The 72,089-nt window shown below is 39.2% G+C and overlaps 2 protein-coding genes across 2 annotated transcripts; one reads left to right on the forward strand and one right to left on the reverse strand.

Moving 5' to 3' along the window:
• Positions 1 to 384: 384 nt before the first annotated feature.
• LOC117499744 (stonin-1) lies at positions 385 to 15,342 on the forward strand. Its single transcript, XM_034152344.1, has 11 exons — positions 385 to 571; positions 5,707 to 7,637; positions 7,785 to 7,987; positions 11,364 to 11,465; positions 11,616 to 11,739; positions 11,826 to 11,875; positions 12,573 to 12,666; positions 12,758 to 13,317; positions 14,076 to 14,312; positions 14,418 to 14,507; positions 14,599 to 15,342. Exons 2-11 carry the CDS (start codon positions 5,786 to 5,788, stop codon positions 14,704 to 14,706), a joined length of 3,420 nt encoding a protein of 1,139 aa, XP_034008235.1. The 5' UTR covers positions 385 to 571; positions 5,707 to 5,785; the 3' UTR covers positions 14,707 to 15,342.
• Positions 15,343 to 16,754: 1,412 nt separating this feature from the next.
• On the reverse strand, positions 16,755 to 27,242 carry lhcgr (luteinizing hormone/choriogonadotropin receptor). Its single transcript, XM_034152377.1, has 11 exons — positions 27,070 to 27,242; positions 26,668 to 26,739; positions 23,867 to 23,941; positions 23,545 to 23,619; positions 22,979 to 23,053; positions 22,654 to 22,731; positions 22,444 to 22,512; positions 21,940 to 22,014; positions 18,932 to 19,120; positions 18,722 to 18,775; positions 16,755 to 18,090 (listed from the first exon to the last, which is right to left on the reverse strand). Exons 1-11 carry the CDS (start codon positions 27,231 to 27,233, stop codon positions 16,941 to 16,943), a joined length of 2,076 nt encoding a protein of 691 aa, XP_034008268.1. The 5' UTR covers positions 27,234 to 27,242; the 3' UTR covers positions 16,755 to 16,940.
• Positions 27,243 to 72,089: the final 44,847 nt, after the last annotated feature.

Genomic DNA, 72,089 nt, shown 5'->3' on the forward strand with positions numbered 1-72,089 from the left:
AACTCCTGTAGGTACTGTGATTGCACTGTCATCAGACCAACGTGTTAATTAGATAGAAAACATGGGTTTAAGTCAAGCCTTTTATTAATTGTTTGCTTTTAATGCTTACTGCATATTCTTTGAGTAACATGAAGTACATTTGACAGGGTTTTGATATACAGCCTACGAAACCTCAACTTTAAAATGTATTAAATTCATCATAACCATAGACTGTCGAGCATAACATTTTGTATATGTCAAAACATGGGTTTATTTAATCAAAACACATGTAGACTTACTGTAATAATATCTTAATTATGTACCCTCAAGGAGAATGTTTCACTACTTGCTGTGATGATTGCGCCTATTTCCTGACTGGGACATTTCCTACTGTCTTGAACGCAGCGCCGCTATGTTCACTCCTGCAGTGTCCCGCTGTAGGACAGTCTGTGTGAACTCGGGAGGGGAAGCGCTGTTAAAACTCCCAGGATTTACACTCTGCCATTTTGAGGAAAACCGGCCGACATCAAGAGTACAGACAAACAGACGCGTCCAGGTCATGGCCTGAATACGAGAAAAAACGCTGTGAAATGTGAGTATTTCACTCTTCTGGTCGCACTCGGGTTTGTTTTTGAGAGAGCTGAGATAGTTCACGTCCGCGAGAAACGACTTAAAAAACGCTTTTGGTTTTACTCTTCGTGAGCTCTGTGTGTTGTCAGCTCAGCGTTTGGTGTGCTCAGAAAGTACTGTGCAAACTAAACAAGTGAGTGACAACTTTACCCAGGTTTTGCGTCCACACAAAGGCGCAGGAGTGATCCCAGAAGTGGGCCTCTGTGTGCGGCCTGCCTGTGTTGTGGGTGACAGCATGCTGGTACTGTTTTCTTTCTCCAGCCAGAGTTGTTATGGGCGACTAGAAACATGTCGTTTACCGGCGACTCGTGGGTCTGTCTGGCATTTAACTGACCCCACGCTGCAGAAAGTGTGTGGTAAACAGAGGTGGAAGAAGTACTCGGATGTGTTACTTAAGTAAAAGTAGTGCATTCAAAATCTAATTTGAGTAAAAGTACAAAAGTGTCGGCATCAAAATATAGGCTACTTAAAGTACCAAAAGTACTCCTTATGCGTAAAAGCCCATTTCAGAATCCTATATATTGAGTTACTGGGTTACTATTATGATTATCCATGTGTTTTTATCACAACTGGTCAATGTAGCTCTAGCTAATTTGAATAACTTTACATATATCTTAACCTATAAGTATATCTCAAAGTATATTTAATAACTGATTTAGATTACTTAATTTATAATCTAAACTTAAAAAGTAACCAAATCTGTCAAATAAATGTAGTTGAGTAAAAAGTACAATATTGGCTTCTAAAAAGTAGTGGAGTAGAAGTATAAAGTAGCAACAACTGAAAATACTCAGGTAAAATACAAGTACCTGAACATTGTACTTAAGTACAGTAGCCTACTTGAGTAAATGTACTTTGTTACTATCCAAACAAAAGTGCAACAATGTTTCAACTATGAGGAAACAATTGTTTTCCACAAGTAGATGACAATAATGCAAACACGTATTGTTGGCCCTTTGCTGAGATTTCTATTTGCTATCTATGATCGGTAAACACAACTTTGTTGGTTAGTTGTTTCATTTGAATATGTCTCTAAAGGTATACAGTGTAATTCCATAGCCTTTGTTACCTTGCGTAACATTAATAGTTAGTGTAAAAATAAAAAGTAGAGAGGAGAAAGTAACGTTTAAAGCAATATCTATCTAGGCCACTAGCAAAGTGTGCTAACATCTAAAAACTAAAAGCTGCCAGACCGAGTAAGACTGTGTACTGTATTTAATCGAACAGTTTTGTATTTTATTGATTTAATTAGATATTATCTTTAAATGAGCTTTTACCTCTTTCAAAGTTTTGCTTTAAAAATGCTCTAAAATGTTTTTCAAAGTGATTCACTATACTGAATGAGTAAACTGCTTGCAGTGTAATAGTGGAAATGCTGTTTTAGTGTTTCAGCTGACACGTCTCTCATTCATTCCCGTTTATTTTTTCCATTCATGCTTTTTTTGCACTGGAAATAATATATCTCAAATAACACGGATGTATTCACTGTGCTTATTAGGTGTGAGGAGACACCCAAACTTTCTCTTCTGCTTTGTTTCACTTTGCAGACAGCTCCAATTGTTGCCACTGTAAATAGGTCATCACATTTCAGCTTTACACTAGATCACATAGTCATTGTGGTCACACCGGTAGTACTCTCCCATCAAATGAAAACGGATAGTGTCTTATTTTTTCTGTGTACAGACCTTTCTAAGGAAAAATATCTACTCTAAAGTGTGAACGCACAGGAGCTATCCAGGGGATCCAACAGGAACTCATCTCAACCAGGAAGCATCTGTCTTCCATGTTAAAGTTCAAATATATTTTTTTATCTCTGCAGTTTTATTCTTAAACCACAAGAGTTTCCTTTCAGTCATCATTTGTCAGGCGACTGTTTCTGCTTTCTGTCATTGAGGGAATTTTTTCTGTCACAGCAAATAATACAGGAAATACAGCAGATAATACCAACATAACAAAAACCCTGTGAAATTGACTTTAATGTTGAAGTAGATGCTCATTACAAACACTGCAATTCATCTTAGTTTGAATTCCAAGATGTATCATTATTTTTCTAACATCCCTGTTGGTTAGTATCTGCTTATGACTGCTGTTCCTCTTTTTGGATTGACATGTCTGTGTGATTGTGATACATGGTCACATTATTCCAGACACATGATAATCACATGTTAAATAACTTTGGCGTTTGTTAGTTTCACTTGTTTTTGGATCCGTTTGGAGTTTCATATCAAAGTGCTGACGGGCCTCTTTTAAAGCTGATGAAAGCATCTTTTCGTAACATATTGTGACTCAGCTTTACTCAATAATTATAATTTAAAACTTACTGTAAGTAGTTGTGTATGGGGTGTTCAGTTTTGTGCCTACCCCAGCAAGTCATGATGTCATTCATGTAAGTATAGTAATAATCAGGTATTATAAACCAGAGATAATGCATGTGATTAGCGTAGTTTTTGTCTTAATTGCAATGATGCTATTTGATGGAGAGCAAGCCTCAACAGTATTTGTAAAATAGACAAAAATGGACCCTCATTAGAAAGGGTTTGCATTATATAGGAGTGTGAAATTGTGAGATTTCCTCATCTCCCAAGACTTGGGATGATAATAAAAACCGGTGTAAGTATATTATATATATATATATATATATATATATAATAGTTTGACAGAATGGTTTTATTTATATTTGTAATAAACCTAATGACTGTAGTAAGCCTATCTTAATCCCCAGGCTCCTTCGTTGTCACTGGTTTGTTTGGCAGTCATGAACAGCCAGAGACAAACCAATATTTATGGTGCATTTTTTTAAATTTGATAAAAATGAAATTAAGATAATATTTGTTGTCAGTTCACATGGACAGAGCAGGCTGGTATTTCCTGTGTGCAAAGCCTCTTGTCCCCAAGGAATGTGTGGAATGTAGTCTTTTGTCCTCTGTAGATTTAGCAGCGTTTCATTTCTGGACCGCCTGCTGTAGAACCCAGGAAGACTGGAAATGAGTTTGAAAGTCTATCAGTAACCTCTGCAGAAAACTCATCCTCCTCCTTGAACCAAAGCTGACTGATTCTCTAAATCGCAGAGGCGGGGTTGAACTCAATGAATGTCTGCGTGGCATTGCAAACACCCTCTCATTAGATAGATGTCCTCAAGTGTTTGACTGAAGACTTGTCAATCCTCTACCCTGAATCGAGCAGCTCTCATTTCCCTGTTTATTTATAGCGAAAGGAAACTTGCCACTGGATGTCTCCTTTATGCAACTCATGGCTGTGATCTTGAAGGGAGGAGGAAGGCTGTAATTGAGGCTTTCTTTTTTTTTTTCTCCACGATTTTTATGGGGAGATGAGGCTTCAACATTATGAAAGCAGCTTCTCTGTGGCCTGCGAGCCTGATGTTTGTGAGAGCCGAGCTGCCAGCACATCAAACAACACACTGTGATTGATTGAGATTATATAAAGATTACAACATGTTTACTCTCTGCCCATTGGCTAATAAGCCTGAATACCCTTGTTCTTTAGCAATATTTCCACAACATTTAATACCTAAATTGAAATATGTTCTGTAGATCTAACATCAGCGAGGATAAAACATTCATGGCGCCTTATCCTTTTAACCAGCTTTCCAGAGCGTCATGCTGCTGATGGTTCTCACAGTTGAATGCATGCTGGGTAATGAGGCAGGATCTTTGCCGCCATTGCTAACTTTTCTCGCACGCATTAAGAGAAGGCTTGCAATGAAATATTTAAACTCAGCTCATTTTAGAGCCCGGTGTTTCTAAAAGAAAAACGTTTTAGCTCATCAATTAACAATACAAAACCTTTTGAACTTTCAAAACCTTTCTATTTTGAAAGCGGGAACATTTCCTTGTCTATGCATTTACATTTCCTTCTCTTCTCCAGTAGAGAACACATTACCTTTATGTGCTGCAATACTTTGAGAAACCTAGTGTCAATTTGTCAGAATTCTGGATGCAAATTAATTTCACCTGTTGAGTATATTTGGTTTACATCAATAATTACCTGCACAAAAGACTTATCTTTGCTTTCCTAGGTTTGATTGAGAGAGTATATTTCGCAATGTGTTGTTTAGAATTACAATAAGAATCATATAACTGTTTCATTGGCCTCGCCCATGAATCAAGATAATAATACCAGTACTCCACTTTTTCAAGCAGTATAAACTCTGCAAAGAATAAAGTCCACTGAGTGATGTCCGCTGATAAACATGCTGATGTTTAGCAGGTAGTGTTAAAATGTTCATTGGCAAGACTCCCTGCAGGTAGATCAGGGTTACCTGAAGAAGGTGAAAGGCCTGAAACATTGTTTAATAAAGTTTATTGCAAGTTACTTTAACTAAGGAAGCAAAAGATGTTCATGAAAATCAATAGGTTTTGTAACACACAATCCGAACGTACCATCTAGAATAACACTAAGTAAAGAATAATGTCTTGTTTGCCCTGACCAGGGATCAATGTATAATCGTGAATACCCCTCGCTTAGTTCAAAAAACGTTTAAATAAAGTTATTGCCTGTAGAATAAGGCTACAGTGCTACATCTTTTTCTGTATTGTTTGCAAAAATGATCCAAGTAAAGAAATGGGAAAAATGTATCAGCTGTCATTATGTTGAAATTCTAACAAATGCTTTGGTTGATTCTGTTGTGTCCGTGAACTTACGAGACGATTCAGTTAATAAATGTTTGTATAAAAGATTCTCAAAAAGCTTGAAAATCAACGAAAGCTGTAATCTGCCGTGTCAATTGAAGAAAATCTCCTGCCACCTCTCTGACACCATTGCGGAGTGCTTGCTTCAGCTTTAACATTAAAAGAGCCGTGGTTAATTGAGGTGTTAACATATGTACACACGTTCCAGGTTTTCAAGGTCGGTCTCTCATTACTTCTTAATGGAGTACCTTAAGGACATATGTTTTATTGATATCCCCAGGAGCTCTTTCTCTCTCTCTTTCTGCCAACAAGATAAATTCACTTGCTCAAGCTTTCTTATGAGGACGGATGTGTTACCCCAGGAATATTTTGAGAGTTAACCTTTTAAAAATGACTTTTAAGACTAAACATTTTTAATTTCTTAATTCCTATTTGTTTTTTCTTGCAGAGGAGAAGGCCTCAGGGGGACATTCATCCCAACAAAGGAGGAATTGTTGATTTGAACAGGTCATCAGTCCTCTACAGCCATGTGTTCCACAAATCACTCAAACTGGGTCACATTTGAAGATGACACCACACCACTCTCATCCCCTCAGAAGCCCCAACAGTCACCGGAGCATTTCAAAGCAGCATTACCACGTCCCAATGGTTTGAAATTAGTTCTTCCTCCAATCAGAGACACTTCCTGGAGCTTCAATAGTTCTCTCGAATCCCCTCAAAGCCACTCAAGTCTTAGTGGAAGTTCCTGTGTACCATATAACACGCCTTTTTGCACTCCCGTGAGTGGGGTTCCTAGCGGTGCCTCCCCATTTCACTCCAACACGTGGGAAAAGAACGACTTTTTTCGCAGTCTCTCGAGTACATCTACCATCTCTGCTCCCTCTCCTGCGCCAGAGGCCTTGCACCAAACCTCAGACGGACCAAACCCCTTCCCTTCTTTCCAGGGAAACTCAGGACACTATAACCCCTTCTGGGATGGATCTAGACACAGTGCAGATGTCGACAGCTCCTCCTCAGACTCAGAATCTGAATCCCAGAGCAGCCTACCACGTTTCTTCATTCGGACCAAAGACGGCAGTGAGCCTCCACGTGACCATCTCCAAAACTCTCTCCCCTACGTTTGCCACAAACTGGAAGGCCTAAAAGCAACGGAAGCAGAGACGGAAAATGGTGGCGGGAGACGGCTAAGATGCAAAAGTGAGGTGTTAAGCGAGGATTCATCTCAGTTTGTTCCCCGGGGGCTATTTCGTAGCAAAAAGCGAGACGGCTGGTCTGTCTTGCTCCGGATTCCGGAGAAAAAGAACCGCATGTCCTCGCGACAGTGGGGGCCGATCTACCTCCGCCTGTTGCCGGGAGGCGTGCTGCAGATGTTCTACGAGAAAGGGCTGGAGAAGCCGTTCAAGGAGTTCCAGCTTCTCCCCCAATGCAGGCTCTCGGATCTTAAACTGGAAAGCTACGGCGAGCCCCGCAAAGTCCTCTCTGTCAAAGTGGAACATTACTCGTACACAGAAAAGAAACGGTACCACCCCAAGCTGGAGGTTAGCCATGAGGCGGAGGCAGAAGAGCTGCTGAAGTTTGGCTCCACAGCCCACGAAGACATGGAGGACCTGGTCGTCTCCATGGAGGAGGAAATCTTTAAGTTGTGTTTGCACCACCAGCATAGGCGGCACTACGAGGAGCAGGAGCTGTCGCTGCAGATCACCGATCATATCTGGGTACAACTAGATAAGTTTGGCGAAGTCATCGAGCGGACAGCCTTCACCCAGATTCACTGTCTCTCTTTCCTCAACGGACTAGGGGATTGTTTTCTTGCCCTGAACGATCTCGGCCTGCTGCGCTTTGACTCCAGCTACGGGTCAGAGGAGGACGGCGAAGTCTGGATGGAGATCGCAGATAGCCATTTCCACAAATGTGTGAATGAGACAGAGTTTCAAAGGTCCCGGCTGGTAAAGTTTGCACCTCCCGAGGCCTGCAGGGTGGAGCTGATGCGGTACAAGACGGAGATCCTGGATTGCACAGAAATTCCCTTCTCGGTCAAGGCCGTTGTCACAGTTCAAGGCGCCTACGTGGAGCTCCAGGCCTTTCTTAACATGACACCCACCTTCCCCTCCTTGGGGAGTGTGTCTGACACAAACCCTCTGTGTGAGAATGTAGTGATCCGTGTGCCGGTGCCAGGCGAATGGGTCAAAGTCACGCAGACAGTGGCCTTGTTGCGGCAGAGGTCGCTGAAGGCCCGCATGAACAGAAATGCCTGCTTGGGTGCTGTCGGCGCTGCAGATTCTCAGCCTGTCATGCAGGTGACAATCGGCACAGTCAAGTATGAGAATGTATATTCAGCCGTCGTGTGGAGGATCGACCGACTGCCAGCAAAGAATACGGGTAACACATTCCTGAGAGATACAAATGTAGCCATCCATATTTTCTCATTAGCTCGTTAGCCTTGCCTCCTCGTGCATTTGTACAGTATGTTTTCCGCTTGTTGGTGTGACACTCTAACTACAAGTGACCTTTGTTTCCCCTCTGCAGCAGTGGATCATCCCCATTCATTTTCCTGCAAGCTAGAGCTGGGATCTGATCAGGAGATCCCGAGTGACTGGTACCCTTTTGTCACGATGGAATGTGAAATTATGGGCGCAGTTGTGTCTGGAACCAGGGTGAAGTCGCTGGGCACTGCCAACGACATCCAGCCGCAGAAAAATGTGACCAGTTGGACGCGCTATCATTGTCAGGTAATCAGTGTTATTTTATCATGCTTAATGTTACCTTAATTTTTATATAGAAAACTGTTTATTGATGTTCAACTTACCTCATTGTCTCTTTTTAGGTGGAGGTCGAGAAGAAATTGATTGAAACCGAGTCACAGAAGCAATCCGGGTGTATGACACAATGAATATCAAAGACTCTCTGAAGACGATGTTATCCCTTTGCTCTAAGATATTTGCCCAATGGTGAAAAAGGGATGACAACAAAATGATCAAAAGTAACGGTGATGAGGGACTTTCTGCTTATATCCGGTGTCAAATTCATATAAATACACATAGCCTGCTAGTATTGCTGATGGAGCTTAACCGATTATGTATCCTTTAACTGAGACTGAATTAGTCTAGACCTAATAATGAATTTAAGATGGTCCTTTTGCATAGCACTTTACATTTAATAGTTTTATTAACTGTATGACCACAGTTTATATGAGTACTGTATATAAGCTTGCATTTGCATCATCTGCACTGCTCTCCAGAATGATTGGCAGCCTTATTAGATGCAATGGGCTGCATGAGATAAATAACTTAAGTAATCAGCAATATTCACTGAATTTGAGAAAAGGTATGAATCAGCAGGTGTTTAAAATCAGCCCTTTTTGTTTGGCAATGCTTAAAGTTCACGTACCTTCAAACTACTTCATTCTGGTATGAATCCTCCACATTTTTCTTATTTGTGTCATTGGCATTCTTTTTTTTTTGCAGGCAATATGTACTCCTTGCTTCGCCTTAAGATTCAGAACAAATTTGACATTTGAAAAAGGACAATAGTGTTGTAATTATAGTTGGACAATTGCATTGGTTCGAAGGGGGGTCACATTATGCTGAGCCCTGCAGATCAGCACTTGTGTAAAGGGACTTAATCACAATTATTAGCAATTTAGTTGAACTCACTCAGGCCCAATGCCAATTGGCAGCCATGCTCAGCAGTAAAACTATAATTAAAGCTACATTAGACAAGCACAGCATTATATAATTATTCTCACAAGTGCACACGCCTAAGAGTTAAACAAATTATTTCATATTTGAAGGGTAATTGTCTTGCTTTTGCAAAATACAGACAAAGTGCATTTACAAAGTGAAACAGCGGTTTGTTTTTAACTAACCTACATTTACTGTGCACAAATGTGTTGACAAAGATACAACTCATTACTTGTGTTGCTTACCTCAGGCTGATCGTTGACTATATACTAAGGTTGTATTCTGGAGGAATGTATTTTATTTAAACAAATCAAATCTTTATTATGTAATCTTTCTGCCTCTGGGTTGTGAGTAGGCTGGATACAAAAGAATAGTGAAGCTTCAGAGTGAGCTAACAGGCCTTCAGTGATGACTTTTCTGTATGAGGTACCTGGCTTAAGCTGGATGTTATGTACATCAAGAGTAAACATTTTTGATTAAAGCTGAATGACTCATGATATTTCTTGACAGATGTTCAGAAACTAACTTTGAGTTTATTACTGGTTAAAGTACTTGTTCAACGTGTTGCCACAGGATAACTGCACATGCATGTGACGCCACAATAATATGGCAATTATTAATTTTAAAAGGAGCTAAATAATTATAAATGAAACGCACACCTCAGCGAGTGTCAGAACAGCAAATTAACGTATTTTAATCACACTTTTGTTGAGAGCCTGAGAGACCCAGCAGTGTGTTGGCAGGCTGCTGTTCAATAAATGACATGTGATTTTCAGTAAAATTATTTTGCTGCCAATCCTCCATGCTGCTGTGTGATTAACTTTATTTGATCAACTTCCCCGGGAACCCGTGGTGATGAGTCACTATCCTGTTGATTTAATGATTTTATGTGTTTTTAAGATCTTCGGGTATTCATACTTGTTTTTTTTACTTATGGAATGTATACCTATAATTGAAAGATGCCTTTAAATGCATCAAAAACAGTATTGACTCTAAAGATGGGTTAAACAGTTGCACTCAATTCATCTAAATGGTTTAACAAAACATGTAGGAACAAATCCTTCACAATAAAAAACATTTCTGGATTCTCAACACAAAAATGTTAGATATTTCCACTAGTTGTTAGTTCTGGTTCTTCACAATAGGGGGCAGTGTTTCGAACAGTACATCGGCCATTGTAAGTTCTATTAAAACACATTTTTAAATACCTGATTTCAATGAAGTTAGTATGGCCAAATAAAATGGACATAACATAAATCATATTATATTAGTTATATGTGGGAATAAAGAGTAAGGAGTGCCTCAGCTGCTTTCAGTCCCAGCACTCTCCTCATCAGATGAGTCAACCTGTGAGTTAAAAGAGTGGCAGCATTACCAAACAGATGCTGCTTCAAACACCGAGTTCAAAATGAAGCGTCTTGTGAAATCTTTTTTAACTCCTGGTGTTTGTTCTTGGTATCAGACATTTCACTCAGCCCTGCACGCAGTGAAACATGATTCTATTGAGGGTAACTTAAAAACTAAAATATTGAAAGGTTCTGTTTGAGTATCGAAATCCACATGTTTCATTTGAGCTTCTGACAACTAAACCACTGCAGCAGCCATATTCGGTATATGAATGTTTTTGTGGTCCCAGTTGGTTCTGGATGAATGTAAAGTGGCCTACTGCTATTCACTATTCCCCCACCATATCTAAAGGAGAGCTTGAAAAAGATGTAAACATTTAAAAAAGTAATACAAATAATAATTAAATTGAGTTATAATTAGTACATTAGGCTATAGCCTACTATAAAAAAGTATTCTAAAAGTCATTATTAGGCTGCTTTGAGACCAACTAAACAAACATGGCGGTCATTGCACCAATCACAATTCTCGGTGGAGCTTGATTATTATCACCTGTGTTAACTTGACGTCAAGTTGGTGCGAGCAAAACAATGTGACTGTATCACCGTTAGCTTTGTGTATTATGTTGCCAAAGTCCACTGTCGACGGCTAGAAGGTATTTTTGCCCTGAATCATGCTGAACAACAACACAGGCCCAGTGGTAAGCAACGTTTTTTAAGTTAGTTTTGCTATGAGCTAACTACTAGCAACACTGGTGTGTGTGGCCTGTAGGCTATCTGTATGTACATTGAGTAGCATAATAAAAGCGCTCCAGACAGCACCATTACTATTCAATATAGGCTATTTCTGAGCCTCAAGGTAAAGCTCAGTGGAGGCAAATCAATCATGTACTAAGGCCATTTCCATTTTTATAAAATCTATCAATTAGTTCACATGGCTTTCTATGTAGCACACTTGCCAAACGTCAATAATTCACTTGAATTATTGACGTTTTTGGAATTTTGTATATTGCTTATCAAAACATACACAAATCACAAGCAGCTCACAGCTTCTGACTTGCAGTTTCTGAAAATAACTGCAGGCCAAACTCTACTTGTCCATAATTGATGATGTGATTGAGAGTATGCGGGAGCTCTTTTTGGATGAAGGGCTTGAAGACCGCGTCCTGGATGATTTAAGACATGTGAGTTTCATTCATAACCATATTTATCTCTAAAAATAGATATTATTCTCATCTTGACTCAAGCTGTCAGTTCCAGTAAAGTTAGTCCATCTAGCGAGGAAGTTGACAGCATAGCAGGAAGTCAGACTGCTGTTTTTTCTTGCTGTGCAGCTTTGGGAGGCAAAGATGATGCAGTCAAAAGCAATGGAAGACTTCAGGAAAAATAATACCAACTCATCCAACTTTGTGCTGCAGCTCCCTGCCAGCTACAGTCGGACAGATCAAGAACTCACAGGTAACACAGCAGGCTACTGCCATGAACTGCTTCATGCTTGCTTGATATTTGCATCACCTGCTCTGCTCTCTGCTCTTTTCTCTCAGCCTCAGTTATGATCCCTGCGAGTCACAATATCCACAGTTTCCCAATGAAGGCAAGTGTCATCAAGCTTTCCAGGACATCACCTCCATGTCCTCATGTAGCTCTTGAAGTCAGGGGCACATACAAAAGCAAAACATAACCATACTTAGTTAAATGTAAAAAGCAACTGATATTCGTTTTTGTCAATGTAATCATCACTTAATACAACATTTTGGAGTTTAAACAGTTCAGATGCATTGTTTGAAAACAATGTGATTTAAATTGGAATTGTACATTTCACAATTCAAGATGAAGAATCAACATTTGAACACCTGGGCTACCTGGGATACTTCTTCCTCTCTTGTTAAAAAGTAAATAAAAACAATGAAATATTTGACAAATTGTGTGATTGTTTACATTTAGGCTTGATTTGGTTGCCGGTAACTTTAATTGAAAAATAAATTCTGTTAACTTAAATTTATAATAGATTTGATTTCATTTAAAATCAGATACTCACTTATGGAATTGGACCAACTTGAGTACATATTTGAAAACCTGAATTTTCTACCTGTAATTATGAACCCTAAAAACACTTTTGAAATTATATTGTGAAATGACCTGAAAAATAGATTTAGTCGTTTTGAACATCATTCATGAAATGAGACAAAGGGAAAACTGTTAAACTTATTTAAGCACCATCAGACACTATTACAGTGTTAATGTAAAACATTACCTTTTTAATATGATTGATTATGTTTTTTTCATTTCAGACCATCTCTGAGACAATTGCTACTTTCTCTCTTCCTGCGGGGTTATCGTACCCTGTGCAGATACCAGCTGGAGTCACTCTTCAAACCGCCTCTGGTACACAACAAATGTACCTGTTATTGGCCTAAATATGTTTTATTTTTTTGTACTAATTTCAGATATTTTTATCCCTTTTTGTGTCACTGAGGTCAACTTTACAAGGTCAACGTTCCTGTTGTGGTCACTCAGGCTCCAGCAGGTCAGCCTCTTATATCCCGAACCACACAGCGAGTGTTTGTGGGGAGGGAAGTTCCTGCCCCCCAGTCATCTGCTGTCCCACCAAAAGCCACTCGGCCTCAGGAGGGGGATCCACCCTCTGTTCCAGCTTCTTCTCTTCAACTGCCTCCACATCCACAGGTTGATATCCCCCCTTGTCAGGAGAAGAGTGTCCCCCAGCCACCTCAAGTTCCTGCTGCTGAGCCATCGCAGCTTCAAGGGGCCCGCTCTCCAGAGCCAGACATCAACCTGGAAGAAAATGAGCAGAGTCCACAACGCGAACCTGTGAACCTCAGTATGAACGCCTCACCCTGCAGTCAGTTATTAGAGCAGATCAGCAGCGAGGAGGCTTTGACTCAGACGGCACAGTTTAAGAGCCGAGACATTGATGACATCCTGAAAGAAGTGATTGAGGAGGAGAGAGAGAAGGCAGAAAGGGCGAGGAACCTAGCGCCTGCTAAGAATGACAACCAGCCTGATCCTGTTCTTGGGGTAATTTGAAACGAATATACACTCAGTACACGGAGCCAGCACCTGGTTAGCTTAGCTTAGCATAAAGCCTGGATTCAGGAGGAAATTACTACTCTAGGTCTGTCCAAAGGAAACATCATTTGTCCTCCAGCATTCTTAAAGCTCACTAATTAACAATAATTATGAATTTATTGGTATTTCTTGGATTGGAATTCTAGGCTTGATGCTAAGCTACAGGGCTGTTGATCTCAAAGCGTATAATGTATTTCTGTTGGACTATTTTTTTTAAGGGGAAACTTAACCACTTTTACAAAGTTGAGGTTTGTACTTAAAAAAAGAAAATATGGACGTTTACCAGGTATAGAGGGTATAATAAATGACAGTGAACTGCATCGTAGGAAGTGTAGGATCCAGCATTTTCGAAGCATGAGCATACTAGGGACGGAGGTTAAGACCAATCGGCCTCTGCTGCATTGGTTTCGAACGTACTGTTTTTAACTTAATGAGTTTCCTAACTTTATTGAAGATCAATACTAAATAGTTGAGGTTGCCCTTTAATACATCTAAAATAAATGTTTCAATTAATGATAAAGGGAGCACTTATGTACTGTATCAAGACGTTTTGACTAAATCAACATTAATGGCATTACATTTCTACTGCTGTAAAACAGATTGCTGTTAACTCAAGCCAGTTCAGGTGTCAAATCTTGAATTATTCAAATAAATTACAATCTCATGGCATAACAGTTTACTTATTTTTTCTCGCAATTCCTGCTAAGCTGGACCTGGACTTCAACTACAATGAGCTGTCGGACATCGTTCAGCTGGATGGTCCTGCGGGGAACTCGGACATGGAGGAGGAAGAGGGAGGTCCCATGGAAGAGAACGACTTTCTGGGTATAATCAACGCAGAGGCCATTAAGGCCCTGCAGGAGGGGGAAGGAAGCAGCGACGGAAACAGCATCTCCTCCAACAGCGACAGCGAGGGAGCAGATCTCGCCGAAGCAGTTGAAGAGGTTAGTGAGATTAAGCTGGATGTACATGTTATCATGATTCTTTTTTCCCACTGTATAAGAAACAGATGGTCTGTGGCTATTTAATTTGTATTTCCTATCAATTAGGATCCTTTGAACTCAGGCGATGATGTGCACGAGCAGGACATCCCAGATCTCTTTGACACTGACAATGTAATCGTCTGCCAGTATGACAAAGTAGGAACAATTCGTCCCTACATTGGCCATCATTTGCCTCTCAACAAACCCAAGGCATGATTACTGACTTAATGTGTTCTCTCTATTGCAGATCCATCGCAGCAAGAACCGCTGGAAGTTTCATTTGAAAGACGGAGTGATGTGTTACAAAGGCAGGGACTACGTGTTCTCTAAAGCTGTCGGAGAGGCCGAGTGGTGATGAGCATCAGCACTCTTGAACGCATCAGATGATCATGTAGAGCGACGGGGAAACTGATTCAAAAGGGAGAAATAATCAGTGAATTTAGACCTCTTGGTGGTGTCATTTGGCTCGCAGAGAAGGCAGTTAAACACCTCTGTGTGAAATCACTGATACAGTACTTTAGTTTTTCATTATGTAATTATCAGAGCAATACCACAAGTAATTTAAAATGTAACAACCAATTACATACAGCGTTGCTTCTGGATCAAGTGTACTGAGACAAACGGCATGAATTTCTGTTGTTAAATATTTACCTGAAAATAATTTTCTTTATTAGTAGAGCAAAACATTATTTGACCTGGAATATCTTTTCTTCTGTCATGATCATGTTGCTTTGAAGGTACCTAATGTGCTGTTTGATTTGTAGTAATGCCTTGCCTTTAATCATGCTTCAAATACACAGAACTGCGCTGTTGTGCTGCATTCAATGAACCCTTTTCTTTCTGACAACCCTGAACAAAGCCTGTGTTGCCTTGTTACATTATTTACCTAATGAACTAAGTGTGTTTGTTTTCTTTTCACTATTGAACCAAACGGCTGCATGCAAATTCACTGGAACACGACACAGTTCATTTATAAAAGCCAGCATGGACACTAAAATCGATTTAATGTGCGACTGTTTTAGAAAAACACTCGACTAGCTTCTCACAGCTGGAACGAAAACATAAAGGCTTGTGTGACAGCTCCAGTAATAACTAAAAGTGAGTCTTTCATTCTTTGGTGTAGGCCTTTTTCTTTCTTTAACATTTTATATTTCAGCAGTGGTGACGGGAAGAACCCAAACAGAAGTTTCTAAGATGCTGAGTATTTTTTTTTTAAATGAGAAAACCCATTGTAAAAGACGGTTAGCATAAGTAACTTGCCACACTTAAAATTTCCAAAATGTCTCGTGAAAATCGAGGACATTTTAACAGCATTTTTAATTCTGGTGGACACAGAGGGTGTTTCTCAATGTCGAGGAGGCTTGCTTGGTAGCACATGTCTTCCGAGTCACTTGCTTCAGAAGCGAGGCAAGAATCCTTCCTAGCCTCTGAAAACCAAGAATTGTGGAACAGGCTAACAGGCTAACAGGCTAACGGGTGTGTCGGTGTGTGTCATATGGGAGGCCCCGCCTTAAATGGAGCGCGATTTCCGCCAAAGATTTGGAAATTGGTCCGTGCGCAAAGCATTGTGGGGATTTTAAGACCGCGGAGTCTACACATGTGCAGCCTTGAAATGTCTCGCTACGAAGGATCTGGAGCAGCTTTACTCGACATTGAGAAACACGGGTGTTTCTCAATCGCGAGTAAAACTGCTGCAGAGCCACTATTTCAAACATACTACGTCATCGAGTGCCGCCGAAGTACTGTTCCAATCTCCAGCATACTTGGAAATCTACCGAGCCCGGCGTACTTTGTTTGGAGAAATTTCGAGGCTGCACATGTGTAGACTCCGCGGTCTTAAAATCCCCACAATGCTTTGCGCACGGACCAATTTCCCCAAATCTGTGGCGGAAAATGTAAGGCGGGGCCTCTCGTATGACGCACACCTGCACACTTGCTAGCCTGTTCCACTCTTTGTTTTCCGAATGCCAGGAAGTATTCTTGCCTCGCTTCTGAAGCAAGATGCTCAGAAGACTTGTGCTACCAAGCAAGCGTACTCGACATTGAGAAACACCCTCAGAGTCTTGGCTGATGTGACATGCTGCAGTCTTAAAGTCCAAATGTCTCCTGAGTACATCAACACAACAAGAGATGGCACTAAAACTCATCTGTAGCAAGCAAAATACTTTAATTTTATCACATTTACCTCATAATATTAAAACAAAAAACTCGACCTTTATAAGGATTAAAACATCAATGAAAACTCATCCTTAGAACTTTGTCTCTTACACAAAAGCTGTTTTTACAGTTTTCGGATCATTATAACAATAACAATCCATGATTTAGGACACCTTTGCAAACAAACTGGCCCGTTTTTGTCCCCCATTCCTGTTTGGTCCATCTGCTTCTTTGTACCTCCTCACATGTGCAGAAAAGGAGGCAGCAGCACCTGAAATTCTCACTTTGTAAATGAACAGAGATCAAATCTGATCTGATGCCTTCCATGTGCAAGACAGAGAATCTCTTCACCCTGACCTTAAATGCTGCATTTTTAGGAGCAGATGCTGCCTTCATAATACAATACAATCATAATACAATTCTCAGTGTTGATCATGTGGCCCCTTTGTTTAGAAAGCAATCCTTCATCTTGATGTGAAAAGCATAGAAGCTCAGTGAGTTAGTTTTAGTTTTGGGTGTTTTTTGACTGCAGTGGGGATGTGAAGCCAGAGTCTGCGACCTGAACCAGTCAGCGTCAGAGCTGTAGCAGCCGCAGCGACTCAGCAGCAGGCCCACGTCCTTCCTGATCGCCCGTGTGAAGAGGGTGTACAAGAAAGGGTTGCAGAGGGAGTTGATGGGATAAAACAGGATGAGCAGAATCTTTGAGTGGGACACGGTTATCAGGGGCATCTTCAGGGCAGCAGAAATGGCGAAGAAGGAGATCGGGGCCATGCAAAGAAAGTCTGTGAAAATTAGCACAGCCATGCGCTTGGCAATTCTGGTGTCTCCAAGACGGGTAGAGTGCTCCGGATTGCGAACACTCAGATATATGCATATGTAACAGTAGCAGACCAACAGGAAAGCAGCAACATTGAGAAGGAGCACGGCCACAACGTAGATCTGAGAGGCCAGCGAGTCGATGTCCATGGGCAGACAGATGCTCACTTTGCTGTAACTGCTGACCCCCACAAGAGGGAGCAGGGCCACCAGCAGAGAGAAGACCCAGCCTGCCCCCATTAAGGCCGCCACATGGTGCATCCGTAGCCTCTTGTTGACATGCATGGCATTGGTGATGGTGTGCCAGCGTTCAAGGCTAATCACTGTCAGTGTGTATACTGATAGCTCGCTGGAGAACACCGTTAAAAACCCTGCTGTTCCACACCCGGGCCCGGTCTGCCAGTCAGTCGCATGGTTGTAGTACTCGTGGCGGGAGATGATGTCCATGAAGGCAATGAGCATCAGGTAGAGCCCCATGCACATGTCGGCGAAGGCCAGGTTACACATGAGGAACCTGGAGACGGTTAGCTTGTGTTTGCTGATGAGCAGCATAGCCAGAACAGCCAGGTTACCGGTCACAGCGAACACCGTGATGATACAGGTGAGACAGCGCAGGAGGGGGAAGCCCAGCAGGTCCTCGCAGGGGTTAAAGGCATCCGGCATTGGAGTGCACTTGACGAAGGGGCTGTTGACACACTCAAATTCCAGGTCAGGATACTGAAAGGTGATGTCATAGATAAAATCCATGCCATCTTCGGTAGGCTCTCTGAAGAATACAGATATGTAAAAAATGACAGAAACATTGATTTAACAAAATGACCTGCGTAAGTGAAAGTAGTACAATTAAGAGAGGAGTCAGATAAGTTTTGTCTTTTATTATACTATTGTTTTCTAAATAGATTACTCGAATGTTTTAAGGTGAGCCAACGTTAGATCAATTATGTCAGTTTTAAGAAACAATAGAGGTGGATGTTTATTTTCGGGGACTCAAAGTTCATCTTTATCCAGAGAGTTAATTGTTTTTAGTATAATTATTAGAAGTTAAAATGAAAAGTGTCAGATGAAGTGACAGCTCTTGGTTAAAATATTGAGATGTGATTATTATTAAGTAAACAGGCTTTGTTATTTATTTTTTTCGCCAAGTATTTTCCCAATTACAATTGCTTATCCATTGGTTCAATGTGGGTGCTATGTTAGAATATCAATCTATTAGGTTTAAACTGTCAAATCATCTATGCACTTTTAAGGCCATTGAAAATTAATGGTATGGTCCCGGGAAAAAGTATCCATAATGTAAGGCTTTGTCGTAATCTTAAACTTGAACTTTAAAATGCACCCCCCCCCCCCAACACCAATTATTGTAGTACAGTCTCTTAATGGACAGTGAAGTCACTTACTTTTCAGTTGTGCTGAGATCACACAACTTTGAGAAGTTCTTTAAGGCACTTTCCCTTTAAATAAAAAAGAGGAAAATGTTAGACCACAGAAAATGCCAGTAATCTCAACTGCTGTTCCAACTACTGATGGTCAGTATTCACAGGACAGAGCTTTTGTTCTTTGTGCAGATTGGATGGATTTGTATATCTCTGGGAGCAGTGGTGGGTTACCTTTGTTTCCGCCGCCATGTGTGGAAGGCGCAGCAGTGGCTGGAGTACGTGAGTTCAGCGTTCAGCAGCTCGGCCAGGCTCTCCGGGGGGGGGAGGGTCTTCAGAGCAAAGGCAGAGCTGGCGTTCAGATACCTCACCTGCCCCAATCCTTTTCGGGGGAGGGACCTCAGAGGTGTGAAGGAAACATCCCTGCATCAAACACAGAAAATATAAACATTAATTTCAGTGGAGATACTTTGACTGTTAGAGGGTTACAAAGTCTTTCCAACAGGAACAGCCATTAGTGTTTTGTTTATAATTATATAAAGCTATCTCAGGCTTTTTTCTGCTGAATCTCTACTGACAGTGGCAGAAAACCCCTAATTAAAGGTTTTCATTTTCAACAAGCCATCAAGGTCTTTTTACAAGAGGTGCTAATTCACAAAGAAAATCATCGCAGAATAAAGGTTGTAATTACTGACACGGACTGAACACATTTTAGAAAAACAACACTTAGGATCTACTTCGCTCCCTCACGTAATTGTTTTTCTTATATTCATTGAATATGAAAATACCCGGATGGTGCTCTTTAGGCCCAGGACGAGTAAAAGGAAGACCTTTAGCTTTTCCTGCATGGCCGTTATAACCACAAACACTTCTGTAATTCATAACTAAGATAAAAGGAAATGTGATATCTGAAACACAAGGTTACTGCTATTGGCTGCAGTTGTGTAATATATACCTGGCTGCTAAATCCTAAGAACTGTTACAGGATTTGTATTTTGAAAAGTATGTAACTTTTTTTTTTTATTATATTTTTATTATATCATAACTTAGTACTTTTTTTTTAACATATGTAACATTAAGCTGTCTGTGGCTCTTTCCTGCTGTAACGATGCACATTTCCCCTCTGTGGGACTAATAAAGGTATTCTGATTCTGATTCTGATTCTGACTTGCAATCAGAGACCTTGCGAGCTGCATGTGCATCAGGCCGGGATATTTGTTCACTAATCAGTATTCAGCAGTGCTTCTCGCCTTGTTGGTTGTTTACACAGACAGGCTGTCACCGCCCTAATGTTTAAACAATAAATTATAAACATTGTTATGAATATTAATCATGCTTCACTGGCCCAGTTCAAATATGGTAACCTTAATGCTGTTGATTCAAACATCAACAGATAGAGAATGTAGGTCTGTCCTCTCTGGTATTTAACTTTGCCACAATCATACATTTCTGATTTTGTGTTTTGACCTCTTGTCTATAACCTTTTAGGAACTGGTACATCTTCAACTGGGATCTACAGTTCACAGAATATATATTTTACTCATACACAACATTCATTTACCAGACATAGTTTGTAGTTACTTTGGAGTTACTTATTTCACATTTAATCATACATTCAGTGTACAACATGAAATGCTTTTTCATAGATTAAACTGCCCAGCTGCTTAATATTAGCTTTGTGTTAATAGGCCACAACGTCAAAATCCCACATTAAAGGTGGGGTAGGTAATTCACTTCAGAAACACTTTTTGTTATATTCCATAGAATGCTCTTAACATCCCGATAGCAATGAATATATTAAATGCTTTGACAATAAATATATAAAAAAATGTCATCTGTGGAAGCCGTGGCGCTGTAAAAAGCACGACCTACCTGCCTGTCAGCCTTCCATCTCGTGCACAAACTTATCTCATGCCCTCATTGGTCATGTGCGCGTTCGTATGTGTTGGAGGAGGGGCTCTGTAAGGAAGTCTGAAGGAAGGGGCAGATATCTTTCGGCTGCGTAGTTTCATATTCTAGCGCACTCGAGCTGGTTTCTCCATTCTTACCTACCCTACCTTTAACACTATTTTCCACTTGTATTTAACATTAAAATGCTCTAAAACACTTGTGTTAAATGATAATAGAAATCATGATGCCTTTAAGCAAGTTTTGGTAACATTTTGAATGCAAGTCATTTATATGTTTTAGTTCAATCTCAATAAATGTCTCATAGCTGCTGACTCTCTCTGTTTGGTAGGTGTACGGTGGTTTTGAAAAGCTTTTACTGAAAGCTGCTATTGGCTACAGTTGCAAACAAACACTACAAACAAAAGATCCCAAGAACACTTCTACCACCACTGATTTTTTAACCCTTAGATGCACGAGTGACTGGACCCTACACTCTTCCATAAGTGGGTCAAAAAGGACCCGTATTAGAATAATATGTGTTTTTATGCCATTTTAGTAATTTTGGTTAAGAGAAATCACTTGTATAATATTTTGTATTATATTTTGGTTCTCACTAGAAATATTTTATATTTAATCTTTCACTATTTATAATTTTAGACATTCTTTTTACATTTTATAAAGAAAACGTTTTGAACATATTGATGCAAAGATCTCCGCTATTCTGAGACCCTCACAGTATTCCAGTCCCTTTTCAAAACTCATCTCTTCTCCTCTTGACTACTCATGCCCACCCCCCATCAATCCATGCCGGTTGATCAAGTTTGATAGTCCTATACCCCCCACCCTAACCTTCCCTTATATTGTAAAGCGATGTTGAGTCCTTGAAAAGCCCTTTACAAATATAATGTATTATTATTATTATACTGACAGGTATCAGATCTTGCTGTGTAAAATAATCTTCCTGAGAGGTGTCACTTGTGATGTAGTCTGTGTGGTCTACAGTGAATGTATTCCTGACAGCAACAGGTGATAAGAATCAAAGGTTCCCATAGGATTCCATAGAAAATGCATGCGGGTCATTTTTGACCCACTTATGGAAGCTTGGGGTAGTAATACAAAAACTACAATTTCTTAAAATGTATACAATTTAAATTAAAAATTTGAATGGCATGATATCCAAAACATGTTTTTTGAGGAATAGCTGGAATATGAAATGATAACATTTTTTAATTACAAAGATACTTCAAGAAAACCACCTCACCGGGTCAAAAAATACCCACTTATGAATCTAAGGGTTAATGAAATTTTCCTTGATTTGAATGGTTTTACCAACTTAAATCTTTGTCACTTACAGATAACTTGGACCGGTGACTCCTTCAAAAGCATTTTCTTCAATGTCACTGAGATACATGTTGTCTCTTAAAATCCTACAAAAGACAAGAAAACAACAACTGTAACAAAAGTGACCTCAAGTCCAAACAATAGTTTAGCAGTTAACATGCAATATAAAAGAAAATCTAAGATGACACATTAATGGCCAACAATGGCCCTCAAACCATTTATCAACTATGTGTGTTCTTGGCTTGACACTGTGGAAGATGAGCATTATTTTTAGACTGCATGATGTCCGCACTGATCTCATCTGCATCTACTATCAGCAGTATGGGGCAGACCAAGAAAACAAGGGGGCATCCAATCTTTGTTTAGTCTTATATAACACTTGTTTACCGGTTCACTCAGCTTTTAATGATTCAAAAAAGAAGAGCCTTAGAGCTAAAGAGCATACTTATCACCAGCCTAATGTATCGGCATGTATTGTTGTTGTTATTTTAGCACGAGATTATCAAAATGCTTACAGGGTGTTGAGCTTGGTTCCGTTGAATGCATGAGATTTGATATCCTTGAAGCCGTTTCTAAACAGATTCCTGTGAGGGACACAATGTGATAAACTTGCTGTTAAAAGCACATATCCCCAATGTCAGACGACTGAGATGACATATGGAGACAAATTCTTGCCTTGAGCTCCAGTAATGGGGTAACAAAAGGTATGTGGCTCCTGTACTCACATGTCTACATATGCTTCTGAAATACCCTGGAACGAATTGGCAGGAATGAAGTCGATCCCCATGTTGTCTGCCATTTCTCTGCACACAGGAGAGAGAACATTCACTCAGGCTGTTTGCCTTAATTATCAGTTAGACAAAATGATGCACATTTGTTCAAACAAAGAGCCATTTGATGAACTGACACAGTCGGGTGGTATGTGGCATTGATAGATAAAAAGTATGAGCGGGCTCAGAATAAACTTGGAGTTAAAACATGGAGTTCTGCAACATGAAGGCAGATACTAAACCAATTTATAAAGCACGGTTTTTAAAGGTGATGACTTACAGGATGATAAACGATGCCAGGGAAGAGATAGTTGTGAAGTCTGGGAAGTGTGTCAGCCCTGTGTTAGATATGCTCCTGTGAAGCAGCAGAGAGAAGAAATCATGAGCAGATGAGGACAAATCTTGCTACAAGTGTCTGCTAAATGTCACAGGTTTTTTTATCAGTAAGAGGAATTTCCAGTTCAGATGTAACACATCATGTCCCTGTCTGCTCGTGATCTTTGACACGTGTTCTCATCCCCCCAGTTTATCTTGCAGTTTGTTTTCCTTAAATGTCCTTGTTTTTTATAATGGTATATGTTCTTCAACATTGTTGGATTACTAGATTTTAAATGTATTTTTGACTTGGACTGCATAAGTTATTTCATTTAAGGTCTATTCATTTAAGATTTCTACAGCTTTTACTCTAGTAGATCATCAGATTTTGCTGAATTACATCAACTCAGCGTGTGGTTGAAAATCCACACTACACTGCAGAGATGAAGAACATTTTGTTGACTGACCCACCTGCTGTTAGGTGGGTTTTAAATAGGAGAATAATAATACTATACATTTTTTTTTACTTACAAATATTCCAGCTTGGGCAGGTCAGTGAAGGCCCCTTTTTCAATAACCCTCAGACTGATGATATTCTGCAATGATCTGTGGGAATAAAAATGAGGAAGCGCATCAGTAATTACACTATAGCTGTCAGTGGCTGTCAACAAACAAACACAGCCCATTCATACACCAGCCGCTCTGAAAGTCAACGATTAAACACTCTTTATAATGAGAGACTAATCCTGTAAGGTAAATGCAATGCAAAACACGTACCAGCTGTTCAAATGAATAATTGCTTTCATCGTGCAGCTTGAATTTGACATGCGGCGGAAGGTAAAGTGTGGCTTACATTTGAATCAGGCTGTGGAGGGAGAGGAAGGCATGTCGCTGAATCTTTGTGATGCTGTCGCTCTGGGAGATCTCACTGTGGCACAAAGACATGGCTTCACATCAGTCAACAGATTAATAAGAGCCTGTGAACAAATAACTCCTGAAATGCCTCAGATCAACATGGATGCAAATATTAAAAGTGACACAAACTTCCCTTGCTTACTTTTCAATGCACCTCATTTGGAAATAGGACAGAGATGATTGATATTGGGACAGAAAGCCATGAGGGAAATGTTTAAATACCGCCAAAAACAGTTCTCACTTCTAGGGCACTACATGCACATGCTTCACCTCGTGTTTGGAAAAGCTCCAACATACATCAGAGATGCATCTGGGCCATGGAAGTGAAGATGTTTAAAAATGGAGGACTAAACAGAAATGGTCAACAAGCCTTCTATACTCGTCCTTGAACACTTTTGTTTTCTGATGGAGGCTGACTTCTCCTTCGAAGCCGCCCTCCACCTTCTTTTTGTAATCACCGTTTTCCCCCACTCTACTGTAATCAGCCGACACTTTTCTTAAGGTTAACATCACTCTGCCTCCATCTCAAATGAAAAAAACAAAACAAGAACGTGTCTCCATCTGTACTGTTTAATTTTTCACTTTCATGACCTCCTCTGATTGCATTATAGTGTCATAATTACCACACAGTTTTAAAAAAGCGTTTAAATCCAGATAAGGCCTTGATTTACAGTTTGTGTCACCACTGTCACACACATGTCAGTATACCTTGACACAGGTGTTAATGGCTGAAAAGACTAAGGTCATTATTGTTTAAACCCAAATGAGTTTTATCGCTTTAAACTAGACACAATATTTGAACATAATGAACACATTGTGGAAGTACTGTTAGAGTCTGAAGCTGATAAGACTTGTCCCTGAGGAGAAGAGCAAAGTCAAACACACTCAATACAAAGCAGCTGAAATGATTCCACCACGGGCTAACGCACGTTATCTGCTCATCAAACTGTTAGAGATATGATAATTAAAATACTGAAACCCATTCAGGATGCTGGCTTTAGGACTTTGTGTTTAGTAGCGACCTATCTTTAATTAAGATGAAAAGAGGTTATGCTTTTTTAGTTGCCGCCTTTTCAAGGGGAAAGATGTTCAAGTCAGCCGGTTTTGAAAAGTTGAAAGGATCACCCACAAAATGAACATTTGTATATCTAATACTCAGCCTGTTTACCTTTAATTTGTGAAGACAACATTGCTTTTCTGACATGCCTCCATCGTGAACAAAGAATACAAAAATTGAGATAAGTCTTGATGAATTAAAGTGAATGGAGGCTGTATCAAAACATCCATTTACAAATTACCACCCAACTCTTGCAGTATTCAAGTATCCAATTTGCATTCAGGCGTTTTCTCTCCAACCTTGGTATTTAAAACACAAAGGACCCGCATGCGCAAATAAGAGCCTGTTTACAAGTGTTTAAAATAGTATGTTTTGAGTGAAAACACATGTTTTCTGGATAAATGAGACTTGAATTGAACTGTAAGTAAAAGTAAAGTAAGTAAAGTTTATTTATGAAGCGCTTTTCACAGACAAAGTCACAAAGTGCTTGACAAAACAATAAAACATCATCATAGGAATCGTACAATGATAAACCACACAAGCCACGTGTTAAGAAGTCACAATAAAAACACAATAAAAACAAAATAAAAACATAGTATAAAATACAATAAAATCAAGCACACCGGTTACCCAAACGCCTGCCCAAACAGGAATGCCTTTAAATTAGTTTTAAAGGAGTCAACAGAGTCAGCAGACTCTTCAGTCTGCTGACGCAGACTCTTCAGTCTGCTGACGCAGAGCGTTCAATAGCTGAGGAGCCACGGCCTCGAACGCACGATCACCGCGGGTCTTAAGGTGGGTACGTGGGACAGACAGTAAATTGTGCATGTGTGGCTGATGTATAAGGATGAATTAGGTCAGCCACATATGCAGGAAAACTGCTGTGTGGAGTCCGAACAGTTGTCCCTCATTTACTGAAATTCATCAAGACTGTCTGTTTCTTGATTCTTTCTTCACCGTGCAAGAAGCCTATCTAGCTTATACTTCTACTTTTACAGGGATCAATCACGTTATATATTTTTGGAGGATAACTTGAATACATTTTAATCACATCTACAGTGATAAACCTTTTTTCTGACAACTGAACGTAAAAAATCACTTAAAAGCTGCTATTAGAGAATTAAGTGCACTACTTTTTGATAAAAACAGATTGAAAGTAATCTCCTGTAGAAGACGTGTGATGTAAGTACTGTATGTTAGGAAATAATGAATATTATTAAACAAGTGTTCACCTCACAAGAAAGGACACAACAATATTTAGGTCTTTTAAAGAAGCTTATTCACATAAACAGCAAAAGATAATGGCAAAAAAATACATTATACACACGTTCAACATTTGAAGACATTGTACCCGTTTCAAAGCCTCTGTTGTGAAGTGAACAAGTGAATGTGGCTTGTAGAAATATTTCTTACTTGTACGATTCAACACTTTATCAAGTAGTTTAGAATTGTTTTAAAATCCTTATGAATGCTTATGATTCTTGCTGTTCTGGAATCCTCAAGTTGCTTTGGATAAAAGCATCAGCAAATGAACTTAATTGTAATGACTAGCACCTTTAACTGTGTTGTATATGTAAATTGCATAATTGACCTGATCATTTCTTAACATTTAGCAAAAGCTGTAACTACTTATACTATGTATTGAAGCAACTGAAATATAAAAGGAAAAACAAGGAACTTACATTACTGTAATGTTTATCAGCTCCGTGAAAGCATGAGTGGGGACTTCTTTCATGGGCAGGTGGCTGAACCTTCTGTGAGATTCACAAGTAAAATTGTTAATTACACAATCAAGAATGGATATCCATGTTATCTTTCAAAATTACACTTATGATAAAATAATGTACAAGTTTACAAGAAAAACCTCATTAACAAGTCCTTCTATTAATAGCTCAGTGACAGTGAGGGAAATGCAAATGGTAAGTGACAAGCCAAACACAATAAGTCCTAAAAGAGAGAGTAAAAGTCACTGAAGTAGCACAGTGGCAGTGATGGGCTCAGTGGGAAGCACCAGACCCTTACAGGGGGATCACAGAGGTTTGTCTACTGTCACCGCTGAAGCTGGAGGGAGTTGGGCTACTTACAGTCGAGGCAGGGATACCGCCCGAGAGGCCAGCTGAGTGTCCCTGCTGCACCGCAGAGTGTCGGCCCTGCAGCGGCAGATGGCCGGACAGCTATAAGCCCAGCAGGAGCGCGCGGACAGGAGACCGGACAGCGCGAGCAGGAGCCAGACCGCCCGGGGAGCCATGCCTGACACTGGGCCACTCACTTCGGGTTTTAAAAAGTAAAGACAAAAACTCTACTGAATCTCCTCAAAGTTCGAGAAAAACAGCTCAGGAAAATAACTATCAGGAAAAATAATCAGGACTAAAGGCTAAATAATGTTCCGGTCGTTCCTCCACCTGCGCTCGATCTATTGCTGCCTTCAGGGGCTGTCGTAAGTGCAAGATTGCTGGCCGTCTGGAAGATTCAAGAGGAACTTTTCTTTGACAGCTGAGCTGTTGAGTTGTGACGTTTAGTGGGTGGAGACAATAACAGCTTTATCAAATACTGAATGTAATGTTTGGGATTTGCAAGTTTTTGCTCTATCATGTATACTTTTATACATTTGCCATTGCACGCTGTACATTTTAAGATTTCAGTTTGTGTTCTTATGTAAGGCATCAATTCATTTTGTATTTAATTCATAAGCTTTGGCAATCTTTCCATAGTTTGAATGCAAATTGATATGAAAGGTCTGGACTGTATGACAACGAGGTAAAGTGAATGAGTCTGTAAAAATCCCTTAAAGTGGACCTATCATGCTATATTTGAATAATATAGTGTAGGACCATACCTATATAAGGCATATTTATACTTTTTTTTTCAAAATACCAAACAGATCATGCATTTTAGCCATGCCTCATTTCGCTCAATTTGAAAAATGTTAGCTCTGTTTTTGCAAGGGCTGATTCTGTGAGAACAGCACCATCTACAGGCCTGGCATGTGTACTACAGCGTCTCCAGCGCTTTCGAACGGCAATGGCCGTGGCTGTCTCCTCCTGATTGGTGGAGTTGGCCCAATAGCCGTAGCGCCACTGTTCTGACATCAGGACAGTGTTCAAATCTGGATCAGTTTTTATCAGAACCGTTGCAGCCCCTTTTTTAGAGATTTGGGTATGGAGGAAAATAGAGAGGGTTGTGTTTTCTGACACTTGGTGAGTTCCCTGGAACACCGGGGACACATATTCATGTATAAAAGACGTACAAAAGTGCATTTTGCATGATAGGTCCCCTTTAAAGGAAATGATTATTGCTTTTTTCCATTTATGTCAAGACCAACTAAAATAAAAAAGTCTGGTTCAATGCCTTAATGAGGCACCCTTATTATGAAACCTTATAATAGACAAAAGACAATGACCCTTTACATCAAACTCTGCTGCTTTGGCTTTAGCTTTATTATTTTATATATTAATGTACTTATGCCCTATTAAGTAACAAATTGTGTTTTCATGTGCTCATACAAATCTAAATATTAATTCAAACAGGGAGACACATTGAATCCACATACTAAAAGCAAGTGGTTGGAGACAGTTTTTAAGTGTTATGGATTGTAAAATGTACACATATTTACTAATGTTTAAAGCGCAATAGTGGTTACTCTCCAGTGAAACTAATGGTAAAACTAAAGTGTCTTTCTACAGTGAATAACAGGCAGCACAACCCCGATTTAACTGAATGAAGATAAGGCTCAGGCGGGATGTTGTTTCAACATTTTCATAGGGTGACCTGTCAACCTGGGAGAAGGTGAGTGGGAATAAAAAACGTTTAATACAGAAACAGAAAGCAAAATCTATTTGCTATAAAACTACATTTGCTTTTACAACACCTTACATCACAGGAGACAAGACAACAACCAGCCGAGGTCCCGTTTACACCAGTTTGTCAAAGTAAAAGCGTTGTCTCACCATCATCCTTAGCTGAATCTCCTCTTCTGTCAGCAGCCCTGACCCCATTTACAGCTTTCTCACCACTGTGACCCATGACAATATAGCAGTAACACCTCCCCCCCCCCCACACACGTCCCCTGGAGAGGTTACCTCCCAGCACTGTTTACCAAGACTCTCTTCCCTGCCAGCCTCTCAGCTGCAGTGTGTCAACTTCCACTATGTTTAACCCTGTAGGAGAAAAAAACACACTGACAGGGAGAGAGAGAATAGGACTAATTTATGCAAGTGGACCTCTATTAATCAGCCCACGTCTTCATGCTAAACACCACGCTGTGCATCACACATCAAGAAGGTCACACTCAGCAAGCAGAGACTCTTAAGAAAACTGACACAATTTCAAAATGAAGAGCTAAATCACTTTAATATTTCATAATTGCTTGACAAAGAATAACAGTTACACCTATTGTTCAAATATGATTGTTGGATGAGTAATGCTGCTTTTTTCATGCATTGGTTGGAAGAACAGAACTACACCTTTGGACAAGATTGTTACATTTCCTGTTATTTTTTTTGATTATGCAATTGTCTTAAAAATGGGGCAAATTATAAAGTTGTAATGGGTTAAGACTCACATTTGAAGCCCTGCCTCTGTGCACTAATAAGGTCCTCATTAATAGTTGCATTCGGTTTGTTGTATCCTTCAGTGTAATCAATTAAAATACAGTCAGATTTACAACTTTATTATATTGTGGAACATATCATCAGTTTAGCTTGAGGCATGTCAAATTAACAGTCGGGTATACACTGATATGCAGCATGATTGGACCAGTGAAAGTGCTTGTTGAGGAGTTACAAATAAATAAAGAATATATGAAGAAAATGTTGAACTGCAGACCAAAGTAGCAGTCTGTTTTTGGGAGCTCTCATACATGTCTCCCTGTACGCAAAAATAATAAATGTTGGTGCAGTTTTGTACAGTTACCTCAGGCTGAGGTCATGTTTAGCATTGGAAAGTTGCATTGAGTCCATTAGCATAGGATAGACTACCCCCTCAGTTTTAGACACAGGGGGAGAGCCATGTGAGTCCGACCTGTGATGAAGTGGCTGATAGACAGGTGTGATCGCACCCCACGATGTAACCTCCACCTTCTTTGTTACTATGGTTCCTTTTTTAGGGACAAGCCTCTTCTTGCCTCGGGGTGGGAGGCTGTTGACCTGTCAGCCTCCCGCTGGTTATCAGGGCACACAGTGTCTAGCTTTACACACTAAAACACAATATAAAAAAACAACAACAACAATGCATCATAAAAGGAAAGTACACAGAAATAGCAGAAATATAAAAAAACAACAGATCAGGGTTGCTCTGAGTCACAGGCCTGCAGTCATTACTGAAAGGGGTGGAAGCAGCAATTGGTGTCAAATGCTGTTTATTGCCATTTCCACAGAAAGTGACATTTTCAGGGAGTGAGTTTAAGAGTGACCACATATCAGTGTGGCATTTGAGGTAATTGGCAACAAGGGCACTGAGTGTGTTTCTGAGTGTCGCTTAGTTTTTATTCTTTTAGTCTTCACTGTAGCTGGAGTTTAGTAGCAAAGATCGACTTCTTTCTGTCACTGTCGAGCCAAATGGAATTTAAACACCCCCATTATGTAACATTGCATTCAAAGGCCTTAAGCTAATTCCTTTTAGGATTTGATTCAAGTACATGTTGACACTTTAAATTAAACATTAATAAAGCACAGCACAATTCAGAAATCACACTGGCCCATTTACGGATTTGTGGCTTGTTACATCAATAATTTTCATGCAGGTACATTATCAGCTGACATGCCGGCACCATTTGATGCCTGAGCATCCTCCACCACCCAAACCTCCTCCTTATGTGCTTAGCTTTTTGTTTATTGGCAGTTGTTCATTTATGTTTACTAAAAGCGGAAGCTCTCTCAGCAGATTCCTTGTTGTTTCTTGGACACTTCGAGACAGCAGAGCCTTTAATGGAAGGAACATTGCCAGGATTAGACCATTTTTAACTATTATTACTAGGCGCTTGACTACTGCAATTCTCTTTCTACTGGTCTCCCTAAAACATCTTTAAAGAAATTGCAATTGCAAATTGCCAGGATTTTAACAAACACACAAAAAAGAAATCACATTTCCCCTTTACTGGCATCACTGCACTGGTATCTTTCAGAATTGATGAAGTGCTTTTAATGATTTATAAGGTTTTACATAACCTGGCCCCTACATACATCAGTGACTGCCTTTCATTTTGTAACCCCACAAGGACACTCAGATCCTCTAATGTCTTTCTTATAGAAGAACCTACACTGTAAGAAACGTACTGTGAAATTCACAGTATTTATAACTGGCAGCAATTGACAAGTTACTTACTGTAATTCATCAATTGTTGCCAGTTAAATACTGTACAATGAATTACAGTAAGTAACTTGTCAATTGTTGCCAGTTACTTACTGTAAAATGAATTACAGTAAGTAACTTGTCAATTGTTGCCAGTTACTTACTGTAAAATGAATTACAGTAAGTAACTTGTCAATTGTTGCCAGTTAAATACTGTACAATGAATTACAGTAAGTAACTTGTCAATTGTTGCCAGTTACTTACTGTAAAATGAATTACAGTAAGTAACTTGTCAATTGTTGCCAGTTACTTACTGTAAAATGAATTACAGTAAGTAACTTGTCAATTGTTGCCAGTTAAATACTGTACAATGAATTACAGTAAGTAACTTGTCAATTGTTGCCAGTTAAATACTGTACAATGAATTACAGTAATTAACTTGTCAATTGTTGCCAACTTGCCAGTTAAATACTGTAAAATGAATTACAGTAAGTAACTTGTCAATTGTTGCCAGTTAAATACTGTACAATGAATTACAGTAATTAACTTGTCAATTGTTGCCAACTTGCCAGTTAAATACTGTAAAATGAATTACAGTAAGTAACTTGTCAATTGTTGCCAGTTAAATACTGTACAATGAATTACAGTAAGTAACTTGTCAATTGTTGCCAGTTAAATACTGTACAATGAATTACAGTAAGTAACTTGTCAATTGTTGCCAGTTAAATACTGTACAATGAATTACAGTAAGTAACTTGTCAATTGTTGCCAGTTAAATACTGTAAAATGAATTACAGTAAGTAACTTGTCAATTGTTGCCAGTTAAATACTGTAAAATGAATTACAGTAAGTAACTTGTCGATTGCTGCCAGTTAAATACTGTAAAATGAATTACAGTAAGTAACTTGTCAATTGCTGCCAGTTAAATACTGTACAATGAATTACAGTAAGTAACTTGTCAATTGTTGCCAGTTAAATACTGTACAATGAATTACAGTAAGTAACTTGTCAATTGTTGCCAGTTAAATACTGTACAATGAATTACAGTAAGTAACTTGTCAATTGTTGCCAGTTAAATACTGTAAAATGAATTACAGTAAGTAACTTGTCAATTGTTGCCAGTTAAATACTGTAAAATGAATTACAGTAAGTAACTTGTCGATTGCTGCCAGTTAAATACTGTAAAATGAATTACAGTAATTAACTTGTCAATTGTTGCCAACTTGCCAGTTACTTACTGTAAAATGAATTACAGTAAGTAACTTGTCAATTGTTGCCAGTTAAATACTGTAAAATGAATTACAGTAAGTAACTTGTCGATTGCTGCCAGTTAAATACTGTAAAATGAATTACAGTAAGTAACTTGTCAATTGCTGCCAGTTAAATACTGTACAATGAATTACAGTAAGTAACTTGTCAATTGTTGCCAGTTACTTACTGTAAAATGAATTACAGTAAGTAACTTGTCAATTGTTGCCAGTTAAATACTGTCAAATGAATTACAGTAAGTAACTTGTCAATTGTTGCCAGTTAAATACTGTCAAATGAATTACAGTAAGTAACTTGTCAATTGCTGCCAGTTAAATACTGTACAATGAATTACAGTAAGTAACTTGTCAATTGTTGCCAGTTAAATACTGTACAATGAATTACAGTAAGTAACTTGTCAATTGTTGCCAGTTACTTACTGTAAAATGAATTACAGTAAGTAACTTGTCAATTGTTGCCAGTTAAATACTGTCAAATGAATTACAGTAAGTAACTTGTCAATTGTTGCCAGTTAAATACTGTACAATGAATTACAGTAAGTAACTTGTCAATTGTTGCCAGTTACTTACTGTAAAATGAATTACAGTAAGTAACTTGTCAATTGTTGCCAGTTACTTACTGTAAAATGAATTACAGTAAGTAACTTGTCAATTGCTGCCAGTTAAATACTGTAAAATGAATTACAGTAATTAACTTGTCAATTGTTGCCAACTTGCCAGTTAAATACTGTAAAATGAATTACAGTAAGTAACTTGTCAATTGTTGCCAGTTAAATACTGTACAATGAATTACAGTAAGTAACTTGTCAATTGTTGCCAGTTAAATACTGTACAATGAATTACAGTAAGTAACTTGTCAATTGTTGCCAGTTACTTACTGTAAAATGAATTACAGTAAGTAACTTGTCAATTGTTGCCAGTTAAATACTGTAAAATGAATTACAGTAATTAACTTGTCAATTGTTGCCAACTTGCCAGTTAAATACTGTAAAATGAATTACAGTAAGTAACTTGTCAATTGTTGCCAGTTAAATACTGTACAATGAATTACAGTAAGTAACTTGTCAATTGTTGCCAGTTAAATACTGTACAATGAATTACAGTAAGTAACTTGTCAATTGTTGCCAGTTACTTACTGTAAAATGAATTACAGTAAGTAACTTGTCAATTGTTGCCAGTTAAATACTGTACAATGAATTACAGTAAGTAACTTGTCAATTGTTGCCAGTTAAATACTGTAAAATGAATTACAGTAAGTAACTTGTCGATTGCTGCCAGTTAAATACTGTAAAATGAATTACAGTAAGTAACTTGTCAATTGCTGCCAGTTAAATACTGTACAATGAATTACAGTAAGTAACTTGTCAATTGTTGCCAGTTAAATACTGTACAATGAATTACAGTAAGTAACTTGTCAATTGTTGCCAGTTACTTACTGTAAAATGAATTACAGTAAGTAACTTGTCAATTGTTGCCAGTTAAATACTGTAAAATGAATTACAGTAAGTAACTTGTCGATTGCTGCCAGTTACATACTGTAAAATGAATTACAGTAATTAACTTGTCAATTGTTGCCAACTTGCCAGTTACTTACTGTAAAATGAATTACAGTAAGTAACTTGTCAATTGTTGCCAGTTAAATACTGTAAAATGAATTACAGTAAGTAACTTGTCGATTGCTGCCAGTTAAATACTGTAAAATGAATTACAGTAAGTAACTTGTCAATTGCTGCCAGTTAAATACTGTACAATGAATTACAGTAAGTAACTTGTCAATTGTTGCCAGTTACTTACTGTAAAATGAATTACAGTAAGTAACTTGTCAATTGTTGCCAGTTAAATACTGTCAAATGAATTACAGTAAGTAACTTGTCAATTGTTGCCAGTTAAATACTGTACAATGAATTACAGTAAGTAACTTGTCAATTGTTGCCAGTTACTTACTGTAAAATGAATTACAGTAAGTAACTTGTCAATTGTTGCCAGTTAAATACTGTACAATGAATTACAGTAAGTAACTTGTCAATTGTTGCCAGTTAAATACTGTCAAATGAATTACAGTAAGTAACTTGTCAATTGCTGCCAGTTAAATACTGTAAAGGTAATCACAGTATTTACAAGTTTTTATTTACAGTAACAGTGTAACAGTAACTTCCAAGTACTGTATTTCTGTTTACGGTAATGGTTTTAACTGTAAAATGAAACACAGTAAATAGCATTTACTTTATTTGGTATTACAGTAGTAGTATTATAGCTGTAAAATGAAACACAGTAAATTCCAAGTACTGTATTTTTTGTAACAGCAGTAGTATTATAGCTGTAAAATAAAACACAGTAATTTCCAAGCATTGTATTTTTGTTTAAGGTAATAGTATTTTAACTATAAAATAAAACACTGCCATTTAAAAAGTACTGTATTTTTGTTTACGGTAATAGTGTTTCAACTGTAAAATAGAAACTTTAATGCTATAATTTTAAGTTACAGTATCAGTATTGTAACTGTAAAACAATTTATTATAGTATACTTCATGTCATGCTGGTAATTTACAGATTACCAGAAATTCTTGACACAATTTTAAAGCTCACCAATAACTGCAGGGAGACAGCAAACAATACATTTTAACAATGTATTCTTAATTGTTGAACGGTATCAAGACCATGTATTTTCTTGTGCTAAATTATAAATATTTTCATCCATAAAACAATCAATATTAATATCCAAAAACATGGATTGCATTTTTAAAACAGTGGCGATAACAAAACACAAAAAATATGAAGCCATTTCTTCTGCCAAGCCATTTTAGAGACGTGCTGTAGTTGAAAAGGTGTCACAACCTCGACACAAACTGGAGAACCCAAATGCACGACCCAGAGACACAGTCTTGAATGTAACAAATTGTCTTTTTAATGTCATTGAACAGAAAATCCCTCTTAACAGAGTAAGTACTGGAATAACAAAATAAACACTCACAAGGAGGAAAAAACTAAGCATAACAAAAAGAGAACTTAAGATAAACTTAAACTAACAAAACAAGAAAACCTAACAAGACTGGAAACGATCCTCTCTTTGCTGAGGCCTGGCACGACCACACGTGGGAACAAACACAAACTGACACGGGACAGAGGGGAGACAGGACTATTTAAACATGAGGTGAGTGGGAACAGGTGGAAACAATCAGGGGCGGAACAGACGCTGACGATGGCGGGAAAACACACAAAGGGAGGAAGTAACAGGGCCTGAAATGAGAGACCAGAGGTAAGTACAAAATGAAACAGGAAATGGAAAACGAGACATGAAACACGGGGACTTAACTAGAGATGAATGACCTAAATAGACAGACCTGACATGACGTGAATAAACACCTGACCTGACTAAACATGAAATGACAGACATAATACATAAAAATAACCAACACATTTGACGAGACACAACAAAAGGCACTGTTTGGCAAATACATTATCACTATTCTTAGATAATACACAATATTTGAAAACACTTTGAATACAAACAACTAGTGATGACGAGATGAAGCCGAGGCTTCGGAGCGTGTGTCGAGTAATCGCCGAAGCTTTCTGTGAAGCCTGTGTCGAGGCTTGTATCATTTGGGGGCCAGTGACGTCATCGATGACAAACGAAGCCTCGTTTGTCGATACCACGTGACTGCTTCAGGAAGCGATTCAGATCTTGGCGCGAACTTCTGACAGATAAAAAGCCATGGGATTCGATTCAAGATGTGTGATCCTTGTGAGAGGAAAACACTTGTCGTTTTGCCAGTTTTCGAACATATATTGCTTCTTTTGTCTTTATAGAAGGCAGCAGACATTTACATTTATTTATGTATAGATGTAACAACAAGATACTATATTGACACATTGTTTTTATTATTATATACAGTCATTTTAAAACACTTACTGGTGTAAAATTCTGTTCATACAGGATGACAAATACATTTGACATCTTTTACCTTTTTGTATCATTATTTCCAGTATTTTTAGTATGTCAAAGATTACAAATAATATGTGGCTGTTTTACACCTGTTCACCAACAGGGGGTCTTGTGAGCACATGAAGCCCATGATGAAGCTTCATGAGATGAACCTTTTAGCGAACCGATTTGCTGGAAAGCTTCAAAGCTTCATGAGGCTTCATCTCGTCATCACTACAAACAACCAAATGCATGCAGGAATGGACCCTGTACTGAACTTACAAACCTTACACGTGTAAGACATTTTGATTACATAAATTAACTGACAAAATTGTTTGTATTAATGACTTTCTTTGTCTCTTGAGTTACCGTGGCTGTTGGGGGAGGTTACTTCCTGGTTCAGCAAAGGGTGTGGCCGAGCGCTGAGGACTCATAAATACTGCAAGGAGCCAATTGGGACAGATTGGGACAAACCACCTGCTTCCATGTTAAAGGGGGGATTTGGGTTTTTGTCAATGTCCTTTGTGTATTCTGTTACTATTAATTATCCCTTGGTTTCAACTTGGTTTGGCCAAGCCACTATATATAGCCACAGGTGCATCTCAATAAATTAGAATATCGTGGAAAAGTTAATTTATTTCATTAATTCAATTCAAAAAGTGAAACTCATATATTATATGGATTCACTACACACAAAGTGAAATATTTCAAGGCTTTATTTTTTGTAAATCTTGATGATTACGGCTTGCAGCTAATGAAAACCCCAAAATCATTATCTCAGAAACCGGAAGCACCACAGTTGTAGTTCTTCCGGTTTGCAAAGACATAGGGTCTTAAAAATATATATCTACTAAGTATATAAAATATCTAGTATAGACAAACTAGTAATTACACTGCATCAAGATTATGTATATTAAGAAAAGGATGTTGGTTTATTTAAGATATTTGAGATATTTCTAGATATTCTAGAAATTGCGTTTTTCGGTTGGTTCTTTCTTTTTTGGTTACTGTGATCTTCTACAGAACATTGTTGGTTACTGTGATGTTCCACAGTACATTGTTGGTTACTGTGATGTTCCACAGTACATTGTTGGTTACTGTGATTTTATACAGTACATTGTTGGTTACTGTGATTTTATACAGTTGGGACATTACTACTGCTATTTCTACAGTAACTCCAGAGTTGCTGTAATTTTTGGTTGGAAACACGGTATTATACTCTAAAATGGTATACAGTAATTTACTGTGCACAAACACTGTAAATAACTGTGGATTTCACAGCCATTTTTTACAGTGTAGAGTATTTTACAAGAGATCTGGGGAGGCTGCTTTTTGTTGTTATGGCCCCGAACTGTCTAATTGGATCTTAGAACAGCATCTCCATTGGAATTTAGTAGATTATAGACCAAATGTTTTAAATTTGGCTTTTAGTAATTTTAGTGGTATCAAATTGTCATGTTTCATTGTTTTATGGTTCTGTGATATAACTATTCCTGTTTGCATTTTATAACTTGTTTTTAATTATGTTTCTCACTCTTTATTGTTGTATGTATCTTGTCTTGCTCTGTAAAGCACTTTGGGCTGCATCAGGGGCGGACTGGGACTAAAAATCAGCCCGGGAAACTCGACCGGCCGACCGGCCCAACTCGGTACCGCTAGTCAATTGTCAACAGGGGGGGGGGGGGTGCTAGTGAATTGTCCGACTGGCCCACTTCGGTACCGGCCCACCGGGAATACTCCCGGTATTCCCAATGGCCAGTCCGCCCCTGGGCTGCATCCTGAATGAAAGGTGCTATATAAATAAAGTGTATTATTATTATTATTATTATTTAATGATCATCAATTGTTCATTTCGTGATGTAGCTCTAGTCGCAGAAAACATCTCAAATTTAATGAATTCATATTACATTGTTTAAGTGATATCTGTTGCCTCTTTTCAGTGCGTTTCTGTTCTGTGCTTCAGGATTGAGCCACCAGAGTTGGTGAGGGAGGTAACATAATCTGTATGCTTTGTGAATGTGTGTGTACTCTTATTTATTCAATACACTCATCAGATTAAACATATAATGTGAGCCTATGACATTTTAACAACTCTGACGACTGCTAGAAAGCTAAGATTCTGGTGTCCATGCTCCAGATAAATAATAAACCAAAAACTAGTTTATTAGTCTTCTCATTTCTAACATCTCGTCAGAAATGCTTCACAGGGGGCACTCAAAAATGTATTTTCACATGAATTAATAACTTTCTCCATGTTTAACAGTATGTACGCACAGAATGGTGTTAAGAGAGACCAGAAGGACCACTTTTAGTTGGAACAATTTCAATATCAAGGCTCTACACTCAAGGGCAGAACAGAAGTCTCATATCTTGAACAAGGAAGTGGCGGCCAAGGAGACCGAAAGAGACACCATGAAGCAGAGATATCGACACACGCGCGCACACACACACACACACACACACACACACACACACACACACACACACACACACACACACACACACACACACACACACACACTGTAAAGTCACACAGAGGGTTTCAACATACTAATATTCTTGCTTAATCTTTACTGCTCATGAGGGGGTTTTGCATGAGAGTGTTGTGGATCTGGGATACTTCCACTTCAGCAGGTTATAATCATTTCCATATGCCCTCCAATCATTCTCACTCACACCCACTCACAAGGAGCAAAAATGTGCACCGTGAGGCTGGCATGTTAATGAAAGTGGGATAAACAAGCAACCAACAAACATGGGAGTCATTATTATGAATTATTAGGCGGAATTTATGCAGTCTTGTTTTTTAATGGCATATAACCTTGAGGCTCGTCTGCTCTCTAAATTCCCAATTACGCACACACATACCTAAGCATACACTCGCACACTTTGTGCACAGGGCAATGCTCCCGACAGCTTATCAGGGCAGACAGTCACTGGTCCTTGGACATCCAAAACGTACAACAGAGATATCGCATAAAGAAAGTTAACCCTGTCCCAACCAGACAGGACATGTACAGTGTAAAGTCATCAAAAGAAGATTCAAGCAATAACAGTGTTCTTGATCACTGCAGATCCATAAGGATTTCTAGAAATGCTTACATAGTGTCATCTTTCCATCCATGATTGATCAGGCTTTCCACTCTTTGATGCACTTACTGTATATCAATAGTTGTTGTTAGAGGTGGCTGTAGTTCTTTAGTTTGATCAACAGGTGTCAGAGAGCACTTCTCTTTCATAATTGGGATTGAACTCGGGAATCCCACTGTGAAAAGCCAGCTGCTCTTTGATCACAGATTCCTTCTGATCCAGAGCTAAAGAATAATCAGTGTTGTGAAAATGGGACACAGGCCTGGTTACAGCCTCAGCGGAGGCTAGCGAGCTTAAATGATAGTGTCCAGAGAGCTGGAGATGCACAGAGCTCTGCTTGGGTCGCTGTGTGTGTGGATTTCAGTTATGACTCACTCGTACAAAATATGTGGTGAATTTAAAGTGAATTCTGGTTTAAAGTAAAACATAAAATGTTCATTTGCCCCAAGTCAAGAACATGTTTTGGTTGACATATTTTGGGACCAATGTGACCACTATTTGTGCTTTAATTTAATTTAATGGCAGGTAAATGTAATTGTTTTCATGTTAGTTAATTACCGCCGGATGAATTTACACATTTTTAAGAGACTACTATAAATACACACTCTCTTTACTATGAGAGTCACAAATGGGCAATCTGTGAGCAACCCTTGCACATTAAAGTACTTGATGAATGCATGCTGGGTGTCTTAAGACTAATTTATAGAGGTAAAATATGAATTTGTAACTGTTTTCTTGTCCTCCAAACAAAAAGCTTAAAAATAAATGTCCTCAATATTTCATTTTTATCTGACAACTCCAAGTGCCCAGTCTGCTCTGTCTTGAGTTGTGATCCAAAAGGATGGTCATTAAAATGTTTTTGTTCTATTTGTCTGAACATCATCTCCAGCACAGAAGCTAAACTATGTTTACTACAGGCAGAACCGCTCACGACTTACACCCTTCATGCAATTCCAGCAGATTTTTTTTTGGCCTCTGCCAACATCAAAGCATCCCTTTCAGTGCCAGCTGGACTGCAACAGCAGTGGTGGGATTGGCTGTGTGTGTGTGTGTGTGTGTGTGTGTGTGTGTGTGTGTGTGTGTGTGTGTGTGTGTGTGTGTGTGTGTGTGTGTGTGTGTGTGTGTGTGTGTGTGTGTGTGTGTGTGTGTGTGTGTGTGTGTGTGTGTGTGTGTGTGTGTGTGTGTGTGATAGAGAGTGGGAGATGTGGCGTAAATCCCAGCCATTGGCATATTTCTGTTGATAAAAACATCTTCTCACACACCTTTTCCTCTGGATGCTGTGACGTTTATCCAGAAGAAGGCGTTGTCCACTGAGGACAGTCTGCAGCTGGCCAGCTCACTGCAGGCCGATCTACATGAGTCTCTCAAACACTCCTCACTACTTACCGTCCAACAGGACATCTGACGATGGCACTCTCTGTATCCGCTGGGCACAATCTGAGCTAGTGGGCGAGTCTGGCCTGGATTTATAGCACTTTAAATTAATAGCCAAAAAGAGAACTCCGATGTTATAACATTCTTGCATTACAGTCTACTCTATGTATTTAAAAAAGAAATCTGACTTACAACTTAAGCCAAAAAGTGTTGAGAAAGACTCACATAGGGATAACGCTCACATCTGTTCTGTAAGATTGGACCATATTGCCCACTATACAGATTATTTGGGTGCTATTTTAACCTGAATATTCCATAAAGCAGGAATCTACAGTAGTTGTGTCTCTGTATGTAACCAGCATCATGAGCAGTTTCCAGAGGACAGCTGGTGTCGCCCATCAAGATACAGAAGCAGCTGGGACTCCTGGTGGCAACCAAATATGCTAATTAAAAATTGAAGAATACGATTTTAATGAGATGTGAATCATTATAGGACATTTAATAATCCCGGGGAAAACATTAAGTCGCCAATTCACAATTTGGACACTGTGCTCCGTGGAGTGATCAGTTTCTGGTAAGTTGCTGCTAAAGGTTAACTGCAGTTTGTTTGGCTGAAACACTTTTGTTGTTTTCAAACTTACGTACATATTCATAGGAACTTTCAATCTAGTTCAAATAGTACATTTCTAAATACTATGTTATCATTACAGACATGTCTTCTAGTTATTTCCCTGCTAGTTATTTCCTGTGAGATTGTCCACGAGACCTGACATTATCTCATTATTTGAGATTTATTACCTGTACCACACACTTAGTGATTTAAGGGTTTGCTCATGCCCTCCATTCTGTAAAATGATCAATCCCAGCACAGTTGTGTATAGTTTGTGATCCATGTGATAAATATTTTTTGTAGGACATTGATCTAGAGTTAAACATACCAAAACGTAGGCTTACATTAGCAAGCTTTGGAGACGGTTAGAAGAATGAGCTTTCTAAAGCATGAACACGCAAGCTCTCATGCACAGGTGTTTCCAACAATCAGGCTGATTGGCTGACACTCTGTGTGGAAATAAGAATAATGAAAATACGATCGGCCATGAACTATCAAACGATTCTGAAACAGTAAAGAAATGACAGCTACTACAAAACCACAATAAGCATGCAAAGAGATCAATTATGGTCATTCAATGTCCACAAAGCACAATAAGCGAAACACTGAATAAACTATGTGTGCAGACCATGAGTGTGCCGAGGCTGTGAGGAAATGTTAGCAATATCTAGTGCATCTTGAATCAAGAGAAACACTTCATTATATGATAACAATTTCTTTATCAAAGAATAAATAACCTGCTGCTAACAGTAAACAAGTAGTTTGTAGTTGCATTAAGAATGATTAAGCAGAATGTTACATATATTAGTTTTTTTCCTAGTATAAGCATACTAATTCATTTCTTGTGATCTAAATCAGGTGCTAAATAGCACTTGACCTATAAACAACAGCTTATAAATACCAAGTGTGCCAGCTGGTTGACACTTGCATCAATTAGGCTGATGGTATCACAGGCCTAAACCGTTTATAACATTGAACATCCACATAAATCCAATAAAGGAAATTTTTTAGCAGAAGACATTTTGGCAAGTCTTGGTAGGGAAAGCTCAGCTGAAAATGATAGGATTAATGATGGCTGAATTTCAATTTGTGGCTCAGTTTCAGGGTGCTGGTATTGTGAGTTTTCATTGGGACACTGAAATAGAAAAGGGCCATTGTTGATGTTATAATCACACCTGTGCTTTTCCTGCAATGCCAGTCAAAATGTCTGCTGTGACAAAGGCCTGTTCTCTCAATGCTCAGCTCCCTCATGCTTACTGTGTGTGTGCTAAGCTGGACTTATCTCATCCCTGACCAGGCTACCTATTGAATTCACAGACAATATTGATATAATAATGACCATCTCATTTAAATCCTGGCAAAATATGCAAATTCATATTCTCACTTTTCATTCAGTTTCAATCTAGCAAATTCCCCAACTCATATCATCGCTTACACACGTAGCATAATTGAATACACTATATATAACATTCTTCAGAAAATATTCATTAATTACTTGTGATTTCTTCCTTCTATATTCCATGTAACTACTTCTGTCAAATGAATACAATTAAGTGGCATCTAATGGTTTGGTATGTCCGTTCTGGAACAAGGTGCAACATGGCAGACTCCATAAAGAGGACCCGTTCCCTAAAAAGATAACGAGGGCTTATTCTGTTTCAGGCGGGAATACACAAATGAAAACATTGTTACAAACCCTGTCAAATAGATCCCCCTAAATCCAGCACACTGGACTTAAAATACCTAATTGCCAATAGGATACAGGAAAAGATACTTGCACAGCCTGCATTTCCATCAAAATACAGCGTTGACAAGATGTACAGATACCAAGACATAAACAGCATGTCCTTCAATACAAGTCACACAAAGCTTTCAGTCATACAGCATCCTTTAACACAAAGAAGTCCACCCAAGCAGCTGTCACTGAATAAAATTGTAATTGCCTTGCACAATGCACAAGAAGAATCTGCCTTCACCTTGAGCCCCCAAATCTTGTTCTATTTATTCCCAGATGCTGTTGAAATGATTTCTGCCCTGTCCAACATTGAATCTAGATTTTGCAGATGTATGATGAGCCGTTATTTTGTTGCTGATTTTTTCAAGGTGATGAAGGGCAAAGTGCACACTGTGTGATGGGAGGGTCCGTAAAAAGGAGATTAAATGTAGCTGATAATCAATAGCAACACTTTTCTGTTTACTCGCATCAGACACTACATTTAATGTACTTGTTTGTTGTCAACCTGAATCTTTATTCTTCAGTATTTCATATTTTTAGGCACTGTCATTTATTGACTATTCACTCCATGTTTGCAATGTGAACAGCCACATTGGCCAACAAAAAGGACCAATCATGAAGATGTTTATTTTCCCATCATGCTGTTTTTATTGCAGGGAGCCACACTGATGTGTCATAAGCCAGATGCAGAATTACTATCCTGCAGTAAATCCTCGTTTTCTGTCCCTTGTAAAAATGTCATCACTAAAATATGCTTGATTGCAATCTATCAATAAAACTCACACACGAGCACATTTATGTGTCATCTAAGAGACACAGTTCAGCAACCTGCAGGATTGGTTACATGATGCTCTTGTCTGTTTCTCTCCGACTAGTGCAGCAGGAGCTTTGAATGTCTGCAGCCACACAGCTGGGACTGCTGGTGGTCAGCTCCAGTTAAGTGGCTTGGGCAGCCATCAAGCAGCTGCAGAACAAACCAACAACACAACAAATGAAAGGCTGGCAGTCCCCTGCTTCAAATTCACAGTCGGCTGCTGTAGAGTCATCCATCCAGCAAATCTGTTCCCCCCCCTAATTAAGTTGAAAAGGGGGAGTGAGAGGGTCATTAAACACTTATTTATTTGGCAAAGCACTGGTACAGAACAACAATCTTATTCTTCTGCCCGGGTCATATAATTGGTCTGAACAATGATAAGCTTAGCGACATGCAGAGTGATGGGCAAGGGCGCTTGGGGGTGCTGTAAATTGTGCTTTGCCTGTGGCACACAAACTTTGATCATTACATCCTCAGCGGGGGGCAGCGCTGATGAATGCCCGAGTTGACCTCAAACGCGTTTTTGGTGGCTGCTCTCACATAATACTTTATTGCTGCAAATGAAAAGAGGATAGGTGTCCTGTGATAAGTGGCGCTACCAAGTGCGATTACATCTCTAACAAGAAAAAAGAGGTAAGGATTCAATTTGGGAAGAAGTGTATCACACGGGCAGAGTGGTCCTTGTGCTTGTCAGAGATTGGGAGAAGGGACTGTTAATCATGGCACACAACCCGCACCTCCGGGGGTTCAGCAGTGGCTGTTTGAGCATTCTGCAAACTGAAATACAGGCGGTGTCACTGGAAAGGTCAATAGCATTGTTAGGAGGCCATGTGAGGACACTGAACATGTGCCTTATTATTTGACAAATATACACTATAAGACACCGTGCTCCTCTAGAGTCGGAAAAATGTCTACAAATAAGTTCAGAACACTCACAGATACATGGTTACAAAATACTGTCATTTGTCATAGAAAGGCATTATCTTATAATTGGTTTGTTTATCTATAATCTTTGACATTTTCTTTATGACATTAAATTCCTTTTTATAGTCAGAAAATGGTGTGATAGCCATTTAATTTACTTACATTCAGTGTATTTCTCTTAGTATTTGAAGTGGTAGTCATTCCGGTGTCGGATTCGAATCGCCCACTGAGGCACAAGGGGTTCTCAGTAAGTGATGCGTACATGTAATCATGAAGAGCAATTTTCTCTCAGCGATAACGGCCTCGATGTTTACTGTTGCATCTCTTTACACATATAAGCGCTGTATGATGTTACAGTTTATGCGAACGAAGCACCCAACTGCAGCTGCTTCACATTTAAAGCATTCAACTGGACATTTATTGGGAAGCAATCACAGTGAATGCAATGTCTGTCGCTGCGGTGGTTTATTAAAACAAGAGAACAAATATTTTCTGCATATTTTGAAAGTAGATCAGTTTTAACTTCTTTGCATCTTGCTTGTTTTTCCAAGTCGTTAAGTCTAATTGCAAACTTGATATTTTTTCAGTTGCTTCTATGTCATGTGACCCAGTAACTCCAAATCAATTAAGCATTGTATTACTACACTGAAAGAGTAAGAAACACCTATTTTGGGGGGATTTTGGTCCATCTTCTATTTTATTTGAACATTTGAATGAACATTCTGCTTTTTTATTTGAAAAATCTTGATTTTTGTTAATATCTTCCATGTTGTGTGACCCAGTGTCTCCAAATCAACGCAGAATGATATCACTACACTGGAAATGTATACAGTATATAGAGTATACCAGATTTTGTTTTTGAGCCCAAAAAATAAATGATAGGTTGAAAGAAATCTACAATTCCTCTGTGTCCACTGGGCAACCATTACATCAAAACCACATCAACACATAACCTCATCCAAAGTGAATGTCTGTGATAAAATTAAAAGAATTGAGGAGAATTAATCATTAGTTATGAATAAGGGACAATTTTGAAAACACAGCACTAAATGAGAACAACCCCAGTGTATATGTATCGCCAAAAACCAATTGAAACAGCGTCGTGCGTTTTTATTCTTACCCTGTACTACCTGATTTGGAAACTTTACTTACTGTGTGTTACTGTAATTAAATGAATGTATATTGATTTTTTTATACCGGCATTGCATCCATTCCGAGCTGGAGACTTGGCTTTGAATCTGAGTGGCGCTGTATAATCAGGTACAGCATTACAGCAGTGAATTTCAAGCCACTGCTCAGCACAACAGACAGATGTTAAGGGATCAATGTGCAGCATCATCATTATTAAAGATGAGGAGACTAACGGCAGTCAGGAGTGAGGATGTGCTGCAATCAATCCTGATTGGACGAGACATGGAGACGGGAGGGATGTCGGCACTTCTGATATTTAAAGGGGGTCAAGTGCCATTGATCGTAGGCTTCCCGCAGATCTACAGACCTGTCATCGATAAGACAGATTAAGCTCTCAGTGCCGGCACATGTTTCTCTACTGCCCATCATATTCTCACATCCTGTCTGCAGCGTAGGCTCGATGACTCACTTTCCCATGAGTCTTGTGGGTTTACTGCTGCTGTGGCAGAATGTGAACAAATGAAATCTAAAACTGTTTCAGTGGGAGGATGACATTTATTTTATTTATTTACAGTTTAATACAGTATATATAAATAATATAATAATTTTTGTTGTTGTTGCTTGTTCATGAAGTCAAAACTACCTGGTCCTTTATTACAGATTTTTAAGTTGTAACACATCATATATATTATTTCTTTAAGCTGCACTATCAATATCTTTTTCAGCAAAGTTATATATTTTTATGTGAAATCTTTAACTTTTTTTTTGGAGTGAGATAACTATAAGTGCATTCAGAGAGGCCATGCCCTTTAACCCAACTGGTAGTCGAATACTGTGAGGAGAGGTACATCAACCGACCTCGCAGATCCCTTCTCTCAACATATTGTTTTGGTTTTATAGCCCACAACTAGCTAGTGTTGGCACTATGTCACTACTATCATTCTTGTTTTTTCCAGACCCTATTTTCAGTAAGAAAAAGTCTTATAAATCCACCCTAACTGCCCCGCCCCCGCACCAAATAGCAAACAGAATCAGCAACTGCCTAAATCAGTGAAGGATTTAGCAGCAAGAGTCAGATATTACACTTAAGAGTAAGTGGAGTCAAAACAATCCTTAAAGCCCCTGTCACACTGTCCCGAAATTGACACCAGATGGACACACGATAAAGGAAATGTTCAAATTCGGCTCTGATCGTAAAAACATCGGGCCATACGTGAGGGCATCTTAAGCCATCGTATGACCGCTGGTGGAGTTTCTCAGGCTTCGGCAGCAACTTGGTGAGCGGTGGCAAAATCTTTGACATGCCAAAAAATTGCTGAAGGACCTTGCGAAGATTCATTTTCGTGTTGAATTTGTGTGTCCATTTTGCCCTTCGTAAGGCACTTGTGAGGGCATCTTGTCGAATCGTGTCATCTTCGTCTGATCATCGGTGCCATCGAGCATTTTTCGCCTCACGAAGACAATACGAAGGAAACAAGAAGCTGCCAGATTGTCTTAGGAAGGCAACACGACTACGTGAAGCCCTCGCAATGCCGTCGTGTAGCCATCGTATAGAGTGCCACAGTGACGCGTCCTAAAACCCAGAAGTAAGTTGTCATTTTACCACTTCCGGTTCCTTCGACAAAAACCAATGCAATTTCTCCTTAGGATTTTGGAAAATAGCCTGAAATAAGGTCTGTGGTTGACACATATTGAAGAGACGGATCACGTTTTGTTCAGCCGGATAATATCCACATGTCTACCCTACTTTTATAATTTTCGAATCATAAATCTAATCGATAGCTTTATGATCGATCGATAGAAATAATTTTTTTTAAAAACATTTTTTCTTCACTCACACATCTGCGACCCACTCGAAACAGGTCCGCGACCCACTTTTGGGTCGCGACCCACCAGTTGAGAACCACTGTTCTAATCTGCATAAAGACGGAGAAAGTAAAGAATAAAGTGTATGTTTAAATGTTGGCACCCCCGAAGAGGCACAAGCTCTTACGTTGAGTCTGGATACATTCTAAATCATCAGTAAAGTCTACGACCATATTTTCGTGTGTGGTTCGGGTGCCATCGTGTTGCTTGGCTGTTGACCAAGTTCGGGGCCATCTTCGTGCGAAATTCACAATTCCATATTCGTGTGTCCATCTGGTGTCAATTTCGGGACAGTGTGACAGGGGCTTTAAGTCTTCACACGAAGATGGCCCCGAACTTGGTCAACAGCCAAGCAACAGTCGAAGCAAGTACGATGCCCCAAGACCACACGATGGCACCCGAACCACACACGAAAATATGGTCGTAGACTTTACTGATGATTTAGAATGTATCCAGACTCAACGTAAGAGCTTGTGCCTCTTCGGGGGGTGCTAACATTTAAACATACACTTTATTCTTTACTTTCTCCGTCTTTATATGTAGATTAGAAGATATTACTTATCTCTGTCATGTTGTTTCCATAGCAACAACAACTTCCTGTCAACAGCGTAAGCTCGCCTTCAAAATAAACGCATCTAAATAAAACAGGAAGTTAACCTAAATTACATTTAAGACATACAACTGCAACGAAAGTAACAACAACAATGTAATATCCTTAGCATTGCGAGGGCTTCACGTAGTCGTGTTGCCTTCATAGGCGGAGTTTGACATTTGCGCTTGGGGGGGCAAACCTTTTTTACTGACGTCAGTACAGTCCCAACTATTGCGTGGGGTGCGGATACAGTAGCAATAAAGCCAGCGCTCACCGCACTGAGTATGACTTTTCCATGCCCGCCGTACACACACACTCATATGGAAGGGGCGGTCTCTCCCCCCAACAACAGTGCATTACATAACTGTAAAACGTATCACAACTGTGCACATCTTATACTTATTTGATAACTACTATATCCCTATCATGCAAAATGCACTTTTGTACGTCTTTTATACATGAATATGTGTCCCCGGTGTTCCAGGGAACTCACCAAGTGTCAGAAAACACAACCCTCTCTATTTTCCTCCATACTCAAATCTCTAAAAAAGGGGCTGCAACGGATCTAATAAAAACTGATCCAGATTTGAACACTGTCCTGACGTCAGGACGGTGGCGCTACGGCTATTGGGCCAACTCCACCAATCAGGAGGAGACAGCCACGGCCATTGCCGTTCGAAAGCGCTGGAGACGCTGTAGTACATATGCCAGGCCTGTAAGTGGTGCTGTAGTCTGCCACAAAAGCAGCGAAGAAGACTTGGTTACCATGGTTACCCTTCTGTTTATTCTCCGCTGTGGCTTTCTTTCTCCCTCCCCGAGGCAAGCGCTTGCTCCCACTGCAATGCAATCCCTCCCCGTCGAGGCAAGCACTGTAATTCTCTCCGGTTAGTCCACCAGCAGATGACAAACACCCACCTCTCCGCCTCTTCCAAGGAACGAGGGGACCGTGCGGCAGAGTTTCAGTTTCAGTTTGTTTCGCCGGTCAAGATGTCCGTTAAAGTTGAAATCTTCCGGACAAAATTAGAAAAATGCCGGTCAAAGGTCTTCTTTGTTATTTATTGAGCTTTAAAACAAATGAATAACGACTCTATATAATAAAACACGGAGGACGGAGATCTCTTTTTCTCCCCCTCTTCTGACAGCCCAGCAGCTGATCAGAGCACGTCTCCCCTCTCCTGCAGGGGGGCGTGGTCAGCAGAATCAGACCCGTAGACAGCAAACAGCACATAGAGCGAAATGAGGCATGGCTAAAATGCATGATCTGTTTGGTATTTTGAAAACAGAAACGTATAAATATACCTTATATAGGTATGGCCCTACAATATATCATTTAAATATAGCATGATAGGTTTCCTTTAAGATGCCCTCATGAATGGCCCAACGTTTTTACGATCAGAGCCGAATTTGAACATTTCCTTTATCGTGTGTCCATCTGGTGTCAATTTCGGGACAGTGTGACAGGGGCTTTAGGGAAAGTAAACACACAATTTGAAAGAAGGCTAATGTTGCTCCATTTCTGCTGGACACACACCCAGCACTGTTTGCTAACATGTGAGTCACAGCAACCCTAACCTGACATCAATATTGCATTTAAGTCTGTCCAGCCAAATAACACTAATGGGGTGAAGCCTGCGAGCTAGTTCAGGCAGTCAACTCGAGCACTTATGCTGCATTCATACATAACGCCCCTTGCCACTCTACAACCAACCAAACAGAGTCTCCTTAATATGCCGCTCTATTTAACCTGCCAGATATCTCTCTATGCTTTGCTTGCTGCTGCTGTTGCTGCAGCAACTTCCACGTCGCTGCTGCTTGCCGGCCCCACCACCACCCCAGCTTCCACCCCAGCTTCCACCTGTAGGCTCGGCGGGTTAGTTATTTAATCATCACTCATCGTGCTATGTATATCTGTGGAGTGATGAGGCCCGAGCCTAGACGCCAAACTCAACTATATGCTGCTTCTAATAGACATGTTAAAGAAACACGTGAGTTGTCTGACTGAACTATAAACACAATCTGTTTTTCCCTTCTTTCTGAGGTGGTCCTACATAATATATTCCAAAAACCAAATTGCTTATCATTCCTCATTTAGAGCCTAACTGGCTATGCTTTGCTATAGAAATGATGTTTTGAGAGTTGGTGACTCTTTGAAATCCAACATTTACAGGTTTAATTTGCTTTTCTACTGGCGATGACTTTACTAAGCCCCACTTTTCTGAAATGAAGCATGCTGTGGAGAGGTGGGAATCAGTGTTGAGAAAAGACTGAGCACTGGATATGGACATGTGAATTCACTAGCTGCCCTCCATCTCATGAGATACTGGCTTATATCCAGACTCACTATAAAACACTATAGGCTAGGATAACACATTCATTCCCGAGACGAGAGACAAATGTTTGCTCCAGGTGTGAGGTTTTCTGACAAGTGTTTGCACATCCAATAATTGCACTTTCATGTTGTCAATCTGTTTCTTTCAAATGTAGAGGTAGGCAAATTAAAAAAAAGGACAGAAAAAAGCTTTCATTTTGAAAGCTTATAAATCCCCCCAATTAGTGCAGCAGCGAGCCTGTGGAGGCGTTTGCTTTTAAGGCGAAGATATCTTAGGAAACAGTCATCAGATTTCCAGCATAATCACCATGCATTGCTATAACAAAAATGATCAATGGACTGCAGATTGTGTATACATAGCTGGGCTTTTCCTTCATGTGTTTTTCTCTTTTGTTGATACAGATTTAAGTTGACTAAATGCATAATTGCACTGTTGGGTTTGAAATCGCTATTATTATTAATAGTAGTTAAACATATAACCTGTATTCCAATATTTGCATTTACATTTTATTATGATAAATTCGAGTTGATCTCTTTTCTGTAGAGCCTTAATTAGTGAGTTAGTCTACCACATTTGCTGTTTCAGCTTCTACCTGCCACCCTTAAGCTTTGGTCCATCTATCTTACTTTTTTCAAATATGTTGTGGTGTTCACATCGTAACCAGCAGATGTCAGAAGTGTTCCTCAAAACCTGGGTGTTCCTCCAAGCACTGAGATCACATTATTCTCATCAAGCTTGAATCTATGCTCATTTTACATGCAATATGCATGTTCAACCACATAATGCAGGCACAGCACAAGGTTCTGCGTTTGTTGTCAAAGCTGTCAGGTGTTTAAATAACTCTTTTAAATGTGGAGGTTTTTATTGTATGCATTTGTATGAGTGCACAGTAATTATGTAATTAATGGATAATGGGTGCAGAACAAAGTGGTTGCAGATACATGAAGTTCTCCAGCTGTGCACCAGATAAAGAGGCAGATGTGGGGAATGAATTGTAGATGGGTGAAGGGTGCACAGATTGACTGGGCAGCATAAGAAGAGTCTTGAATAAAGGCAGAGTCAGATAGACTCAGATAGACAAGCAGGCGGACGGACAAATAGACGGACAATCAGGCAGGCTGGAGCGTACAAATAAACATGAGTATCTGTACTGTATGGATAATGACATGGTTTTAGAGATGAAAGCAGAAACAATGCAAATAGCCCTCATTCTCAGCAGTTACCATGACGACCAACCACCTGAACTTGGAGGTAAGTCCCATGAGAGGTCTGCTGAGGAGGGAGGGGGGGGGGGGGAGACAACAGAGGTGTGTGTGTCCTGGTTTTACAGTTTGCCATGTCCTCCATGTATCTCCTCACTGCTCTCAAGTTGTCCCAGTGTTGTGCAAAGGCTCCAAATGAAATCTCAATTCAAGAGAACAACTGGAAACTACCAGCTGAGCAATTCATTATTAATCCTGCTCATAGTTTTAACTGTGTGTCTTTCTACCAATACATTCTCTGCCTTCTTGTGGTCTCTGCCCATGTCAATAGACCCCAGTGCCACACGTGTGATAGATTCTCTTTGAAATGGCTGAACTCGAGTTACCCTTACCCAGAATGTGATCAGGTACCCACTCTGAACACCAGACTGCCTGCATTTTGAAAGCTGTGGGTGCTGCCAAATCCAGCACAATTTCTCACTTTAAGGGAATCTACTGATTTAAAAAAGAAAAAAGAGGGAAAACTTACACAGTCAGCGTTGCAGCAGCAGAACAGCCTCTATCAGAAGCTATACAGAGCAAGAAAAAATGTTCGCCTGGTTATGTCTGCTGCTTGAGTTTATGGCCACAGAGAAAGTCTATTCTCAAAATGCATTTTGTTTTCTGAGGAGCAGACAAAGCAAACGTTATCATCTCCGTGCACAAGCGAAACGGTGGACTCTGCTGTGTCAGTCATGGAAAATGTGTCTTTTAATCCTTCTCAACAACCACATAAACGAGGATATAAAAAATAAATAATTTTGTTTTAATTTGAAAATATAACAGTGCAAATAATAAAGACTGTACTAGCAAACAAATGGGACAGTACATCTAAAATTCAGATTTTTTTATATGGTATTTAGTTGATTATGGCAATGTAAACAGGGTTCCCTCTTCTCTTCCCACTCATTCATGCAGCCACACACTTTGATACTATGCAAATATATACAGTATCACTGCATGTAACTAGTGTACATTTCTCTCTGGCAGCCGGATTTCATGCAAAATGACTTGTATTTTAGGCATGGCAATTCATTTCCAAGCAACACCTATCGTTATGAAGCTAAGTTTTAATTACTCATTTCAGGCCAGTTATGGTTGGAGCCCCAGCACACTAAAGATAATTTGCCTTTCCGTTAATCTTGAGGGGAGAGGAGGGGTTTTACAGCAGCTATGCTGGCAAGTGCAGGCGATTTTTGTGACAATCAGACCATAATTATGTGTGGGGATGCAGCCAAGCGCAACATGGCCCGATGTCATTAACTGGCAGCCCACCTCAGACTGAAAGGGGCTGGGGGGTTGTCATTATTTTCTATTATTCTGCTAGGAACACAAATCCAAATGAGCATGGATAAAAAAACTTTAGAAAAAAAGCATAACTAAGCTTGATGCCACAGGCTTAGCCAGCTGTTTGACATTCAGCAGTTAAACCTTGCTGTAGTGAAAAGAGTGGGGTCACAGGGATAATATTGCTTGAAGAACAACGTGAAATTTCATTAGGTCTGCTAATGCCTCCCTGACATTAGTGATAAATCCTCGGCTGCTTGCTAATGGGTGCTAAGGAAGCGGATATCTACGGCCTGTGGTAACTGTACCATGTCCGATGGCAGGTAGTCGAGGGATTTGGCTTGAATTCAGAGCCACGTGCTACAGAAACATGTTGCCTCACACAGTATGTGACTGAGACAGCCTCGCCTTATCAAGAAAAAAGATACTGAGGGAATGAGACTTTCTAAAGGCTCTATTCTTACACTGCTATTGTTACTACACTGCATCCAAAACAGTGTAAAACACATCTACAAATCCAGTTTGAGCTGAATTATTTTTACCTATATACCTTATAATGATGTGCTCCATTTTAATTGTGCTGCGGCTGCTACTGCTGCTTTGTTTCGGGATTCAGGAGGGGCCGTGTTGTACAGTATTCATGACAGACATTTTGGAATCATGGATGAATATTTCATGGCATGATGGATTGGGATCCAGCCTGAGATGCTGCTGGCAGTGGATACCGTTCATACTATCACACCGCCTTGATACACCTCCTCCCCTTGAAATGTCAATGTGTAGTGATCTGAGATGTCGTTGATGTTTCCTGAAAAGGAAAACTAAGAAATCGAAAACAGGGAGAGGCAGAGTGATTGTCTTACCAATAAGTGCTGATACATATTTTTTATCTAATGCATGTTGTTTCAGAAGTCAAGGGCAGCGGCGGTCATGCAGTAAAGTGGAGGGTAGTGTCCAGAGGGCCTTACCTTACGCTGCGCTGGTCCTCCAACAGGCAGGGTCAGCCTCCTCCAGCCCCCCGCTGCTGTGGGAAACACCAGTCTGCACTGGGAGGGGCTGGGTGTCTGAGAGCACAGACATGTATCATAACAAGTGTTTGAGGCCATCTATTACCTGGCCCTCAGAGTTTGACATGGCTTCGTCATCTCTCTGATTTCTTCCCTCTCCACTCCTTTACTCTCAAAGTGGAGCTGCTGTCGGGAACTGCAGCCAGACTGCAGCCTACAGCTGAATAAGGGAGAACACAAGGAGAGAGTTTAGAATTATTGGCTTAATTAGCTCTACAGGGAGTCAACATTGAATGATTTGCCAGAGTGATGATACTAACACACAGGTGGGAGGAGGCCAGTGAAGCATGTATGAAGCTGAAAACCTCCATTTTATATGGACATCTGCTGTTCGGGGTTCACAGGGCTCCTGCCTTCCATGCAAGGAGGGTGCAGGAGAATATTGTTATTCTTTTTGTTAAATTAATGGAGCATCTTTTTCACAATGGGAAAATAAATGGAGCATTTAAATGCTGATCCATGTAGGCGATGGCCTTGAAGTTAAAACAGCATTACGTAGTAGCTCTGCTTTCCTCCTTTCCCTTTCCCTGAGAAACTGTAATGCATGTCAAATACAAGGATTTAAATATATATTACCTGTATTGTATACATCTTAGAAACATGTTTAATCAACTCTATTTAATGTATTAATCATTATCATCGGAATCATTATTATATTATTTTATGTGTAAAGAGCAGTGGCCATGATGGGTGAAATAAACTCAACATACAGTATTTGACCATGTCATAATCCTGTTATTTAACAGTGTTAATAAAGATTATGTGGACAAAAAATATTTTAATAAATCAACATATTTAGCGCAAATTTGCATGAAATATTTTTTTTGTTTGCAAACTTTAAAAGGAGTTTGTTGAATATGTAATCCTTACGTATACGCCTACACTGAGCAAACACCTGCATATCATGCTGTGCAGCTAACACATATCTACAGAACAGCAGGGAGATCAAAAACAATAGTATATAGACCCACAAGTTTATTTTATTTTAATGCTGGGTTCATTTTTTATGTAGTTCACCTGGATGATCACTAAAACATGCCACATAGGCTCTGTATCGTAACAAAATGGAGATGATAGCTCAGAGTCTGTAATAAGGATTCTTTCAGTGTGGCTCTGTTAACATACCTGCCCTAGGATTGAGCAACTGTGAATCGCTTTTCCCCACCACAATGAAAGAGCGGGACACCAACTGTTGCCTTCTGAATGCAGGTTATTTTCCAGCTCATTAAGCATATTGATAGCAGTAAACAAATGATAGATTTTAAGCAGGCACCGGATTGCACCCCGCTAAGTTCTTTCATGAAAAGTTTTCTTTGGTGCCTTGTGTGCATTAAGGAAACTGATATAATAATGAGAAAAAAACTGAGTAATTCCACTAAATACTTTTCTCCTTTGGTATTTAGTGATATCATATCAGATATATTAGAACAGTAATTCCCAACCTCAGGTCTGACTCAACCCCTGCAGATGAAGCCCCCTTCAATCAAGTTTAGAATATGTATCATATGACTGGATAATAAAATGGATATTGTTTAACATGAACCAAAGAAAAAAAATACTATAAAATGTATTTTTTACAATGATATTGTTAAATTCCAGGTTAATGTAGTATACTTTGCCACTGTGAGAATCTATTTAAAACGGATTATTTATAATAATCTTTAATCACTACAACTAAAAATCCTAAACTTCTTAGCTTACTAAAGATTATTTCAACCATTATTATTATTATAATTAGGCAATTTATCCATTATCTTTATCTTTTTTATCTTGCTCTTTCTAAAGTACCCTTGTTTGACAATGACTGCACAATAATATCTCATTGGGGAGCTGCATTTATTTGACTAATTATGATTTGACATCAATAACAATTACATAACTACAAAAACAATATTCTCTATGCAATATTAAACAAGCGTTTAGCTCTTTACTGCCAGTTCCAACCCTACGGATATTGCTCGTGGGCAAACGTTAATGTTGTATTTGAGGATTAAAGAGGCGAGTTCCCACATCACTTGGCAATATATATCGTGAGGATCCATTGGGAAACCAATGTTGGCTTTCCAAATTGTACTACTTCCTCTTTCCTCTGGGAGGAAGGTGTTAGGTCAGTTCCTAATTTAGACCAATAAATGTAGGCCCCTGGCTGCTGGGTGAAGCACTGTCACAGCAAGATTGATTTTCATCGCGTCAGGCCTGAAGTGTGTTTGTGGGAGTGTGTGGGGGAACAAAGGGTGGTGCAGGTCCTATCAGCCTCCACCGGGATTTCAAATGGCTCTTACCATCTGCTGAAAACAGTCCATACATCCCAAAGCATCATGTAGGGCCTCCTCCATATTCTTCTCTGATTGACTCTAAAGGTCACAGGCGGCATCGAGAATAAGCAGCCAATCAACATGCATGCCTTTACTAAATGCCGATATCTCATCAGCTCTTTTAAACGGTCATCATGTTGACATTAGGCCTCGCTTGCTTGAATAACCTGAGCAAAACAAAGCCTTTCAGAAAGGAAACTAACCTAACATTTGCTGAAGTATCCAATCACTGAAAATAGAACAGCTTTTGAGCCACCTACAGTGTTTAACTGAATATAACCACACGAATAAAGAACAGGTTTAAAACGTCACCACCGAGTCAGCCCTTTATTTTCATTCTCTCAGGGGACATGTTAGGTAAAGACAGTGAGTTTGAGAAAGTGTTTTCCAAGGCATTATATATGTATGAATACATTATGAGAGGTGAGGTGTGTGCTTTCAGCAGCATCTGCTTCAGACCTTTAGATCTCTATTTTCAATGAATAATCTCACATCATAGAAATAAATTGATGTTCTGTTTAAGCGAGTATATTTTTCTATTTTGCTGTTCAAAATCTATGAGTAGGAACAGGAATTTGACCAGTACTGATCGCTGATATTGATTTAATTGATTAATCATGTAAACATTGAGTGGTTTGGAGATCTATGTGAAGTAACTTCTATCTCTTCATCAAAGAGCAGCTCATTATCGCAAAGTCTCTTATATCGATCTCACAGAGAATCAGAACCCTTTCATCATCCCATATGGCAGATAACTGAAGCTCTGCCCTGTCTGGAAATTTGACATCATCTGTAATTATTCAGGATACTGAGACTTATTTGCAGCCTGTGCCACAAAAAAATTAAATTAAACGTTGTGCTGCAATAAAAAATATGAAATGGAGACTTATTCTTTCAATCAAATGAGTATAATCAGGCTAAATATGGGTGATAAGAAAGGGATTCAAATCATTATGAGAATGGAAAAATGAAATCTGAAAGGAATACATTTATTTTGCAACAATGAAACTACCTACAAATGAACAACCTTGTTAATGAAAATATAAAATGTTATATTATATAAAGCTTTGGTTATAAAACCGATGACTGAGAGAGTTTCACAGATTTGTTTTATTCACTATGTGGAGCATGAGCGCCGGCACGAGCAAGTTCTTTGGTCTCCGTTACATAAGTAACACACTTTACTGTACATACAAACACAAGAGGTGTCTGACAATAGTTTGGACATTTTCAGACAATGCCCAAAAGCAACAAAGTAGGATCAATTCCGCATGACAAGGTGCATGGATGATGCCAGAAGTCTGGAGCTCATCGCGTTCAGCAGACCATGAAGGGTGCAAGTATTAATAAACCAGTGGGGGGGGAAAGAAATAGGCAGAGAGAATGCAAAGAATGATTTATTAGAGGGAATAGTTGGTAATGGTTTGGGGCTTAAACAATAGTGTCCCTCTGGCCTGGTCTGCATTTCATATCACTGTGATGAAGCTGTCATAAGCACGCACCACTCCGGTAATATAATCCTCTGGGGGACGCTTAGTTTTAATTTGGATGTCAGAAGAAAATGATTGACTTTTATTGTTTGTTTGTGTGTGTGTGTGTGTGTGTGTGTGTGTGTGTGTGTGTGTGTGTGTGTGTGTGTGTGTGTGTGGTGTGTGTGTGTGTGTGTGTGTGTGTGTGTGTGTGTGTGTGTGTGTGTGTGTGTGTGTGTGTGTGTGTGTGAGTGCGTGTGTGTACACTTACATATATCTATACCCATCAGTATTGAACTAACCCTTCATATTTAATTTGCTCGTGTGAAAAAGATTCCCCTCTGAAATGTCAATGTTATATTAATAAAAAGGCTTGTTATTGGATTTATCACATTTAATTTGGTGTTCAGGAACAAACTGTACAACCGAGTTTTCTTCCTCCTCATTTTACCTTTATGTTTCTCCCATTTATTAAAAGGCAGTGGGAAGGCATGCAAGAAAGCTAGAACATTACCATTACATTGCTCCTTTTGGTTTGTTGATAAAAAGTGAATAAGAAGTGGACGTAGGGACTGTGAGTAGAGATTTGACACCTTAAACGTATTAGAAAATGTTTTAATGAGGTAATAAATCAAGCTACAGTACAAGTAGGTTAATTCTTCTGTCTTCTATTTGTAGCTAGTAGTACTTCACTTTTTCTGATCCGAAAGTTGCTGCTTGGTTTTGTAGAGATTGCTTTAAGTGACTGTACATTACTTGGGCCTATTATCTTTGTGGCTATCATTATAACTATGTGTGTTTTGTTATAGGTCCTTACAAAACATTTGTATGAAGTTATTCAGTTGCTGTGTTGCCTGCTATTTGTAAATAGTTACAAGGCACAACATTCAAACTACTATTCAAATCCAATTTAAAATGTAAATGAAATGTAACCTTTAATGAATTGACAAATCTAACATTAGAGTGATGAGATTTCACGGAAATATTTGCTATATTTCTTTATTGATTCAGGGTATAACCAGATGTTACAGATTCTAAAAAGGTATACATGTATGATTACAAAGGGTGAGGCTCAGAGATGGCTGGAGACTCAGTACAGCATGTAAAAAAAAGTAAAGTGATATAGAATAAAGAAAATAATGCATCGACTCAGAGCCGAGCAGCTTGGCAGCTTCTGGCTGTAACACACAAGCTAGTCCCACAGTGATGAATAGATGTGGCGTGAAGTGTATCATCATCAGAAGAGCTTTATATCCGCGCATCGTAAACAGCATTTCATTAAAATGGCTTATTTCTCTCCCTCAAATAAAAATCAATGCACTTTGATACAAGTGCATACTGTAAACTAAACAGTGTCTCACCACATATTTGGAGCAGAGTCATGGTGAGAGCAAACAGAATTTCTTCTGAAAGGATTTGTGTAATCATGTGTAGAGACTCTATCCTGGAAGACAAACACACATGAAGAAAAAAGGAAACAGGGCTTTTTTATAGAGCCTTTAATGCTGTTATTAAAGCTAGCCTGGAAGGCTTAAATATCGACTGCGAGCGGACTCCTTCACAGACCGCTGCACTTTGCTGTCCCGCCCTGCAAGTGCCATCAAATCAATCAACCTTTCTAATTAACTGCATCCAAATAAGGCATCGTCTTCCGTGCCTACGAAAAGACCTCTTTACCGCATCACCTCTTGCACACAAAGATGTTCTGATCCTGGAGCTATTTCTGCATGCACCCTGCCTCTAACCTCACACTCACCACCCTTTGAACATCTTTCAAAGAGACCCACATTGGTGATTTCTCCTCTATCCAGATACTTACATTAACACAGATGTATCAGATCTACATAATTGATTTAGTACTTTGAAATAGAGTGATAAATAAAGACTTTATAAGGATACAGAATGTCTCTGAGCTATTGTGGATTTATGACGACGTTTCTCTTTGATGGCTGATAAAACAGGAAGCTCTGCAAGGAACAGCTGCTCAACACTACAAATCAGACCCTGGAAGTCAACTCTTTCTCTCTCTCTCTCTTCTTCTAGTTTTCTTTAGGGTGCTCTCTCTCTCTCTCTCTCTCTCTCTCTCTCTCTCTCTCTATCTTCTCTCTCCTCTCCTCTCTCTCTCTCTCCTCTCTCTCTCTCTCTCTCTCTCTCTCTCTCTCTCCCTTCGCTGCTTCTGACGGAGCCGGGGAGTGGAGCTCCTCTAAGCGACGCCCCCCAGGGCACTTGGAGAGACTCCAGATGTGCTCCTCCAGATCTGTAGACCGCAGCATCCCTGGCGCTTTTCCAGGCATTCAACTTTTGTTCACTTCATTTAAAATCAATCCACATTAAAACTAAATCTGAAAATCAGCTTCTCTCCCTTCCTCCCCCATCCTCTCTCTCTCTCTCTCTCTCTCTCTCTCTCTCTCTCTCTCTCTCTCTCTCTCTCTCTCACTCTGGGTTGTAACTTTAATTGAAAATGCAAACTGTAATCAGATCAGCTGAATAAAGATGAGTGGCTTAAAGATGGGAGATATGAATGACAATTCACATGGCTCTGCATGAGAAGTGAGGAGGCTAGTCGAGATAATGGGGATGTGGGTTTGATCAGTGAGTTGCTAATGGTCTGTTTTGGCAGGCGGTTTGGCTGCAACCCTGCGTCCTCTTTCACTGGCAGCAGTTATATAGAAATTAGTTTTACTCTGCAAGGCATCTCTAGAAAGACAGCACTTTTTCATATTGACAATAATTCTATACGCATTAGTTCTTAAAAAGACTTGTCAATAAAATGTAAATGAAACCCATACAAATCTGCAGGTGCTTTTGTGTCTTTGTTTCATTGTTTTTCATATCTTTACAAGTTATTGACTATTGATTGTTGTTGTTTTCTCCCATCCGTTTATGCTTGTGACCTTTGAGTTAATGCCTGTGTGCAAGCCAATTGTCCTCCAAGATATAATAATTAATCAAGTTGAAGTAAAACAAATAGAAGCTCTTCTCAAACTCCCAGTAGGATGGCAATCAAAACAACTCTTAACTTGTTAAAGTAAATTCCATTTGCAATCCTGTAAAACAATAACAACAAATCAAATTATTACATTTCTACTCTCTAAACTGAATTTGAATCTGTTATGTCCGTGCACAAATGGTTTGCGCTATGGCCAAACACCATTAGTTTGTTTAAATGTGATGTCTACAGGCAGGTGATTTCTGGACAGACGAAGGAATAAGCCTGGTTCAGAAAAAAAGAACAATAACTGGACTGATTTCATGGTAATATATTCAACTTATCCGTTTTTATACTGGGCTATACATGCCACTCAACTGTTCTGATCCCAGTCCTGAGTCCTTGTGATGGCTCGTGACAATAATTTCCTCCTGCTGTCTCCTTCTTGTTACCATTCAGACTGTGACTGTGCCAAATTATCCTCACCTGCCAACATTTCAATGGGGATTAATGGAAATAGTGCAGCGTGCCAGCCAAATAGACTCACTGCCTGGGCTGGTACCCAAGATGTATGAGTTCCATTACCCAAGGCGATATTTTTAAAGGCAACCTGCTAATGTTCCGAAAGCATGAGAGCATGCTCGATAAAGAAACATGAAGTTCACCCTGCTCTCACTCTCTTAAGAGAATAAGCGGCATCTTAAATAATCCTGTAACGCTGTAAGGAATTTCTAGAAGTCTTTTGAGAACAAAGCCATCACCTGGGGTTTGATTGCAATATAATATAACTAGCTTGCTGATAATTTAGAGGGTTTATTTAATTAATGCTGGAGTCAGGGCAGATGTCGATGAGTAAAACTCCTACAGGGAGGACTCAAGTTAAAAGTAAAATATCTTTGTGCGCGGATACTAATTAAAAACATCAGGATGTTTTTGTCTACTTTGTAGTCCATTAAAAGCTTCTGAGGGAACACTTTGATAAATATTTTGGATTACGTTCTATACAGTATCTAATGCTATTATCTTTATCTACACAGGACTGATGATAGGTTGGTTATAATACATAGTTATATTCCATAGACAGTAGCCAGCATAAACACTGCCCTCTAAAGCGTGATTAACAGAATTGTATTGGCATGTTTATTTGCACTTCAGTTATACAAATACTAAATACATTCAATGATTTGACTGTACTTCTTAGTATTTAAACTGTTACGTAATTTTGCTTTGATATCCCCTGCTTTAACTCTATTTAGTTATTTTCAAACCCAATAGAAATAACATGCATTATTAAATTTCCTGATGTTTCAACCCTTTCCGATTGGCAACAGGACAGATATGTTATTCCTCTTTTCTTGTAAGCTAGATACAATTTAACAGTGAACATATGCATTATTCATTCTTAAAGCCACATTCTCTGAGTGGATCATTTGGCCTGTTATCATGCCTTGCGGGGGAAGACTGTTTATTTTTTTTATTGGAATAATCTCTCAGTAGGATGAAAGTTGCCCATGTGAGAAATCTGATTTTCTGGCAATGCACTAGAGTGCAGAGGAATAGAAGCGGGGAGTGGAAACTGTATGAACACGATTTTTCTTTTGTTTCAGACTCTCAGACAAGACAAACAGCCCCTATTGCAACAGTTGACATGTAATTGCTACCTGAGAACCACTTTACAATCATTATCCTGACTACCTGATCTTATGTCGGCACTTGTGATCCTTAACTTGGAGGCTGCAGCCCGCGTTAAGTGTTTTGTCTAATAAGCAAATTTTACTCACCCCTGTCCACACTCGCTCTCTATTCCCCTTGAACATTTCAGTTTTAGGACGATGTGATTGTGTGTTTGTGTGAGTGTGTGACCATGTGCCTTGAGTGTGGGGTAAACAATGTGCGCTACATAGTTGCAATACCTAATGTGCTTGTTAGCCATCTCGGTCTCCCCTGAGGCGTGTGTCCCTATCCCAGGACTTATTCGTTGTGCGGTTTTAACAAGCACTGTCGATGTGAGGCCATTGAGAGCTTGCAAGATTGCAGTCAATGGCAATTTCTTGTGCCACACAGAGTGCAAATGAGCTCTGCAAATATTACTGAGGCCCTCAATCTATGTCAGCGGCAGCAGGGAGGCTCGAGCGCAATGGCCACAGGCTGCAGGTAGACAACATTTAACAACCTTCACCTGCACTGACACAGCAAAATTATATTTTATTGTTTGACTATAAAATAATATAGCTCTTTTAGTGTTAGTTAATTTCCTTCAACATTTATGAGAAAATTCAGGGCCCAAGATAAAACCTTTGACTGTCTTCAGAAGAATTGTTTGACATTTTAGGAAATACCCTTGTAAGATGTAAAACTTTATTATGTGCACTAAATATGATGCTAGCAGACGGTTATCTCTATTAAACTCAGCGTCTTGTAAAACTCGAAATCAGGAGTAATCAGCTAGCCTGTCCGAAGGTAACATAAGCCGCCTGTTAACGCCTCCTTAGCTAACTCCATGGAGGTAACTGCATCTTGCCAAGAGAAAGCACAGAACATATCTCCCTGTGAAGGCAGTGTTGTTTGGTTTTGTGCGTATTGTAAAAAAAAATGGCAACGTGTTAATTAATTAACTTTTGTTATATCTGGATAAAGCCAGTCTAGCTGTTTCCCTCTTTTTTCTGTCCTAAAGCTAAGCTAGGCTAACCAGCTGCAGGCTGTATTGCTTCATATTTTATCATATAGAGAGATGCATCAATCTTCTCTAGGGTTAACTCTCTGCCCTTAAATTCAGTTTCCATTTATTTGTTATATTTAATACCGAATAAATTACCCTGAAATAACGAACTGGTAGAATGTGCTACAAATATGATGGAAATGTACATTAATGTTAAGCACCTTCCCCCCGATACCGGGGGGAAAAACGCGTCATCTGCAGGAAACAGTGTCTGAGGGCATCTTAATATTTAATAAACTATGAATGTTTTATATCCATGTAACGGGAAGAAACTCAGCTAACTGATCATTTTTATTTAAAAAAAAATGCACAATGCTAACGCTCAGCCTCTGAATTAGCAACGAGCGAAAAATGCTAACGCATTACTGCACAGAAACTCACTCATAAAACCCTTATTATTTATCTTTTCTGCACATCCAACCCATGGATTCGCATCGTGAGAAGACACAGAATCGATCGGTACATACATTATCACTCTATGATTAGAACTCGCGGATATATTAACAAGAACAGACATCAAAACATGTGGCGCTAGGTAGCTAAAACCGGCAACATGGCCTACCTTGGTCGTTGTCTGGTCAAAAGTGGTCTTCAATGGCATTAAAACGATAAAAACGCTGCTGAAGTTAATCCATAGGTTAATCCAATGTGTCTGTGTCCCTTTGAAATGATTTCTGATAATCCATAAGCAATAAACCATGCTTTTCCGTTTCCAGATGTCAGAGCGAGAGATAGCTTCACTCTCATGCAAAATTACATGCGCAAAGCCCCCACCTTTTTTTGGTAACGTTGGTGTGTGTGTGAAAACTCCCCTTCAATTCTATTGGCTCTAACGGTCAGAAAGAGATGTCAATCACCAAAATTGACCAATGGGTTCCAGAGAAACGGTAAAAATGCCCATTTCCACCCAAATCACCTCAGAGGTGGAGTTTTTTTGCTAAACCTCTCTAAAAAGGTCAAATGTCACTTGTTTCGCATCAATCTTGATACAGGGTACTTATTATATGTTGTACTTTGGATTCCTAAAGCTTTTAGTCTACCTTACCATCATCCAAGGGTAGTTTTCACTATAAGTAAAAAAGAATTTTTGGACGGACACTATAATTTACAGTTTTTTACTATGTTCAATCTGAATTTTCTTTAAAATAAAAAACATCTATATTGATTCTGACTTTTCTACATCCAACTCACAGGTTTATCATTACTTTGAGAAAAAAGATGATTATCTTTCCCCTTTTAGAAGTGTAGTTATGGTCATTTGTTCTGGAAATGTCATTTTCGAGCCTGAGACCTGAAAAACAGGCTTGGGGTCTAACAGGTTAAAGAAACCATTTTCTTATTTAGAACATGTAACCATGCAGGAATTAGTGTTCAAAGAACGTTGTGTGCATTGTTAGGTTAGCCGTTTTATTCAGATAAATAACAAGAATGAGTTTAAAGACTAAATGTTTCTGAGTGATGTTAGTCTTCGTCTTCATGCCATTTACGACAATCCATTAACAGGTATAAGGCTGCTAATGTGTGTCATGATTGCTTCTCTGTTCTTCCTGCATGTCCAGAAATAACTTTAAACTTGTATGCTGCTGAATTATAAAGTGGGACATGGTTTGGACTAGAAGCACTCTCAAAGGAAACAATATTCTTCTGCCTCACATATGACAATGAAGTGAGAGGAGTGAAAGTGTGAGGCTACAGAATATATCAAGAATCAAGGAGAATATGGAAAGACGGCATGTATAAGCCCGAGACCTCGGAGAGGAGGGGGCAAGAAGAAACCCACTTCATGAATTAACAAACCCGTGGTAATGGAGTCTAAGGTCTCATTGCTATTTGTGATGGAGGCAGCCATGCATTCACTCTCTACTTATTAGGAGGGAATGGGGAGACACAGTTCTTTTGATTAATGCTCCTGCATTTCTGGGGTTGGTGGGGAGTGGAGGAGACTAGCACTGAGAAGAAAAAATGAGAAGAGGGAAGATAAGATTACCATGAGAAGAACAAAACATTATAAATATATACCTGGAAACTGACTGACTCACTGCAGCAGGACAATCGCAGAGATTTAGCAACTGGCCAGATTAGCAACACAAGAGGCAAAGCAAAGCTAAACAATGGCCATGACTCATAATGCTATTTGACTAAATATAACACAGGGAAAAACCGAGGCACACAGTATTTCTGGAGAAGCACGGATCTACAGTATATACAGTATGCTTTCAGAAAGCATTGGCAGCCAGAGTGAGGATGATCTAAATAAGGTGCTGAAGGATAACACAGCTGTATGGACCACGGCAAGTAGAGCAACGGGGACAGTTGGAGCTGGTGGGGACATAGGCATTAAAACAAACAAATGCCTATAGTATTGATGTAAGAGTTTTATCGTACAAAACACTATTTTTGTCTGAAATCTACAGTATAGTCAAGGGCCAGAATAAAGTGGCTGTTAAAAATAAAATGTAACTTACAATAATAAGACCCTCCAGACGTTATTATTTTTAATAGCCACAACAACACTACATTTTTCTACTTTTTCACCACTACAGCCTTCAATATGGCTGTATTGTAGAAGAGATAAGCTCAGATGTCTCATTTGTATCCGCCTGTGTAACAGTCAAGTGACTACACTGGCCGCTTTCCAAGTAACCCTGGCAAATTCTTCTCTATATTTTCTCAGGTCCGTGAGGTCTATATTTTCACGCAGTCGACCATGTGAAATTTATCCGAAAAAGATATACACATCTGGAGATATTATGATAGAAGAAAAGTTTGCACATATCTTGCATTGGTCCTTCTTTAACAAGTTCTCTTTATTGACGATAAGACAACAAAGGTACTCATTATAAGTCAGGGTTTATCAGAAGGCATGTTTACAGTGATGTTTCAATAATTATATAGCAGCTTTTATTGTGTTGGGTTATAATGTTAAACCGAGTTGAACTCAGCTGCCACTTTCCAATTTTTTATCAGGGACCTTGTTTCTGGAATTTAAACAACATTTAATTTGCTTTAGTTTTGTCCATCCTCTCCTAATTTATGAATCAGAGAGTTGTTGATTCATTTTTGCCCCAGCCCATTATTTCCAGGCCTAGTCCTATTGTATAGACTCTAAGTTATTAAAAGCTATTCACGATTTCTCAATCCAGCTTCCCTCCTTTTTGTTGTTTTCCTTTATAATCTTCTTACAGCTCTGTATACTTGTATTTATAGGCACTAATACATATTGCATGGATCATATTTTGTGATCCATGAAAAAGAAATGTCACTGAGGGGCCAGCAATTGTGAAGCATTATAATACCTGACCTTACAAGTGATAATAGGATGCTTTATAATGTGTTATGAACTTTGTTGTAAGGCATTAACATATGTATGTATAACTATACACAGTGGAATAAGCTGATGAAATGTAGGTATGTTCATAATTCATTCTTGACATGATTGACATAGAAAATGTAACCCATAATATTTGTAAAGGTTCGAACAGTGTCAACAAAGCACTGGCTTTTGATTATGATGTATTCATATATTGAACAGTCTTTAATAATCAGAATTTAACTAATTATCTTTTTACAATGCAGCCTATGCAGATAACTTTAGTTGTTGATTACTATCAGATGTATCTGACTGAAGGGAAATCGTTTTATCTTTTTTACACTTCAAGCTTCTGTAGATTGAATACAGTGAAGACAAGGAGATATACGTCACACAGACCGTTACAGCACGTGAAAAGACTAATAGTCATGCAAGTGGAAGAGAAAATGGTGAGATGTCAAGAACTGTATTTCTGTGATTTCTATAATATCATAAGACTGAATAATGTTTTTCATAATGTAATAAAAAAGCGTTATGCATAGTTGAGATGCAATGAAGGCTTTTTTGGAGAATGTGACCTGTGCTTTAGAAAAGATTATGTGCATATAACCTTTTAAGACAGTGTGAACATAATAACAGTGTGACTGTGTATTATCAGTGAAGGATGCTCACACTTAAACAGATATCAGTGAAGGATACTTGCAGTCTATCTGTGTGATGGAGTCGAGGCGAAGCAGCTTTTCATTTGATTATCGAATAACTCCCACAACTATAAATTCCTTTCTGTCACACTTGCTGCTGGCAGTCAATATAATCAATGCAGTCGACTTTTCTCTCGACCAGTTTTTCTCACAATCATTGCAGTCAAATGCTGTTGACAGCCAAGTCATCATTTCTTTCATCCTGGAGGCTTTGGAGAAGAAAGACGGACTTTGATGCACTCCCGCATTTCAATAGCTGAAAACCAGTCTTTTATTTGACTCTTTTCGACTTGAACACACAAGTTAGAAATGTCTTGCCACATGTCTGGGTCAATTTGTAATGCCCTTCAAATGAAAGCGTGGAGCTCTCTGTGTACACCATAATGAACATTTGAGCTAGCTCTGACAAACACCCTGAAGGTAAATAGTGGAATTGAGACAAAGCTTTCCAACTCAGAAAGGCTGCCAAATCTCAGCTTGCATCCATCAAGCAACAGTTTGGCATCCTCACCTCTCCTCACCACCTGTCCTCTGCAGATCATCAGTGCAAACATTTCTCTCTCATGTCCTCATCCGCTATGCAGCTAAAAAGAAAAATTGGAGGTAAGGTTGTTGTTTCTGGTTCTTTCTATTTTTTTATTCAATTCCAACTCCGTGGCTAGACCTCAAAAACCACTTTCAACAAGCAATACCTGCACCTCAGGTTACCATGGAAACTCATCACTTAAAAATAGACCTAGAGAAATGATAGCTACGAGTGGAATACGGCTCCTTGATGTGGTTCAGAAAGATATATGGTTCTTGGTGTACCTAAAACAGGTTAGCATTTGGCTCAGTCTTACAGCATCCCTAAAGTACTATAGTGGCTCGGGATGCCACACTTGTGTTTTGAAAGGTTAAAAAAGAAACACAGCATGAATTTGCTGATGCAACATTCTGTTATAAAACAGAATTTATTTTGAAGGATGTCGCTGATGGACTTGTTACAGCTGAAAGATAAATAAGTGCCTGTTCTGTTTGACATGTTTCAGGGAATTTACAGTCGACGACAAAAACAAAGTGCCTGAACAAGGTGTGTTTTTCATTCCGGCACTGAATAAAGTCTCTACAGAATAGTGTTTTGACACCTATGACAGACGCTGCTTCACATTCATGATTTACATACACTGGTGCTGTGAAGATGCCCGGCGAGGAACCAGTGGGGTGTATTTCTCCTTTGTTCAAATGCCACTATGAGGGGGATTTTAAATCCACTCAATGCTTGGCTGCTGACACTTTTTCACCAATAATTTGCTCTAAAAATGAAGACAAAAAAGCTATTTCATGGCATGTCCCAACACACTTTTCTTTATAAGTGTGTTTTGCAGTGACTCCATATCTTAAGCAGTCCCAAAATGTGTTTTTGCAGTTGCCAGAAATCCATTCAGTTTGCAGCCCTGAATTGGTTTCAGTAGGATGATTCACCAACAGCTGCACAAAAGCTGTCCTGCTTGTGTTTACAGGATTTAGCAAGTCTTTACTCAGCATTTAGTCCAGACGTTTAGGCAAATTATGCCCACTTTAACAATGAAGTATAACAAGACGACCAAATTCAAAGACACAAAAAGTGTTGGTGCATAAAAAGCTCATGCATTTATTGTTCTCTAAATTGGACCAATATTTCTTGCCTGATAGTGAGAGCAATTTGAGACTTTTATGTGCTGTTAGTGTTGCACAATGCTTTGAGAACCCCAACATTTGTCACACATTTACACCCTCACAGACAGTATGTTAAGTGTATGTCTAATACAGTATATTGCGAAAAGCAGTGCACCCTGTTATCTTTTGTTGTACACACCGAGCGGACATCTCTGTGTGCATTACGGTATGTGTGTCAGTTTCCATTTGATTTAGCATTTTTCCTTGAAACGATTCATTAATTGTCCACATCCTTCTGTTGTTGATCCAATTATATGTGATTGACAGGAAGACAGACTTGGGCTCAAGTGGGTAGGGGCCTCCGGCTGTTTACTGATCTACATTGAGTTCACTGTTTCATAAAAACAAAGAGAGAGCAGTAATTTGCTTATAATGAGGGGAAACAACACATATCAGCAGGTACTTAAAATGAGTTATTGAAACAAATAGGAGGCACACTGCTTTGGAGCGAAATACAGCCTAGACGCCCTCTTAACTGTCAGAATGGAGAATAAAAGACAATTCAGCATCCTCCTGAGATACAAACACAGCAGCTGTAGGTTAAAAACAAAAGAAGAACATTAATGTCTTGCAGTAAAAAGTGTGATTATATGTTACATATTCACACTATGTTCTCCGACGTCGTTGATACGGTGGCCATCTTTGAAACCTTAATCTATAGGAAATTAGTCACATCTGATGGAGGTTTTATTTATGTATCATTCTTCTTAATAACAGCCAGATTGCCCAGACTTGCTGCAGTAAGCTCCTGTTATCTGGAGAGGCTGATTGAGGTAAACAGAGAAGTCCAGACAGTCGAAAGTGTGTAAATGAAAGTGGAAGGGGGATTTCTGTGCAACTGTGGTATCTATAATTGGACAGTTAATTCATTAGCAGAAGCCTTTACCTTCACCTGATGCAGGTCATAAGCACCAGACTAAAGAAAGGACAGGGTGGAGGCTGAGGAGGGATGATGGAGGTCAAGCTCTCTGTGGCCTCACTGCACTGGGGACTCGGTGGAGACAGAGCTGTGCGCTTGGTAAACACATTAGCTGACTGTGACAGATGTGCTGGTCTAAGGTCTATGAGCAGCCTGCAGTTGCATGGATAATTGTAAAAGCTCAACAAAGACCTCAGGAAAAACATGCTAAACAACTTTTGAATGCAGCTTTTTGTGATATACCAACTTCTTGTTTCAACGCAATCATTTCCCACATTGGGATCAATCTTATCTTATCTTATGACTATCTTCGATCTTGCATTTTAATGGCTACACACCATTGGAGACTTGAAAGATCTGTTTCAAATGAAATCAGGTTTCGGTGCCAGTCCTATAAAGAGGAAGGATTGTTTTCACAAAAACTGTTCACAAGATTCATTGAAGAGAAAAAAGTGAAACTGTTCTAGCATTTTCATCAGCAGTTGTCTCAGTTGTCTATAATGCAATGTATCCGCCACCCATGTAAGATGTTCAGCTTTAGGTTTTTATTTCTTGCCTGGAAAGTCATCAATCATGAATATTGCTCTCTCCTCCTACGTACAGTGAAATCCCAGCTGCATGCTGCAAGTTCAGGTGAATTAGATGTGTTTTAAGTCACTACAAATAATTAATGAACCCCTCAAAATGACTTATGTACAACAAAAACAAGGTAAATTCCACAATATACAAAACCTATATTGAAGCATATTGATGTCAACAGGATATCATTGTTATTTATCACAAGGGTTTTGAGCATTTTAACCTCCAAACAGATTAGATATAGGCCAGGGACTAGATCAAGTCACATCTAACCGTATGTATATTATTCCAGCTCATACAGCCTGATCTCTAGCCATGAAATGGATCCAGATATTATGATGAGAAGATTATGATAAATGATAGCTGTGGTTAACTAAAATGAATATGGATTACCTATAATGGGAACAAAAACAGACACAAATGATCAAATGAGTTGCATTCGGCACAACATGATCTTGATTGGTCATGTATTGATTGTGATATGCAATGACAGTGACAAATGGTGTTGGAAGCAGACGTCACCTTTTGCATTACTGTGTAACAGGCATAAATGCATTTCCACTTGATATTTAGATGGGCTGAAAGCAATCCAATAGGCAGGGGAAGCAGCCCTTTATTTTCTGATGAAAGTAAAATCATCAAGGCACGCTCACATGAAATGTTTAAAAGGACTCACAACGTGATTAAAATGATGAAGATGATGATAATGAAAAACTGAAGATGGTTATTCCAAATAAATTAAATATTTTCCAATAGAATCAGCAGTAGAAAATCACCAGCAGACTGAAACACCACCAAAGAACTCCACACAGGTAGCTATAATAAGAAAGGTCCATCTTCTTCTTCTTCTTCTTCTTCTTCTTCTTCTTCTTCTTAGTCTTCTTCTTCTTCTTCTTCTTATTCGTCTTCTTCTTCTTCTTCTT

The sequence above is a fragment of the Trematomus bernacchii genome, unplaced genomic scaffold (genome assembly GCF_902827165.1).
Source record: "Trematomus bernacchii unplaced genomic scaffold, fTreBer1.1, whole genome shotgun sequence".
NCBI classification, from domain to species: Eukaryota; Metazoa; Chordata; class Actinopteri; order Perciformes; family Nototheniidae; genus Trematomus; species Trematomus bernacchii.

What these genes read in the sequence shown, in the direction of transcription:
- LOC117499744 (XM_034152344.1), top strand. Translation starts at nt 5,786, where the DNA reads ATGTGTTCCACAAATCACTCAAACTGGGTCACATTTGAAGATGACACC. An exon ending in CACTCTTCAAACCGCCTCTG is followed by an intron (nt 12,667 to 12,757) that starts GTACACAACAAA and finishes TGTGTCACTGAG; the next exon opens with GTCAACTTTACAAGGTCAAC. An exon ending in AGCCTGATCCTGTTCTTGGG is followed by an intron (nt 13,318 to 14,075) that starts GTAATTTGAAAC and finishes ATTCCTGCTAAG; the next exon opens with CTGGACCTGGACTTCAACTA.
- lhcgr (XM_034152377.1), bottom strand. Translation starts at nt 27,233, where the DNA reads ATGGCTCCCCGGGCGGTCTGGCTCCTGCTCGCGCTGTCCGGTCTCCTG. An exon ending in CTCCACAGCCTGATTCAAAT is followed by an intron (nt 23,620 to 23,866) that starts GTAAGCCACACT and finishes TTATTCCCACAG; the next exon opens with ATCATTGCAGAATATCATCA. An exon ending in GGAACCAAGCTCAACACCCT is followed by an intron (nt 22,015 to 22,443) that starts GTAAGCATTTTG and finishes TGTCTTTTGTAG; the next exon opens with GATTTTAAGAGACAACATGT.